Source organism: Malus sylvestris, chromosome 10 (assembly GCF_916048215.2).
Source record: "Malus sylvestris chromosome 10, drMalSylv7.2, whole genome shotgun sequence".
In the NCBI taxonomy this organism is placed as follows: domain Eukaryota; kingdom Viridiplantae; phylum Streptophyta; class Magnoliopsida; order Rosales; family Rosaceae; genus Malus; species Malus sylvestris.
The window spans coordinates 21044405-21105352 of NC_062269.1; the positions used below are offsets into that span (position 1 = coordinate 21044405).

The 60948-nt window shown below is 36.4% G+C and overlaps 1 protein-coding gene, 1 long non-coding RNA gene and 1 other non-coding gene across 3 annotated transcripts; all 3 read right to left on the bottom strand.

The window, feature by feature from the left end:
• Positions 1-13369: 13369 nt before the first annotated feature.
• On the bottom strand, positions 13370-13474 carry LOC126588097 (small nucleolar RNA R71). Its single transcript, XR_007611325.1, has one exon. It is a non-coding gene; the product is annotated as a small nucleolar RNA R71 (small nucleolar RNA).
• A 26403-nt stretch (positions 13475-39877) lies between these two features.
• On the bottom strand, positions 39878-41490 carry LOC126587388 (uncharacterized). Its single transcript, XR_007611046.1, has 3 exons — positions 41306-41490; positions 41073-41219; positions 39878-40183 (listed from the first exon to the last, which is right to left on the bottom strand). It is a non-coding gene; the product is annotated as an uncharacterized LOC126587388 (long non-coding RNA).
• A 1551-nt stretch (positions 41491-43041) lies between these two features.
• LOC126585142 (squalene monooxygenase SE1-like) lies at positions 43042-44334 on the bottom strand (the record flags this gene model as incomplete). The annotated part of the gene is made up of 3 exons (XM_050249530.1): positions 43042-43520; positions 43637-43915; positions 44128-44334. Coding segments are annotated over 3 exons (636 nt in total), but the record flags the coding sequence as incomplete, so codon positions are not given.
• Between the last annotated feature and the right edge of the window lie 16614 nt (positions 44335-60948).

Here is a 60948-nt window from a genome sequence, read left to right on the forward strand (position 1 = left end):
GGGCCAGCAGTCGTTCCATAGTAGATGAAACCGCGGCCCTACGTTTTTCCCGATCGGTGTCAAACATCAGGGTCCGGGATGAAATTAGCTAAACCGAGTCTCGCCGAATCCTGATGGACAGTTTCGGCGCCAACCTCGATAGCTTTTTGAACAGAAATTCGAGTCGGCCGTCCTTCGTTATTGAAACCTTGTAGGGTAATATAACCGACGAGGTCATCATAATACCGTGCCTATATCATGTTGGTTTCAAAAGGCTGACTATCGGTCGGGTGAACAATGACCGACTTGCCGTCCCAGAAAACTAGCACTTGATATAATGATGAAGGAATACAACTGGTTTGATGAATCCAGTCTCAACCGAGCAGTGCATTATACTCGGTCTTGAAGTCGACGATAAAAAAAGCGATCATGTGATTACGGCCGGCAATATTTACCGCTAAAGGAAGCACCCCTTTGGTTTGGGATTTATCCCCAACGAAACTGCTCATTATGATCCCGGAGGGAATGAGTTCGTCGTTGGACCGACGTAACACCTTCATAATGTTTATAGGCATGATATTGATAGTGGCTCCGCAGTCGACAAAAACTTTGGAGACTGGATACCCTTCGATATGGGCCGTGACATACAATGGCTTTAAATGATGAAGGTTAGTCGATGATGAGCGAGGAAACAGTTCGGCCAAAGCTGCTTTGATGTTGTCATCCTTTGTTGTCAAGTCCTCGTTAGCAATAGTTACAAAATCAATGTGGCCGGCTTCCTCGGCAATTACGTCACCATCAAGGAAATTTGGTTGGGATGTGCTCGATTGAAAATCAGCATGCAAAACATGGACCATACTGATTTCCATGTTATCCAGGACCGATGGACCCATTGGGTTACAATCATTGAAGGAATATTTTGTGAAAACAAGTTCATTTAAGCAACATCAATAAGCATGCAATTAACAATTAAAGGCGGAATCATGCTTGCATGCACTTAAAAACAAAACATTAACCATGAAATTCAAAGCCTAGTAGATTGGTGAACCAAAACTCAACTCAAAACATAGTGAGTTGAAATTTATACCTTTGTAGATTCCTCTTTGCATAAGCAAAGGCTAATCACCCAAAGAGAGGGCCTTCATTCCTTGCATCTTAAATCTATGGATTTGGATGGAAGAATAGGTTTCTCCAAGTTCCCAAAATTGAGAACCTCTAAGTCTCTTCACCAATGAGAGATTGGAGAAGAAATGAGTGACCTTGGAGTAGTGGGATTGCAAGATGCACCCCCCAAGAAAAACCCTAATGAATTTTGGCTATAAAGTCATATTTATACCTTTATTCATTTGAATGGCAAACTTGTAAATAAGTCCAAGTTCACTACCCTAAACAATATGGTCGGCCATTAGGATATTTTGAACTAATTGGGCCTTTGTGAATCATTATTCATTAAGTTGTCATACAACTTAAGTTAATGGGCTTGACGTTCGAAGCCCATTGAGCCTTAAGGTCCAAAACTATCCCGAGGTCTTTAACGAACTTATTCGTTTGATTAATTAACATATTAATTAATCCTTGCCATAAATAAATGATTAAACCATTTAATCATTCTTACTCATCTCCTTGGTTTCTTCAATCTCTTCCTTACACGGTGTGCGATCCATTAGGTTCCTTTTAGCGAGGCAGTGGGCGATTAAAACCATTTTACATCGATTGTGAATTGAAACTTACTTTCAATTCTCCCTTTAGTGATTACACACGTTTAGGGCTTCCACAAACCATGAGTGACACCTTGCAGCATATCATGGTTACCCAAGCTAATCAGAAGAGGTAGAGAAAACCTATTCAGTTTGGGATTACAAATGCAATACGGTCTTTCTCTAATCTAATACTCCTGACCACATTGTTTGGTTTGATAGTTTATTTATTCATGTCTACTATCCAATGTGATTCGTGTGCTTATATGATTTCCTTGAATGTGATTTAGAACGACTTTTCTAAATCTCATTCATACTATGGCCAGAGATTCTAAATCATATCATAGAGTATTCTCCCTCAAACGGTTTGAAGGTTAGAGATCCCTTGTTGCGCATTCACTTGCCTCCATGACTAAGTGGCTTAACCCCAACGATGCCGTGGACACCCCGATGGGGTGACTTTGACATAATCAAAGATCAAGGACTTAACCACAAGACAACTGTGATGCCTCAGTCAAATGACTAATTTGCATTATCCCAAACATGAGTTCTCATGTGACATGAGTATGAGAACTCTTCGTTGATCGCGTTCAGTGAACTCATTCTCTACTGAGCACCTACGTACTTGTCTTTATGTCACACACACCAATGACTCGAGACTAGTCACTCTCCCTGAGAGAAGACATAGCACGTACCGATCTTGACGGACTGTCAATGCCCAATTGGCAATCCTATGATCAGGAACATTTAGGATGTGTCTACGAAAGAATGGTCTCATGAATCTAACTTCATTAGATTACATTCTTCCAATCACATATTCCTTGGACTTTATCGTTTAAGCATATAACATTTATATGAGACGGCTCAAACAATAATCTTTGCCCTTTATAGTTAAACTAGATTAGTTTAACATGTAAAATGTCCGTAAAGTATCATCATATGATTGGCTTTAGGACATATTTCCAACAATCTCCCACTTGCACTAGAGCCAATCAGCTTAGTCATCAGTGATGATACCTCTTCTGTAGTCATTTCATAAATGGCTGAATAGTAGGCCTAGGCAATGGATATCTATATGTTATCCATAGAAGCAACCTTGAGAATAACGACGTCACCATTATACATGATTCTCAATCATGTGGTTCAGTCTCTCATATGAGTTCGGATCTTGATGAGACCTTGATTCCCAGGCTTGAGCTATCGCCCCATTAGTGTCATAGTGTCAGTACACTAGATACACTTTCTGGTTGGAACCGAATAGAGAGTACACTAAATGAACTTTCCCATCCAAACAACATTGTTGCAAACTTCTATATGGCAATATATTTTGCATTCATAATGGAACACACTAAAGTCATTACTTTAATGTTTCCATCCAAATATCTCTTTAGTCATAATAAAGAGATATCTGTTTATCTCTTCATTCATAATGAAGAAACATCCAATGATGGATTAGATTCATAATCTAATACATTTACGCTTCCATTACGTTACTCTAATTCTTCCTCGATCTTTGAGGAATTTATCCTTTAGTATTTCTTAAATACTTAAGGACTCACTTGACAGTTGCCATGGTTCTGATCCTGGGCTTGCACTGATATCATCTTGTACCGTTCTAGGTACAACTCATATCAATGTTTTTCATACAATATGAAATACATAAATCACCTTTGTGCGTATGCATAAAGGATTCTATTTACGCATTATTTCTTTGGGAGTTAAAAGGGCACGTTCCCTTTGAGAAGGGCAACTTGCTAGTCACACTAGAGTCATCCTTCTATTTGAAGTTTATCATCATATGAGAAACTTCCTAGCATCTTTTGTCTATTATTAGGAATTGATATAATCCAATTATATCCTAAAAAATCTATCATTATAGATTTCTATCCCATGTATATAGACTATGTCTCCCATATACATTCTATCGTCATAGAATGTTTAAAGTCATAACTTTAACGAAGAAGTATTCTTTTCATTTCCAAAATTGATATATCATATATACATTCATATATATCACATATATATTTATATATATATATATATATATATATATATACAAATTTAGGAATATGATTAACTCCCACTAATCTTTTGTAAACCTAGTAAACAAAAGATTCATTTACATCTTTATGAGAAAGCAAACGATTTGACCTTTTTTCTCATAAGACGCTTATAGCTCCCACTAGCTTGCTAAGATCCATGATGGATGGATCTCTACAACTTACATGTCTTGTGATTCATAGTTTTAGACATATATTATCAAGACTATCTTAATAATGGTTTCGGAAACCTATATTATGTCCAAACATTGAATCACCATTTAGTTGTAGCTAGCAATCTTCGAATTAATTGAAACTAAGACTATGTCAAAAATGGTTCCTTCAAAGTCAACCATTCTCTTTGATTGTAGTCACCTTAAGCTACCAATTAGCTTATGAAGGTTTCATTATTTCGGGTTAAATGGTACTTTACCATTTCCTTGAGTATATATCATATATACACTCAATGTAGTCATAAGGATTTTCATTCTTATTTCTTTCGAATTAAGAGATGCAACTCTATGACATAGTCATAAAGTTCAAACCATTCAACTGAGACGGTTTATAAATCCTTATCGACTACCTTGGAGCTTTTGATATAGGAACTAGGTTGTTTATATTTGTTGATTACTTTCTTGTCTCTCAAAGAACCCATTCTTTGAGTTCTATCTCTCGTTTATTTGCTTTTAGGCAAATCACATTGTAGGATTACAATGAACTACCCAACAAAACAACATTTGTTAGTTGGTTTATAGAAGTGATATCCAAAAGTTAATTTAAGGATATCCCACAAGATTGTTATCAAACAAATATTGCTTATTAGCACACAACCCCAAATCTTAACATGTTTTAAGATTTGTCTTTCTTTCCAACTACATCTTATGGAGTTATGAAAATTTTGGAAGATCTTCTAATTGACAATCATATTTTCTTAGAAGTATATATCCTATATATGGGTAATTGATAATATCCAACGAACTAAATCTTATTTAAGTTCGTTCTTCTCCTTATGGAGAAATCTATTATCTTATGATGCTTATTTCCTTGATATCTTTCAAGGAAACTGTTCTAAAGTGTTACCTTATCTTGGATCAAATCTAAGGAGGTAATTACTTTAGACATCTTACTCATCAACTTACATTACTTGAATTCTTTGAAACATTTTGCAAAGTATTCGGACTTGTGTTTATTCAAAATAAACTATAGTCCAACCGAGAGTGATCTTCGATGAATGTCATCCAACATGAGCAGTATTATGTTGTGAACAAGTGCCACTAACATCTAAGTGAATTAACCTCAACAACTTTGTGATTCTTTCTTCTTTCCAAAAGAATAAAGATTCGAACATTTCGCCTCCATACAATTTTAATAAGAAGGTATTGGATCCGGATCTAACGATCCAAAGCATCCATCTTTGACCAACTCGTAATTTATGTTTTAGAGGTATCACAACTTTAGTTGGGATTAGTCACTACCTTGCAACCTTTTTGGGTTTTAAGCATCATTTTATTCTAAACAGTTAATACCACCATATTATCTCTACTATAGAGACAATCAATTAGATTACTATAATCCAATCATTGATTAATAAAGAACAATGTTTTGTCAAACAAAACATTTATCCATTTCACATAGTGACGGAATTTAGTTCCTTAAAATTGGAATATAAAGACAATTTATGTTTTTTCCAATTTCTTTGGTAGTTCATATGAGGAAGTAAGTACCATCTGTTTTCGCAGAGATCTATATTTGATTCACGTTCCGAATGTGAAGCACCTTTTCTTTCTCTCATATATCTTCTACTTCTTATTAGTCACACTTTTACAACGATTGTAAAACATAGTTACTAATACGGAATCAAGCATTCAAGTAGAAGAACCAACTGTTTTGAACTATTCAAGAACAATTTACAACACCTTCGAAAGGCGTGTTCTTGACACTTGCAAGACATTTCTTGCAAATACCCCTTCCAATGTCCATCCTTTCATAAAGAAAGTTTGTTCCCTTGGAGTTAATTCTTATCTTCTTCATTTGACTTTCACCTTTGACTACATTAGTCATGGTCCCTAAACTCCCACTATCTCTCTTGAAACTTATTTCAATTGTGTTGTACACATCAAACATTTTGGAGAGCATGTGGTTATTGTTCACTACATAGTTTACAATAAACTTAGTGAACCATTAGTGTAGGGAAACAAAGGTGAAGTCCTTGCCTAGTTTCCGTCTCGCTAAGTGGTTTATCACTTCAACACTCAATGATTCAAAATCATCATAAGTCCATGTTAATGGACTATTTTTGTCAACCAACCATTATGTTCTAAACATAATTACAAACTTTCAAGAGTTGTACAAGGCAACTCTCATTTCTTCATACAACAATTTGTAAGTGAAGAATCATGGCACATAAAGTGTCCATGCCTTTGTGCTTTCTTCTCAAGTTCCTTGTTCATGTAACAAAGAAACAAGCACTAATGTTTGTATTGATTAAGGGTTGTTCAAAGCAACTCTTATTTCTTCATACAACAATTTGTAATTGAAGAATTATGACATTTAAAATTGTTGTCCTCTTTATGATAGACTTTTCTAACATATTCTTCTAATGATACATTATCAATAGGAAGATTGTGAGGATGAGACTACTTAGGTACATTTACAAGCCATTAAAGACAATCTATGGTTTTGTAGTACTAAGTCCGGAAACTAAACTTTCGGCTTTTATTTGTCAAGTGTTGGATAGCGTTTGTAAATATATTGGTAAACAAATACATAACGAATATAAATTGATTGATTTTAAGCCATTTGATTCGGGTCTTTAAATCAAATAGCACCACCCACTATTTTTGGCAAATTCCATATCCCTCATTGGAATTCGAGAGTTTTGGATGAAACTCCTAGTAGGTTATGGGAGGCTCACTATTACCAAGCCCACCTCACAATGATATGATGTTGGCTAGCATTAATAATAATGAGAGAGTACGCTTACTCATTTGCAACTAATGCAAGTACCCATCTTATTTGGCCTCTAGAGAATGTAACCTCACAATGATATGATGTTGGCTCCATTGCACTTAGTTAAGTCATTCCCACCATGCTTAGTTCGTGAAGGGGTTCAAGAATAGCCTCATAATGATACGATGTTGGCCATCCTCGTTGCCTACACTCACCTCATCATATGTATATGGATTCCTCCTAAGTATAAGCATGCACTTTGTACTCCCCCATGATAGGGTGAAGCCGGTGTACAAGTCATAAACGATTGGATCCCACCACGGTGGAAGGCCTACGAAAGAGTGTTCTAAGCACTCTCACGCTTATCAACTTAATAATGGTTTGGTTGAGGGTTTTAGGTCTCATCACATATAAACATACATTTTAATCTCTATTAAAACAATTTTGGTCCTATTACAACTATTGGTCCATATGATTGTTTTTAGTTGTATATAATACTCCCACTATGCTTATAAAACGGTTTTTAAAGCAAGAGTATATGATACTACTAACATAACCTTTGCATTCATTTGATGGACTATATAGTTGCCTTAGGGCCTTAGGATGACTATGAACCTTTGTTTAGATTCAACACGAGCCTTGTGTTGAATCTCGGTCTAGGAATGGTGATTGATTTTAGTTACGCGTTTAATCACATTAAGGCGTGTTGTCTTAGGGGCGTTGGACCCAACTACTTCATTTTCATGCATATCATATAAAGCAAGAAAGAAGTACTTCAAAGTAAAGGTGAGTTTATGCTCATTACAACATTTGCATAAAACAAATTACTTTAAAGTAAAGAAGAGCTTAAGCCCTTTTACAACATTTGATCAAATCAAATTACAACCAAAATCTAATCTACTCATTCCCATGGTTCAAACAAATTTGAAACGGCCTTTCACATAGCTCAATTATATTAGGCTTAGGTTCATAATCACCCTTTAATTAATTAACATTTTAACTAATTAAATTGAATGCAACATTTTCATTTGGTTTTTGTATCCATAAAATTGATTTAAATGGAGCTAAACAAAATGAAAATCCAATTCTCATTTAAAGAGACAAAACAATTTTGTTCTCTACTTAATTTGGGCCAATATGCAATAACCACAACTTTTGGGCCATAAAGCAATTAACCTCAACTTTTGGGCTATATTGCAAAACTTTTGGGGTCACTTTGTAAAGACACAAAAGTCCACTACTTCATGTAATTACACTAGAACCCAAAATTTAATCAATGCAAAAACTTCATTAAAGGAGCAAAACAATTTGTCCTTTAGCGTTTTTGGACCTAAATGTAAAAACGTAAACTTTTGGGCCAAAGTGCAAATACACAAAAGTATCAAAACTTTATGTAATTGCATAAAAGGCCCCAAAAGTACCCCCACTAGGGGGTGGCCGGTTTTGGAAGAGGATAGAGTGATGTGTGTGTTGATTTGTGAGTTTTAGACATAAAGCAACAAGTGGTGCAAGTGGTGTGTGTGAAAGGGAATTAATCCTTACACACCCATCACCATTTCCATCACCATTCAAATAAATATCTTATGCAATAAATCATTTGAAAAACATAAAACATAAACTTTATGAAATAAATCAAAACTTTGAATCAAAGCACAAACCTTTTTGTTCTTGGCAAAAATGTCAAGAACAATGAAGAACACTCATGAAAAAACTCAAAATTTTCCATGAACATTTTTCACCCAAAAACATTCCAAAACCATTCAAACTTTAGGGAAATAACATCTAACCAAACTAGGGTACATAGGGGTTCCAAAAGTCACTTGAAAACACTTTTAACAAGTCAAACAAGAACCCAAAAATCCACCCTTTGGATTTGGCCGAAAATCCCCAAAGTCATGGCACCAAATTTTAGCTCCAATATTCATGCTCATATGAACTACATCTACAACATTTGAGATGGAAAATTTTCTAACAAAATTTACATTCAAAGAAACAAGAATAAAGCTTGTAACATATTACAACTTTTAAATCACAAACTATGAACTACAAAACCCAAAAGGATTCACCAACTACTAGACCTAGGCTCTGATACCACTTGAAGGAATATTTTGTGAAAACAAGTTCATTTAAGCAACATCAATAAGCATACAATTAACAATTAAAGGCGGAATCATGCTTGCATGCACTTAAAAACAAAACATTAACCATGAAATTCAAAGCCTAGTAGATTGGTGAACCAAAACTCAACTCAAAACATAGTGAGTTGAAATTTATACCTTTGTAGATTCCTCTTTGCATAAGCAAAGGCTAATCACCCAAAGAGAGGGCCTTCATTCCTTGCATCTTAAATCTATGGATTTGGATGGAAGAATAGGTTTCTCCAAGTTCCCAAAATTGAGAACCTCTAAGTCTCTTCACCAAGGAGAGATTGGAGAAGAAATGAGTGACCTTGGAGTAGTGGGATTGCAAGATGCACCCCCCAAGGTGGCCGGCCTCTTTAGAGAGAAATGAAGAGACAAGTTCTCACCAATTTTCTCCAAAAGAAAAACCCTAATGAATTTTGGCTATAAAGTCATATTTATACCTTTATTCATTTGAGTGGTAAACTTGTAAATAAGTCCAAGTTCACTACCCTAAACAATATGGCCGGCCATTAGGATATTTTGAACTAATTGGGCATTTGTGAATCATTATTCATTAAGTTGTCATACAACTTAAGTTAATGGGCTTGACGTTCGAAGCCCATTGGGCCTTAAGGTCCAAAACTATCCCGAGGTCTTTAACGAACTTATTCGTTTGATTAATTAACATATTAATTAATCCTTGCCATAAATAAATGATTAAACCATTTAATCATTCTTACTCATCTCCTTGGTTTCTTCAATCTCTTCCTTACACGGTGTGCGATCCATTAGGTTCCTTTTAGCGAGGCAGTGGGCGATTAAAACCATTTTACATCGATTGTGAATTGAAACTTACTTTCAATTCTCCCTTTAGTGATTACACACGTTTAGGGCTTCCACAAACCATGAGTGACACCTTGCAGCATATCATGGTTACCCAAGCTAATCAGAAGAGGTAGAGAAAACCTATTCAGTTTGGGATTACAAATGCAATACGGTCTTTCTCTAATCGAATACTCCTGACCACATTGTTTGGTTTGATAGTTTAGTTATTCATGTCTACTATCCAATGTGATTCGTGTGCTTATATGATTTCCTTGAATGTGATTTATAACGACTTTTCTAAATCTCATTCATACTCTGGCCAGAGATTCTAAATCATATCATAGAGTATTCTCCCTCAAACGGTTTGAAGGTTAGAGATCCCTTGTTGCGCATTCACTTGCCTCCATGACTAAGTGGCTTAACCCCAACGATGCCGTGGACACCCCGATGGGGTGACTTTGACATAATCAAAGATCAAGGACTTAACCACAAGACAACTGTGATGCCTCAGGTCAAATGACTAATTTGCATTATCCCAAACATGAGTTCTCATGTGACATGAGTATGAGAACTCTTCGTTGATCGCGTTCAGTGAACTTATTCTCTACTGAGCACCTACGTACTTGTCTTGATGTCACACACACCAATGACTCGAGACTAGTCACTCTCCCTGAGAGAAGACATAGCATGTACTGATCTTGACGGACTGTCAATGCCCAATTGGCAATCCTATGATCAGGAACATTTAGGATGTGTCTACGAAAGAATGGTCTCATGAATCTAACTTCATTAGATTACATTCTTCCAATCACGTATTCCTTGGACTTTATCGTTTAAGCATATAACATTTATATGATACGGCTCAAACAATAATCTTTGCCCTTTATAATTAAACTAGATTAGTTTAACATGTAAAATGTCCGTAAAGTATCATCATATGATTGGCTTTAGGGCACATTTCCAACAATCATCCTCTTCAACCTCTTCTTTTTCCTGGTCACCAACTGCGGCATCTGTTCCCGTCAAAGTTGTACTAAGAAATTCCTCTGTTCCTTCAATGGTTGGTTCCCGCGATGTCTCCTCGGAAGCCTGTTCGTTCTGTGTATGTGCCTTAGGTGCGCCTAAAATCGGTATTGTATCTGGGATTGATGCTAGGATACGAGCTTGTTCCTGATACATTATACGGGCATCCCTGGTATCGAGATAGGCATCTAACCGTGCCACTTGTGCTATCTCATCGGTCGTGAGGCCGAAGAGAGAAACGGCTGAAAAGACCTCGAAGTGGTATCGTAAATATTGAAGATCCTTCATGGAGAAGGGAAGGTCGGCTGCATCAATATCAGTATATGGGTCGACTTCAAAGCCAAGAACTCGACCTTCTCGTATGTGCTGGAACCTAGCTTTCAATCCTGGTTCTGAGGTCTTCTGAATAATTCGCTCGACATCCGGGCAGGTTAAGACGAGATCAATCGTATCTTGACATGCTTTCGGCAAACCATATAGATCGTTGGCCGAATGATGTTTATGAAACTCTTGCATATATCCTAAGGCCTCCACGAGAAATGGTGGATGTAAATTTGTCGAATTTTGATTAAAGGTTTGATGAGTAGATTTTATATTATATATTTTACCCTAATCTTAGTATATTTTGGTTAATATGTTGGAAGAATTTTGATACTTTGAATTGTATTTTCAATATAGGACTTTCGACTTCCTCTGGAGCAAAACAGGACCAAATGGACGAATTTTGGAGTAATTCCAATTGGAGGACGTTCGTGAGTCAATTAGCTTGATCGTATCAAAATTTGGGATTTTTCCACCAAGCAGTTATTTTCTGGCGATGAAATAAAGAAGCAGTGTGCAGTGCTGGAAAGTGACGTTTTTGGGCTTAAATGACGTTTTTGGAGCCCAAGATGACCTCGGATGGGTTCGTGGCCTTCTGGAAAAGTGTTCAGAATAGTCCAAACATTAAATTCAGCTATATTGGGCCAGTTTTGGAGCAGCTTATGGGCCAAAACGTGGCTGTTCAGATTTTAGACGAATTTTACTATTTTTATTTAGGGTTTTTATTAATTTTAGTTGGCTAGGGTTTTTGTGGTGGCTTAGCAAATATATTGCTTAGCCGTCTACAATTTTAGACTACGTTTTATTTTATGCAATATTGGAGACAGGGAGAAGTGCTAGGGTTTTGAAGATTTTCTACTTGAAGGTGTTTTCAATCCTTTTCTTAGGAATATTTTCTATGATTTCAATTATGAATATGTGGAACTAATTTCTTTTGCTAGGGCGAAGCCTTGAGCCTTATCATGAATATGTGATTTTTATTTAATTGCTTATGATTGATTGCATGCATATTTTGAATTGTTAATCACCGGGATAAAAACTATCTAATTGTCTTAATGCCTGATCACCATTAGGATCTTTAGAAAAGTAATTTGATGCAATTTTGGTCGGAAGGTTCCCTGAGATTGACGCTGGCTTCTTGTGATTAATAATTGTAATTTCTCTTAAGATGAATATCACATCTTAAGGATTGCATGGTTTTTCAAAGGATTTTCATAAAGCATAATGAGTCTTTCATGTTTAGATTTGATCCGAACGTCTGGACGGGTTGCATGTTAGATATACGTTCTATGTTGGAGGTTCCAAGTAGAATATGAATTAGGAAAATCTAACCTTCAAAGTGGCATGTGTAGATCATAAGTAATTGGTAAAAATTCATAGGATTGCTAGGTGATGATGGAACCCTAGTGCTTTCTTAATTTGATTTTCTCAAATCTGTTTTCTTCTCTCTAATCCTAATATTGCAGATTGTTTATTTTAATTCATTAAATTCGTTTTTACTTTAAGTAGATTATAAAATCAATCATCTAAATTTCTACATTACAATCATTAATTGAAATCTGGTTTGTTTTGAATTATTTAATAATCCCTGTGGAGAATGACCTTGCGAAATCCGTTTATATTACAATAACCTTGTGATTCTTGCAAGTAAAATAGGAGGATTTTATCGCATTCACATGAGTAGTAAAAATCCTATCAAGAAAATGGCGCCGTTGCCGGGGATTATTTAAAATAATCCCTACGAATCAGATTTTCAATTAGTTATTGCTGTTTATACATATATAAAAAACTAAAAAAATATTTAATTTTCGTTTTCATTTATTTTTACAGATTACAACAGTACAGATTCAGAAATCTGTGCATGGTTAGCACCCGTTCAACAGTGCAGAAATTGATTCCACTTGATCCAGAATTTGAGCAGCATTTAAGGAGGATACGCAGAGAGCAAAATTTGCAGCGGGTTCGTCCTTTGCAGGAGACGTTTCTGGAATCAATCTTTTCTGGGGACCTGCACAACAAAGAAATAATGGCGTTTGTAATTCCAGAGGCAGGTCTGCCCCTGGGTGATTCACTGACTGCCCATTCCACAAATATACCCAGTTGCATTACATATCCGGCAGTAGAGGAAGGGACTGCATTTGAAATAAAACAGCACATGTTGAATATTCTACCTACGTTTCATGGGTTGTCATCTGATGATCCTAACATGCACATTGCAGAATTTTTAATGGGATGCAAAAACATTTTGGTGAGGGGATTTTCAGCTGAATCTATTAAGCTGCGGTTATTTCCATACACCCTAAAGGATCAGGCACGGAGATGGCTCCTCACACTCCCATCTGGAAGCATTACAACTTGGGCCCAACTCAGTGAAAAATTTTTAAACAAGTATTATCCGGCTTCTAAGACCCTTGACATGAGAACTCAGATTTTATCGTTCGCCCAAAAACCAAATGAAGAGTTTCATAAGGCATGGGAGCGGTTCAAAGAGTTGATTAGAAAATGTCCACATTCGGGTATTAACACTACTGATCAAATGCACATATTTTTCAGAGGGTTGAATATGACTACAAAAACTCTTGTCAACGCTTCATGCGGAGGTACGTACAAAGACAAAAATGCACAAGAGGCTTGTTTGTTATTTGAAAAAATGGCAGAAGATACTCAACAGTGGGCAGTTGAGCAGCCACAATCTAGGTCTGCTTTTGAGATGCCAAATGGTTCTCCATATGTTACAGCACAAATTGAAAAAATGGAGAAAAGGCTAGAAGCAAAATTTGACATGTTATTACAGAGAATGCCAGGTTCACAGGTTGCTGTACAGCAGCCTTTACAAGCTGCCTGCAGCATTTGCAGCTTGACAAATCATGATTTTTTGAGCTGTCCACATAAAGATGCTTATCCAGAATTTACAGCAGAGCAGGTTAATTCATTTAACAATTTCCAGCGTCCTCGATATGACCCGTATTCTAATTTCTACAACCCAGGATGGAGAGATCATCCTAATCTAAGGTGGGACAAGGAACAGCACACTAGGCCTCAATTTCAACACCAGGTACAGCAACCTGCTGCAACTAAGGCTGCTTGGGAAGTTGCAATTGAAAAATTGGCAAATACTACCACTCAAGAAATTCAAAATCTACATGCAGCAATGAAAAACATAGAAAAACAAATGGGGCAGATTGCTTTACAGGTTTCAGAAAGAGCTCCGGGTACATTTCCTAGTCAAACAGTACCTAATCCAAGAGGACGAGAAGAATGCAATGCTATACGGACCCTACGGTCTGGCAAAAGTTACAACAACAGACATGAAAATTCTGTTGGGACCCTACGGGCAGCAGAACTACCCCAAACTAAATCTGTAATTTTTGCAGATTCTGAAATTTCTGCAGATTCTGGGCAGTCCCAAGACAGATCCGAAAATACTGCAGAAGCTTCCACAAAAACTGCAGAGCGTGTTTACGAGCCCCCTATGCCATATCCAGAAAGGTTGAGACCTAAAGCTAAAGATCAACAGTTAACAGATTTTATGAAAACGTTGGCTAAAGTTCAAATTAATCTGCCGTTAATTGATGCCATCAAGAACATTCCGTCTTATGCCAAGTTTTTGAAGGATGTTTGCACAAAGAAAAAGAAGCTTGTTGATTTTGAGAAAGTGATTCTTACAGAACAATGCAGTGCGGTCTTATTACATAAATTGCCTCCAAAGAAAAAAGATCCAGGGAGTTTTACTATCTCTTGCACCATTGGAAATTGTGATTTTAGTAGTGCTTTAATTGATTTAGGTGCTAGTGTAAACTTAATGCCATATTCTGTTTTCAAACGTTTAGGTGAAGGGGAGCTGAAGCCAACCTCCAGTATTATTCAATTGGCTGACCGTTCAATTACCCACCCTAGAGGAGTCATTGAAGATGTTATTGTGAAGGTTGACAATTTATATTTACCGGCTGATTTTATGGTGTTGGACATGGATGAGGATTTGACAACGCCCATTATTTTGGGCCGCCCATTTCTGGCAACAGCCCGGACTCTTATTGACGTTGAAGCCGGAACATTAACATTCCGGGTTGAAGATCAAACTGTTGTTTTCAAGTTGTTTGAAGCAAGCATACATTCAGGTGACAAGCAAGAATGCATGCGTGTTGATGCACTGGATGGTTTACCAAGTGCCAAGTTTATGAACAGATCATCAACTGACCATCTGTCCATAAAGCCCCCGAATTTAACTCGTGATTGTTCAAGTCCTAAACCACAGCAGCAAAGGGTGATACATGAAGACCAGCCAATTGACACTATGAAAAAACATGAAAATTTGCCATGCAGCCCAAATTTTAAGAAAATACAGCCTGGTAAAAAAGTGTGGTTATTAAGTTCAGATTTCAAGTCATATCCAGGGAAACAAGAGTCTCGATGGAAAGGCCCTTTTCTGGTTACAAAAGTTTTTCAAAATGGTAATGTGGACATTAAGGCTAAGGGCACAGATTTCTCATTGAAGGTGACCAAACATCAACTAAAACCATGCATAGAGAAATTTGATGTAGGCGAGTCTTTGACTCTGAAGGCACCAGTGATCTAGCCACCGGACTTCCGCAACGTCTAGCTACGGACTTAAAATAAAGCGCTTATTGGGAGGCAACCCAATTTTTCTAAACTCTTTCTTAATTTTAATTTTCGTTTGATTTTCTCTTTAATATAAAAAAAAATAAAAAATAAAACATACATAAAAAAAAAAAAAACAAATAAAAAAAAAACAAAATTTGAAAAAAATGGAAGATTGCATATTGATTTTATTTACCCAGTTTATTTGAATTTATTTTAATTTTTTGACGCATATTGGTTAATTGCAGGTTGCGAACGTTGAAAATAAAGCGCGTCCTATGCTGGAATCCTGCACCCAGCAGCAAGTCTAACGTTCACATCAACCACATCTACACTATGCTGGAAATTTAAAGCAGTCCACATAAAAAGCCATTCACAGATGCAAGTTTGGGGGGATTGTTGCAGATCCAGCACATAAACAGAATTTAGAGCAGTTAATTTCTGCAGCTCAGTTTTGCAATGCATGGAGGAAGCACAATTAAATCACAGATCCATACACCACAGAACTGAGTACAGATATTATTACCAGATCTACAACAACTACACTTGCAGGGATTCGAATTTTACCTCCCAGATGCATCGATCTGGGTCATGCGGCCTGTGCTGTTTTCCTCCGTTGCTCTTGTGTGTTTACTTCTGTGTCCTTGGCTCTATCATGGATCCGTATACCCCTACATAAAGACCAACAATATGAGTACATACAGGTTACATATGGCATTCAAATGAACTGTTGTTGAACTTGTAAATGTTGAGCTTAGCAAAAGCAGACGAACGAGATCTGTACCTATATGACATACAGAGGCCGCGACAGTTGCTGTTGATTTTGCTTTCTGGGACTATTAGACCGGCAGCTTAAGCTTGTTTTCTCACGGGTGTATGCTGGATTTGAGTGTTATTTTTCAGTCACAGTAGGGGTTATTTTTCAAGTATCAGATCATAGTCCATCAATAAAAAGGGTTACGGGTTTTACCTCAACATTTGCAGATCCTTGGTTGAGCTGAGCTGCTGACTCCGGGGGTGTTCTTGTGTTGTTGTCTCGGATTTGAAACCATTAGGGCTCTCCACACTGATAAAACCACATGCAGGTGTTAGTGTTTGTTCCAGATCTCTCCAACAAATAAATTGGACACTGCAACCACAAGATTGGAGGATGATTTTACCTTTGGGTTTCCGTTTTTCCGATTTTCCATCACGGCGGGGTACTCACGGAGGTGCGTTGTTGTTGGGTTATGGAAGGCTACGGATGCATCAATCTGTGAGGAAACTGAGACATACATAGAACAATCAAATGCATCAGTCACAAACATTTTCATTTTACTCTTGGTGATGAAGTCAGCAGAAATGGAGCTACATCTTTACATTTGAACGAACAAAAGGAGAAATGGCATGGCTTCGTTTTTACCTGCAAAGGGAGGATTTTTGGACGAACTGTTTTAGATCTGCTCGTTTGGGTCTCAGTGTTGTGGACCAGAGCACTATTATAGAGGAATCAGACATGCCTGTGTCGCTCCACCATGGATGGGATCCGAGAGAAATGCGAAAAAGAAACTAAATGGAAGGGAGAAGGTTTTTGCATTTTTTTTTTTTTTTTTTTTGGAGTAATGAAGGAGAGAGAGCAGAGATATGGGGAAATGAGAGAAGAAAATAGAGAGATAAAAAACATTTTCAGATTTTCTAGAGAGAAAAAGATGGGCACATGGGGTTGATCCTAACCCTTGATTTGGAATCCTATGAACCTATCTTTCCTGATGCATGACACACGGGACACGGTGTGAATTTAAGAGGGGAGAGAGCCGTTGGGCTCTGTGTTTGATGACTGACAGAAGACTGATGCCAGCTGCATGCCATTCAAAGCAGGGAATCCAATGTGTGTTTTCAAATGACAAATGCAGCTGCTACATCTGTTTCTATAGCAGCTTTTGCGCAAGTTGACACAAGTTTGACGCTGTCCGTGTTGGTCAGCGCGTCTTCACACAGTCCCAGGTCTGGGTCCTGAGTTCGAATCCAGGTGCTTCTTTTCTATTTGTTCTTTTATTTGTTTATTTTAATTTCTTTGTTTCTTTTCTGTTTTCCTTTGTCTTTTAGTTTATTTAGTCGTTTTTGTTTTATCTTTTCCAGTTTTGTTTTTTTTGTTGTTTCTTTTTTTATTATTTTTTGTTTTGTTTTTTTTAGTTTTTATTTTAGTTTCCACACCTTGAGGACAAAGTGTAATATAAGTTTGGGGGTGGGAAAATGAATTTTGATTAAAGGTTCTTGCAGGGTTGGTGGGGACAGTTTGCTATCTGCTTCTTTCTTGAAGTGATTGAATCGTGCCTTCATTTCTCCAGGCCGAAGAAGAAGTTTGATCCGTTTATCAGCCTCCTCAAACATGGTCTCAACATCTTGATTGACTAGCCGTTTTCCTTGAACTAGCTCTGTCATAATAGTTGGAGATGGTCGTTCATCATCGTTGGCAATTGTTTCCTTGAACTAGCTTCTTGGGCTGACCGTCGGCGCGCCATGCAGTCTATTCTTTGGTGCCTACGTTTCTGGGACTTGGACAATGCGGTGTACACACCTTTCGAAGAGTGATATGTATACCAACGTTGGTCCTGAGGTTCGGGAGGTTTGAAAGTCTTTTGGCTCTTCGATGATTCCGAACTGCTAGAATTGCGGACGTAATAATCTTCGTCATAAAACGGGGCATCAAAATCTAGGCACCGTCTGACTGGAGGTGTTTCTTCCACCTGCACCTTAGGGCCGAGCTTATAAAAAACCCCGTGACGTTGGCCTACGTCGAGCACCTTCCGCTGTGTTGCGGCTGTGGGTTGCTTTATCATTACCGGAGGTGATTCGTCCTTCGGCTCGGCGTTAATATTTGCTTTACATTTCTTGCATAGAACCTCCAACCCTCTTTCTTCATTCGTGCTGTATTCTGTCATGGGCTTAACAACAGCAGGGCCTGTGAGAACTGTAGGTGGTTTGTTTGAATGGAAATCAATATTGAAATGTTGCCAAGAATTCAGATTCAGCACGCATGGTATTGGAATGTCCTCGGCTTTCTCTTTTCCTTTGTCCCTTGGTAGGCGAGTGTCTACCATACTTATTGTCGCCGTGGGAAATGGGTCGGTGTCAACGCTCATTTTCTTCTCCGGAAATCTGAGTTTGCCATTATCGATCCAGCTTTGGATGTTGTCTCAAAACATGACGCAGTTATTCGTTGTATGTTTGCTCGAATTATGGTATTTGCAATAGATCTTTCCTTTAAGCTCTTCGGCCTTGGGAATGTTATGCCCAGGCCGAAGTTTGATAATCCTTGCTGATAACAATTGATCAAAAATTGCATCGGCCTTTGTAATATCGAAAGTATAAACTTTTGATGTTTTCATTGTTTCTTCAGTAGCCGAGCAGGTTTTGACTTCCTTAGAATCAATTTGGGTCAGCGCTTTGCACACATATGGTTTGTCTATCACTATCTCAGCTGCATCTACGCTAACACATTCACCTTCGGTTGATGCGTAGCTGACTGTGGGATTTTTGTAGATTGTCCCCCGAGCTGGCGCCTTCGAAATCTTTTCTTCACGGAGCAAGTAATCATATTGCTCGACGTGCTGGGCTAGTTCATACATATCCCGAAAGTTTGCCCCCAAAAATTTCTTTTTATATTCTACGTCGAGTCCGTTCAGAGCAAGTCTGACGAATTCGACTTCAGGGAGAGGTACCTTGCACCAATTCCTGGCCGATTTAAATCTGGTAAGATAATCCATTGGTGACTCGTCGGACGCTTGAGCCATCCTTGCTAACGAGGACACTGACATCTCCATTCCTGGCCGATAGAATTGTTCATGAAATTTCTCGACCAACTCCTCCCAGCTCTGGACAGAATTCGGTGGGAGGTTGATATACCAAGCGAACGTTGAACCAGTCATTGAAAAGTTGAAAAGTCGCAGCTTGTGAAAGTCGCTATTGACGTCTCCGCATTGCGCGGTGAACCTAGCCATATGTTCCAACGAGGATAAGGATGATTCTCCGGCGAAAAGGCTAAAATCTGGGATTTTGAAACCTCTAGGGTATTCGAATTGTTCCACATAAGCGGGGTAGGGATGTATAAACTTAGGGAACTTCGGCCCTTTCTTCATGGCCGAATCGATCATCCGCTGAACCTCGGTCATATCTACAGGTATTGCTTCCACTCTCTGGTTGGACCCGTCTGACTTACTATTTGATCATCCTTTTTTTTCCAAGTCGATTGGTTTGAGCCGAGCAGGGATTGACTCGGCCGATGCACTTAGTAACAGATTATTCCTCGGTGGTAAGTGCTGGGCAAGATCGAAAGACCTACCGTCGCTGACCTTACTAATCAGTATTTCGAGTAATCTAGTTTGTGCTTCACTGGTATGGTGTATCACGTCATGAAGTTTATCGATTCCTCGACTAAACGTCTGTTCAACCGTCCGAGATTGCTCGTCAAGTCGTTTCCGTAGAAACGATCTTGTTGGTGGATCAGATCCTTCGCCACCATCCTCGTCACAATCCTCTATTATCCCTTCAGTGAGAACGTAAGTATTCCTGTTAGGGATCTCAAGGCTATGAAACTGACTGCCGAGATTAACTTCCCTTTCTTGACGGGTCGCGCTCGTGGACTCAGGTGTTAACGCTGATGGGATTCTGCGCCTGTGGCATATTTTGTACTGTGTTCTGAATTGGCAAATCGACTGTTGATTTTCCCATAGCTGTTTTCTTTTTTACCGATCGCGTTTCAATTGGCATGAACTTCGTAGTTTAGCACTGGGTCCCACCGGGCGTGCCAACATGTTGACCCTAAAAACTACCAAGCCTACGTGGCGCACAGGCCGAGTAATCTATAAGCTAACTACGTCCTTCGGTGAATGCGGGGCGTGCCAACTCGTCGGCTGAGCTCGGCCGAGGAGTAAATTTTGTTGATGTTGCGTTGGATGCGCGGCTGACTTCTGCGTCTTGCGATTACGACTGAGAAAAGAACACGTCTCAGCCTCTTGGGCTCTCGAACCTGAAGACAAGGTTACTATTCTTACGAAGTTCAATATCAAATTCGGCTTTCAATGTGCCGAATGTATTACCTGTAACACCTCACTTTGCCGAGAAGGCTGATGAGATGACCTCGACCAATAAGGATTCAGAAATCCTTCTCGACCGAGACTTGGATAGGTAATCAACCGTCCTCACCGCAGTGCTGTTGATGCCAACGGAAGATGCTGCGAGACCGGCTGATTCTACGGTGACAGAGCTATCTATGCCGACTTAAGATATCACCGGTTGCTTTCATAGTGTTGTTGATGCCAACGGAAGATGTGTCAGCGAAAAGAGAAAATAAAAAATCTCAAAGTTGTTGAGAGAGTTTGCGCAGGGCAATTTTGTGTGTTGAATTGGAGGGCGCTTAAATGATGCACAGCCTCTTCTATTTATAGCAACGGATCCCCTAAGGTCGAGTTAAAACCCTATTCGGACTAGGACTTCTTCTCCTGGTCAAACACTGACTCGACCAATCCTACTTTCATTATGACTGTGAACCTAGTCCTTTATTGATCCGGATTCGCTTTCGGGTTATTAATCCTACCGAAACTCCTTATTGCACCAGGATTCGACTTGTCCTACGTCATGACCTAGCCGACCTAGGTTTGGAGGCCCACGTACTGAACGATTCATAGCACCCTTGTCGCAAGGCCTTCCGGGCCGAGAATGATTCTATACTCGGCCCAAACTATTATTTTGGGCCTAAACACAAACACAAATATATATACAAAAATATTCAACAAGAAAATATGCAAAAGATCTGCAGGTCTTGATAATAATTGAATTGATTATTTGGACTTCGGGCCAAAAAGTAAATTGTGGGTGAAAAAAATTATAAAACCCATATGGCCTAAAAAAAGAGGCATTTAAACTCCAGGCCCAAAATAATGGGCTAAAGCCCATGGGTGGGCTGAGTAATTTAAAACTTGTGGCCCAAGCCTAAAAATTGGGCTGGGTTGGCCTCGACTGGGCTGTAGGCCTAAGACAAATAGGCACAGATCTGCTGCTTTGCTGCATATGTGTTCCGGGGGGGGCATGATCGAGTACGTCGCAGGCCAGATGCACCGAATTACCAGGTATGAGTTGGGATCTGGTGCGGTTAGGTGCAGGGAACCCGTACAGCTATATTGGGGCTAGGTTTTGCTGCGGTGGGGACACAAAGACACCAAAACCCAATTGGGCTGATGTCATTCACAAACCGGGCTTTGAGGAAGAAGCTTATATGCACAAATGTGGGCTGCAAATGCAGGCCCATATGACTATGCCCCAAATAAAGGTGCCACTAATATGCAATATCGACACAGATACATCAGCACAACGGCTGAGATCCAGTGTGGTGGGAACACCATGACCAATAGGCTAGTGTTGGGCTGAGAGAAGTGTGGAAGCCCAAAAGGTTGGTGCTTCCTGAGAGACAGACCAAGTAGAAAACCCAACGTGAGTTAGGTGAGCTCGCTGGAGAAGATAATCAATGCCACCGCTTTAGGCGGTCATGTCGTGGTGCAAAAAATCACAATGAAGGCTGTGGGTTGAACGACAACCAAAAAATTTGAACGGAAAGTAAAAACTCTCAATGTTGTTATTAAAACCCTAAAAATTAAATCGGGATTTCAAAAGAAAAACCGATGAGATTCAAACGAATCTCGATCAAGACTCGTTGATGACAACTTCAGGTTGTCTTAGAGGATAGCCGTGGTGGTTGGGCATGGTTGCAGGCCAGGCTACTCGATGGTGTAGGAGATACGACGCCATCTGGGCTTTGTGTTTAGGGTTTAGGCCTAGAGCCGTGACTTTAGGATTACGTTTCTCAGCTCAGGGAAGGGGATGGCCCATGCGACATGGTTGGGTTTCAATGAAACCCTAAAAAAAATATTTTTTTTTAATTCAATTTCAGGTTATAAAATTAATGAAATAAGATGCATATTCAACATATAATTTAATGCATGGATAGATATATGATGCAATTCACGGCAATATCAATTCAAATAATTCAACAATTATGGATATAATGCATACATAATTTATGTAGACTCTAAAATTCGAAAAACCTAAAGTTAGGCCGTGCATTATGGTGAATGTTCATGCTATCAGGGCTGCAAAAATATCGAGATAAAAACCGTTTTTTTTTTTACAGAAGATTGTGTGATAATATTGATGAACTGCTTTGATGCAAAAAACTTTCACGTTAGAATCCTAAGCGCAGTGGTAGGAGCGTGCTAATAACGTGTTGTGGCCTATATTTAACTGATAGGGAAAGGGGGCCAGCTGCATAGAGAAAATATAGAGAGAGATGTGTTTGTAGGGTCGTGTAGAGGATGTTATTATTCCTTCTACGCAGTGCCTTTATTTATAGTAATAAGGGAGGGAAAAAATCATTCTCCTCCAAGGAATACAAGTCCTAGTTGAGAAGAATAACTAGAATCAAATCTAATCTAGGATTTATACAATCACACTTAAATAAAAAAGTTTATAACAACTCCATAATTTTAAGAGGCTTAAAGCAAAACAAAAGAAGTTGGTGGAAGTAGGAAAACCCTTACACATTAATACCGCTTTGGTGGCAATTCTTCTGCCATTAGTTCATGAAAAATCTTCCTAACCTATTATCCAAGAGAAGAGAATCCAACCCATGTTACTTTTTGAGCGTTACCGCCACGGATTTTGGGCCATCCTGCGGGTTAAGATCTATTTAGCTAGAGATTTTTTAGTATCAGGATGTAGTTCAGTACGCTTAAGTGTCATCATACAAGTAGTTAGATACTTGAAAAAAAATTTAAACTACTTGTATTATGATTTTGATGTACTGAATTGTGTGTGACAGGCAAACAGTCCGGTACATTGAAAAAATTCTTCTATTTAGAAGTGCTATGGTTTGGTACAATGGATTATTATTCAATTACTTCATTAATTACCTAAAAATATTATAACTTAAGAAATGCTAAAGAGAGTCTCTTAAAGTGGAACTCTCTATGAACTTTTTGTCACCTCACAGTTTAACTAATAATATTGTGTCGAAAAAACACAGAGTCTCCTTAGCAACTCTTACAACTTTAGCATTGTGAATTCGTGGAATGGATCTAGGGAATCTAATTCTTGGGGAAAAAAATCACAATAATTTGTGTACTTATAATAATTTATAAATATCTAGACTCTATTAATTAAGGTTGTCAATTAAAGAGGATAAAATGTCAATCATATTCACAATCTCACGTATGCTTACCTTTTCTCTTCATGCTTAACTTCCATCACATGCATGTTATCTGTAATATATGCTTAACAAATGCCACGTGAAATTTCCAGACACTCTTGTCTCTTGGTGATTAGTAATATATATATATATATATTTTTTTTTTTGGAATATAACCTTCAAAAGATGTAGGTGTAGGTAGGAACAAAAAGAAAAGGACATCGTTAAATTCTTACGTTAATGTCAACATTGTCCTGCCACACGGAGGTTGGGGCTGGGCTAGGTCATAAGGAGGGAGTTGACACGGTCTTAATTTGGTGCCACTATATAATTATTTTGCTTAGTTCCTTGAAGCTGCCATCTAGCTAACAAGAAGATGCATGCCAGTTTATATGACTCAATTTGTTATATCTTCTTGTAACAGAATCTTGTGGTTTGTAAAAGATATCCTACCCTTTTATATATTAACTATATACACACACACAAACTTTGACCAAAAAAAATACACACACAAACTTCGTCACAGCCAATAAAAAGGGAAATTCTTTTACAAAAATAATTATTATGGGTCCAATAAATTAAATTGAATTTTTCTATCGTTTCTTTCTACAGATTTTAGTTATTTAGAGATCAATTTAATTAAAAGAAAAGTGTTAGATAAAGTATATATTTTTTAAATAATTTGTAAAGACGGATTAGGCGAGATTAGATCTTCGTCAATAGTAGTGTGCGAGTCGCCAACCCTCTCCCGAAGGAGAAAGGACCGTTGTACCCAGAAACCCCCCGCCGGTCCCCTCTCTACTAGATTTTATTAATAATATGAAGAAAAAAAAGGAAAAGTAATACAAGCGGGGGAACTAGGCCAATACTTGCTAAAAACAACTTTTGAAGCCAAACCCTAACAAGAAATAGAAAACTGCTTGAAACAAGAAAACCCAGTTACAAAAAAACAAGGTAAAGCCCATCCTAACAAAATCGAAAATTGGGGCGAAGAGAAAGATTATGATGATACGCAATAATAGCACAAGGAGGATAAGAGTCCCACCACTAAACCCTAGGATGGTCCACTCCAAAATTTACCAAACAGTCAGCCACCTGATTCCCTTTGCGAAAAATATATGTAGCTCTTATGCACATAGAAGAAAGCAACGCTCGACAATTCAACCAACGAACCCTCAAATGCCAGGGAACATGATTATGAGAAGCATAAATGAAAAGAACAGCCAAGGATGAATCACACTCAATCCAACGGGATTGCCAACCGTTCTCCCAAGCTAAGTTTATCGCATGAATTACAACATGCAATACAACTTCAAAAAAGGTAGCCACCCCTAAAGAAGTAGCAAAATACCCTACGCATGAACCAAAATGATCAAGAAAGATACTGCCAGTACCAGCCACCGGTGATCCACAAGCTGCACCATTAGTATTTACCTTGACCCAATGTAGAGAAGGTGGTTTCCATAAAACTTCAATAACACGAGGTGATTTGGCAGGACGACCAGACAAACCAATAGCACGAAGAATACAAAGTTCTTCCACATAATTTTTCATGTTTTCCTTGCTCAGTGAATCAATTTCAAGGAGCTGACAATTAATTAAGCGAACAATAGCAGTAATGGAAGGTCGACTATCGTTAAAACGAAGTTTATTACGTGCTGTCCATAGACAATATAAACAGGCTCCAATTAAACCCCACCATAAAAGTTGAATCTGAAAGCCATAGCCTTTGCGTATAGGATAAGCGAAGAAGGTCATAATATCATCAAAAGGAAAGATCACCCCAAACCAATTTAAACATGAAGACCAAACCTGACGTGAGAAAGAACATTCAAAAAACAAATGTCTCGAAGTTTCCACATGTGAGCAACAAAGGGAACACATGGAGGGAAGAGCAAAACCTCTATCTTGTGTAATAAGGAATCTGTAACAATTTTCCGATGCATGAATTTCCATAGAAAAAGAGAATTTCTAGGACGAAAACAAGAATTCCAAACCCAACGGTCCCAAACCACCAAAGGTTGCTTGCTTCGTTTAATATCGTAGGCATGAGAAGGCGTGAGATGATCATCAGAAGAATCAATCCAAATCAAAGTATCATCAATTTTAGTATGTAGACCAACTTCTCAACTAATATTATATACTAGGGTACTCTTAAGATCATTTCTACCCGTTGGTGGAGGGCAAGAACAATGAAATTGTTTTCATTATTCACTCTAAATAGTAATTGCTTTTGTGCAAGTCTACCCATTTGGGAGGAGGAAGGGAAAAAGTAAAAGCGATTACTATCTACAAACATATTTTTTATTAGTTTAATGTTTTCTTTGTTTTATCCCCACATATCATTATTGCCATAGTTTTTTGAGTAACTTTAAAATTTTAATTTGCAAGGGTTTTTAAACTTTGTGAGATTTTTAAAGTGTCAACTTCGTAAGTTTTTTGAAAATTTTAAATAAATTCTTTTTGGTTTTTTTTTATTTTTTTAGAGTTTGAATTAATTATGGCTGTTGAATTGGGCAATTTTAGAAATTAGAGGTTCACAAAGAGCCACGTGGCGGGCTGCAAAACCAAAAGGTCTACTGGAGTTCATGTGGTAGGGCCCCACCCTTTATTTGTTGGGCTTAACTCAGGCGCAAGCACTTGCAGTTGTTGGAGGGGCAGATAAAGGTGTTGGAGTGAAAATGCACATAAGCCTTGTGGCTATGGAGTTTGGTTGATTTTTATATTCACTAAAACCCAATGTGTATATTGTTCAAAAAAAAAAAATCAATGTGTATAGTTTACCAAAATTAAGAGAAAGCAAAGATGTATGCTAGGAATTCAAGAAAAAAATGAGACATACTAAAAATAGTAGAGAGGGATCGTTGTTACCGACGATGTCAGAGAAGGGTTGCCACCCTTAAGGTTTGGTTTCACCGGATTAAAACAAATTTGGAAGTTTGGTAGATAATTTTTTTTTTTGTTTTTTCATCTTTAAGGATTAAAAAAAAATTGGTATATATTTTTTTTTTGTTTTTGCATCTTTAAGGATTAAAAAAAAAATTGGTTTTTTTTTTATTTATCAATTTTTTTAGTTGGGTCTACAGAAAGTTAGGTTGAAACAAAATATCCTTGGTTTTTATTGTGTTAATCATGCTTTTCATGGGTCTCAATTTTTTTGAGGAAAAATAATAGTAACACAACTTAAAACAAACTCTTCAAAAGTACGATAATTCATACATAGGAGAACGTACGATCATGTGAAAACCTTGCAAGTGGCCAATGGGAGGCTAAAATGCCTCTATTAGTCTTCCTAGCCCCTGGAATGGGTGAATAACCGTGGCTTGCCACCAGTTGTCCCCCTTTAAAAAAAACGATAAGATTTATTATAAAAATCAATTTTTTCGTAAATATCTCTTTGATTATTTATTTTTAATTTATTGTTCTTCATCTTGCTTTAAACCCCATTTATAGATGTTATTTTTAATTTTTATAATCAACCTATATCACAGGTTAACTGTATTTATCTACCTATATGACAAATTCTTTTTTTATAAACAGCCTGTCACATATTATGTGTCTTGCTTATAGGTATATTACGTTTTTTCTACTTTTTAGATAGGTTTCATATCTCACTTATAGGTATAATATACATTCAGATATTTGTTACTTGAGTTAGGGTAGAATGTTTTGCAGATAGATTTATGTTAGTATATTAGTTTTTTTTTTTTTTTGTTATAAGATATTAATAGATTTTTTGGAGTTGGAAAATGCATAATATTAGAAGATTTTAATTGATTTTTAGTATTTTTAGAAAATATAAAATGAGTATAAAAGCAATAAAACATATAATTAGATAATTGGACTTACTCCTAAAAACACTATGTTTTTGGACCTGGATCTAAAAGCCCCAATAAAAAAATTGCCTAGGTAGGCCTTTTTCTGGTCGTCCGACTACCACCTAGCGACTTTTAGAACACTATTTATTTTATAGGATTCTTAAAAGTCACAGATTTTGATGGCCTTTTAGTGTTTTTATAGTTAGTTTTTTGTCATAGCAAATCCAACCTCTCCCCTAAGATTTTGATGGATTTCGTTTTTCTCACTCTAATGATATACTCCACCACCTGCCATCATGTATCATTATCACCACTTCTACCACCGTGTTGCCACCACCGAACCTCACCATGACTATCTCCTATATCCCCACCACCACCTTTGAAACCATCGTTGCCACTACCCTTATTGTCATGAATATCATTGCTACCCCTACTATGACCACCACCTACACCACCATCACCATGACCACCACGTCTACCACCATCATCATCACCACCCTCATCCCTACTTCTCTAACACTCCAACATGACCTTGCCACCACAATCACCACGTGATGTTTCCATCACCATCATTGACACCATCATATAAAGCTACTTTATCATGGTCATGATCACCATTTCAATAATGAAAATTAAAATATTATTGTTAATTAATAAATTGGTAATTGAAAACTCCACGGTACTTTAGAAATCTAAAATTCTAGTATTGAACTCTCTAGGATTAAGCAAAAGTATACTATTTAACTCATTTCTTTTTAAACATAAAAAATAAACATCATTGAAAGTCTGATATTTATAGAGTTTATAATACTTAATATTATTAAATTTGCAGACAGTTTAAACGAAGAGATACTCATGCTACGGGTAATGCTAGGGTGACTAAATTTAGAGACTAAATTTTGGAAACTAAAGGACATGGAAGGTTATGATTGGTTTATTACTTAAGCGTTGATAAACACACTCATTCCTATTGGTGACACATCATTTAGTTTGTAAACTTAGTCTTCAAATTTAGTCTTCCTAGCTTTACCCCTCATGCTACTAATTAAACCAGCTATATATAAGTTGTAACTATAATTGAATAGATGTATAACCACGTGAAATATTGAAATCTATGTATTTGTTTCTAATATTTTAGTAACACTGAACTAATGGGTGGTTAATTAAAGATCACTAACCGAGATAGTAGAGAGTGAAACACGTGCGGATTTATCTATAAAAGTTTCAAAGAGTTGCACTGCCATTGAGAGCTTGCTAGCTAGCTCTCCAATTGAGACCAATTAAGTTTGGTCAAACAGTACTGCTTTGCTGCATCATACTTGCGTGGGCATTAATGTGCACATAATTATTTACAAATCCAATCAACAAGCGTTGTATTTTAAAAGGATTTTGTTTTTAAAAAAATGTAAATATATATAGTCTTTCTCGTTAGAAGTTAACAAACAAATGATCAATTAAACATTTAAGGCTACGTGAGTTTTATATTCGTATGGAGATGGAGACTCTAGGGCAACAGGGAAGTTGGGTCTAGTCAATATCAATGTGGAGCAATACTTTGTCTAGCTAATCATGATGACCATTTCTTTTGTTTTTGGTTAAAAAAAATTAATTTTACCAAGTTTAATAAAATTATTGAAGTTGTCATTAGAAATGAATCAAGAACTTCTTAGGCCGATTTCAAACGATGAAATTAAGGAAGCACTTTTCCAAATGCATCCCACTAATGCTCCAGGACCTGATGGGATGTCACTTGGGTTTTATCAGAAGCACTGGGAGATAGTCGGCCAAGATGTGTGTGATGGGGTAAGGTACATTTTATCTTACAGGCATATGCTTCGGAAAATTAATTATACACATGTTACGTTGATACTGAAGAAAATTGATCCTACATCAATGACTCAGCTCCGCCCAATTAGTCTTTGTAATGTGATTTACAAGATTTGTTCAAAGGTGCTCACTAATAGATTGAAAATCATATTGCTGGAGGTTGTCTCGCCATCACAAAGTGCCTTTATTCTAGGTAGACTTATATTCGATAATTGTTTGGTAGCTTCAGAAATTGCTCATTACATGCATAGGAAGAACAATTGGTGGAATGGGGCGATGGTATTGAAATTGGATATCTGCAAAGTGTATGATCGTATTGAGTGGAGTTTTTTGGAGCAAATAATTCAGAGGCTAGGGTTTGCGGAGGGATGGATTCACTGGATAATGATGTGTGTTACTACAATATCATATTCCTTCAAACTAAATGGGGAGACAATGGGTTTTGTCCAACCTAAATGTGGCATTCGTCAGGGTGATCCATTGTCTCCGTTTTTATTTGTTTTATGTGCAGAGGGATTGTTGGCACTATTTGATTCATGGGAAGCACAAGGTTAAATTCAAGGTATCAAGGTTTGTAAGGAAGCCCCAAGTGTTCATCATCTTCTTTTTGCTGATGATAGTTTTATCTTTGCTAGGAGTTCTCTCCAGGAATGCATACAGGTGAAGGAGTTGTTACGAACTTATGAACGAGCGTCCAATCAAGCTTTGAATCTTGCAAAAAGTAGTGTGGCATTTAGTACAAACCTCACGGTGTTTGATGCATCGTTGCTTGCTAATTGTCTTGGAATGGAAAAGGTGGATTATCATGGAAGGTATCTTGGTCTACCGGTCTTTGTGGGCTAGTCAAAGAAAGAGACTTTTGCTTATATTAAGGACCGTCTTTGGAAGAAGTTGAATGGATGGAAGGCCTCCTTCTTGAGTAGTGCAAGTAAAGAAATTTTGATAAAAAGAGTAGCTCAAGCAATCCCGTCGTATACGATGCAAACGTTCTTGTTACCTAAGACTTTTTGTGAGGAGCTGAATCAAATGGTGGCTCAATTTTACTGGGGTAGAGAAGCGGGTAAGCATCGCATTCATTGGATGAAGTGGCAAAAATTGTGTAAACCAAAAAGTGAGGATGGCCTGGGATCCAAAGATTTATACGCTTTCAATTTGGCATTACTGGCTAAGCAAGGGTGAAGATTAATTCAATCCCCCGACTCTCTGGTTGCTCGTATTTTTAAAGCAAAATACTACCCCACAACAAATTTTCTGCAAGCCCAAACTTCATCTAACTCTTCTCATTGCTGGAGAAGTGTGGCGGCTTCAGGGATTGTCATTAAGAGGGGTGCTCGATGGAGGATTGCAGACGAATTGAGTATACATATATGAGGGGATAGCTGGTTGCCAAGGGAAAATTTGTTTAAAGTTCTTAGTCCAAGACAGACCGGAGTGTTGGAGCAATATTAGAAAATATGAAAAATAACAATATAATTCCAATGATAATAATCATAAAGAAATTCACAACATCAATTATATATGATATTAATATAAACAACTAGAGAGAAAGTTAGAAAAACTGACAAACTTGGAGATTGAGGCTTGCATAAATGCAATGTCCTAAAGATAGAATTTTGCCCCTACTCTTGTGCTTGTAGTTCGGTAGGCGTCCGTCTCCCAGGATTCAAGAATCTATAATCCGAAGTCAAAGCACTTCAATTTTCGGACTCTGGCGAACTTTATTTATTCCGTACTCTCAAGACACGACTCGGAATTTGACACACGAAACATTTGAGAAACAAAGTGGGGAAACCCTATTTCTCAAAAGTAAAAATTAACTCTAATTTTCTATATCTAATACCAATTGTTTCATGGGTTTATATAGAATCCAAGTACTTCTTGTTAAGGAGATGTAACTTTTCATCTCTAAGCATACATCACTTATCAAGAGAATACACCTAAACAACATAACCTTTCTAAGAAAACGGTTAACACTATTTTTCATTCAATTATTAAAATTATATATTACAATATTTCATACTATAATATATAATTTCCAACACGGAGTACACCCATCTCTTACCGTACGCTCCTTGATGGTGGACAATGGTGGTTTACGGTGGAATATATTGGTAGCTGGTTTATAGTGGAGGAAGCAAGCTTGATTTTAAGTGTCCCGTTGGGTTTATTTAGTCCAGTGGATTCCATGATATGGACTAAAGAATCAAATGGTGTATTTACAACGAAAAGTGCTTATTTTGGGCACGAACATGTCATGGTTTGGGTGGGGAGGAATTGGTTGGCTCTACACTAAATGAGGAAATGAAATTTTTATGGAAAGCTTTGTGGCGTGCCAAGGTCCTGGGGAAAGTCAAAATTTGTGTTTGGCATGGGTGTATGAATGCATTGTCTTCACAAGTGAATTTGAAGAATAGACGAGTTCTTCCGGAGGATATTTGTGGGTTCTGCAATAAAGAGGCAAAGACAGTTGAGCATGCTGTGTTACAGTGCCCACGTTCTGTTGCTATTTGGTTTGGTAGCCCTTTGGGAATTCGTACGTTTTCTAGGGTCGAAGAGGGTTTCGGTGGGTGGTTGACTAATATGGCAAAAATAGTAACTAAGGACTGTTTTGAGTTGATTCTCGTGTTAGTGTGAAGTGTACTCAATGAGTATTTATGGAATGGTTTCGAGGCATCCCCTCTGGATGTCCAACTTAAAACTCAAATGTGGTTGTCAGAATTCAAGAAATGGAATGAGATTCAACCGCCTGAAGCAATGGTTCGTGTTCAGCAATGGAAGCACCCAGACTTTGGTTGGATCAAGTGTAATTTCGATGCTGGCTGGGAGGAGAATGCTTCATGTGGGGGTGTTGGGGTTGTTGTTCGAAATGCCACATGAGCTTTTATAGTTGTAATAGTGAGTCGAGAGTATGGAATTGGTTAGGCTTTGCATGCAGAAGCTACTGTTGCACGGGTAGCAAGTGTGTTTGCGCAACGTTGGCATGAGGGACAGGTACAAATGGAAGGTGATGCTCTATTGGTGGTGGCGGCTATTCAAATTACTGGTTCAGCATTGCATGGTCATCTTGGTCATCTATTTGCGGATACACAACAGATCCTTCAGGGGTTTAAGCAATAAAAGATTCCTTTCGGCCCTAGAGAGACGAATAAAGTGGCACATCATGGTTGAGTATTACGCTGGATCATCCTCTTTCTTGGTTTGAAAAACCCCTTGATGTTATTAATGATTTATTAGTATAGGATAGTCTCAATTGTTAATTGGTGCGGGACACTCTTTTTTCTTCGATCGGGTTGAAAGCCCCAGCAAGGTTTTTTTTATTGAGGCCCATTGTTAGCACCCTATTCTCGATTATGTACGTATTTCTCTATTCAATGAATAAATTATTGAAATATTTATCACTGTTCAGAAATTACATTTTTTTTCTTAATCAAAAGCGATAATAAAATTCAACAACAAAGCAAGAAGTATACAAAACACAAATCTCACAAAAACTACAAAAACAAGACACAAATCTTCAACATTTTACACGAATCTCATACGTTTCTTGATTGAGAGCATATGTACGGTTCACTGTTTTGCATTTAAAGGATATAAGAAAATTGTAAGTGGTTAATTGACTGACTAGATAGGAGCTTCTTCTTTGACTCAATCAACCTTGAATTTAAACATTTGGAGCTTCTTCTTTGGCTCAATGAGCCCTAAATTTAAACATTTCCCTTTTCTTGGTGTGGTATTTAGAATTAGTATTGCTCGTAATAAAAGGGTTTATATCACAAATACCCCATGAAATTGATCCACACCATCAGGATGGTCCCTGAAACTGAAAATCGATTAATGTAGTCCTTGAAAATAGGTGTCATACATCAATATAGTATTTCCTCCACAATGTCAAAAGTTTTGTTATGTGCTGATGTGGCACATAAATGGGTCCCACAAGATGTGAGAGTTTTTATCACAATTGGTGTCCTTGAAATTGATTCACACCATCAAGATGGTCTTTGAAATTGAAAATTGATCAACATAGTTCCTGAAAATAGATGTCGCAAATCAATGTGGTCCTTCTGTCACAGTTCTGTCAAAAATTTTCTTTTGTGTTGATGTGCGTTTAATAATTAAATAAAAAAGTTGTCAAAGCACATTTTTCCACAGTGAGAGTATCTCAAGGCAGAGCTCGCCATTCTTTGCATCATCAAGATCACCGGGAGAGCGCTCCACAAGCTCTCCAAGGTTAAGGTTGTTAGGTTGTTGATCAACTAAATGTTGACGGTGGAGTCACAAAAGTCGTCACTAATCCAAACCGTCACCAAAGGTGGTCTTGATCTGGATTCAAAATTCAATGAAGGGTGTCGAAGGATGTAAAGATTGGTGTCTTGAGAATATTTTTTTTAGAGAAGAGACGGCGAAGGCTACAATAGATGGAGGTGGAGGAGTATGGGATAAGATCAAAGGTGAATATGAGACCATGTGTAACAACCCGTCCCTTATTTTATGATTTTATTATTTTAAAGGAGCAAAATCATGAAAATGCCCCTAGAGGCGAGATTGTTAACTTTTGTTGACTGCCTTTTTCGTGACACGTACGAGCCAATATTTTACCGTATTCTTGTAGTAATCATTGCTACGAATGCGTAAGTGCTAGCAGAATTGAATTTGGAGCTACAATAGAGATTTTACAAACTTATGAACATGAAGGGCAATTTGGTAATTTCATGTTTAGAGATATTTTGTGGCTTGTTTTATGAGCCACGTGGGGCCCACACCCCACTCTTTCCCTCTTTCCAGTGTCTCCCAATCCCCCAGAAATCCTACTTTTTTTCATCTATTTCCACTCATTTGGTGCCACCTCATCTCTCATTCTCTCATTTCACTTTTTCTCACCTCTTAGCTCCCTCTCATCTCTTTCTTTCTCTGCAAGTGTAGAGAAGCCACCCAAGGCACACACAACTTGCCACCTTCTTCCGAAGAACTCCACGTGAACTACCGAGGTCTGCCTTGACTCTCTTGTTCCCTTACTCATTCTTTCATTCAATCTTTCTCTCATCTTAGTAAAACACCACCGAGCCATCATCCTAGCCATGTACGACCATCGCCAATTTGGCTAGCCTCGGAACCCAGACCATCTTCCCCTCGACCTTACAAACTTAACCCAAGCTTTAGGTTACTGAAAATCATGCAAAAAGCTCACATAGAGCTCTGTTTGAAATCTGAGTTTTCTGGCAAGAATCTCACCTTTATGGCGAAGGTAAGACTTCAACGATGTTAAACTAATTCCCTGTAATGTTATGAATAAATATTTGAGTTCTTATGTGTGTTTTGATGGAATTCGGTACAGAAAACATCTCGGGGGAGTTTTCTCTAGTTTTTTTTTTTGGAACTTAGAACCGTGGCTATAATCCACATTCAGACTCCCTTTTAGGCCAACTTTGGCCATAACATGGCCTCAAATGGGTATAGACCTATTCCCTACACTTTTAGCTTCACTTAGGGTTTTGTATCATCGATTTTGGTTGAGATTTGAGCTCGTTTGGAGCTCTGAAAGTTGGCCCTACAACCTGTAAATTTGCAAGCTTCGCAAGCAAGGAAAGTACCAGTGTACTCGCAGGTGCGTAGGGGAGCAACCGAGAGTGACGCGTGCAGCCACCTTGTGGCGACATGTGGCGGCGCGTGGATGAGCTCGAGGTCCCCCCTTAGATTTCTCGACGTGCCGAACCCGAATCCGCCTCCAATTTCCAGAAATTCGATCCTTTTAAAATAGTTCCTTTACTAACCGTACTTTGAAAAAGTGTAATTACGTTAATACATTAAATATTTACGTAAATGGTTCCGTTTCTAGGTGAAACGCGTCGCAAGGATCTTCGATGCCCACGAGGCGGGTTTGACCCGACGATATGACTGTGAGTAGGTCTTTGCTTTTAAATATTATATATTTATTTAGTTTCCACATGTATATTTAATAAAAAAAATTCTATGTATACCTAGATTAGATTAACGTTTATAAGAATTAGTGAAATGGCGGAATTTACAAAATTATGCTAAATCCTACGGGATGCACAAGTATGCATACTACTATGGGATTTTATATATAGCCATGATTAATATTTTATTTGAATAATATTTTGTTGACTAGAATTATTGAATCACTATGGCATGACTATATTTACGTTATCTGCTCATCATGTGCTACATTGGTGCTTGTACTCGCTCGGGTCAAGGCCAATCTTCATGCGTATGTTCACATCGCACCATACGCTAACTATGGATCCATTTTATGTGACAGTCCTATCCTAGGCAATTAGGACTCGTATGTGATGCGCATTGTGCCAGTCTTCATGTGATTGTAGTACTAAAGCGTAAATCATTATTACACCCAATCATGTTCATGTTACAATATCTCTACATGAACTTGTGTGTTAGCATATGTCGATGAGCACTCGATATGAAATGTTTATTTATGCAAGATATTATGGTTACTGGAGGTTATGTGTTTGTTTATGAATTATTGTGACGTATTGCATTCTTGAGATATTGTTGGCTACAGTAAGTATATTCATATTATAAATATGTGTGTTATATTTGGAAACTATACTTGCTTTACGACGAGAGGTTATTACATTTTTCAAAAAGGTTTTACAAAGTTTTATTTTTAGGCCCAATCACCCTTGTTTTTCACCCCTCCAGGTTTTTGTAGCAGAGTTTTCGTGTCGATGAGGATTCTTGGCATATGTGAGTATAGGAGAGTACCTTTTGGTGGTATAAATCTCATCCTATTTGTACTGTACTTTACTTATGCTCTGACATCACGTGTGAAATGAGTCCATTCCTAGTCAATGTGCACTCTTCTATTTAGGCACTTTTAGGTTAAAATTTACTCACATTTTTCACATCACTACACTTTGTGGCTTTGTCACATTCCTGGTGTCGGCTAGCATAGCTTGATTCAGAGTCTAGGCAAACATTCCGGGTCGGGATGTGTCACCTAGTTTCTCGGTTGACAACTTTTTTAATTAATTACTAAATTCTTAGACCTATTTCTAATTTATTTTTTATTTAGTTAAGACTTGTGGGTCTATTTTTCTACCAAATTAGCACATAACAAAAATTTTGACGAAATTACGACGAAATGACCACATTGATTTGAAACATCTATTTTAGGACTACATTGATCAATTTTCAATTTCAGGAGCCATTTTGATGGTGTGGGTCAATTTCAGAGACCATTTATGATATGAAACGAGTTGTGGGACTCATTTATGTGCCACAACTGCACATACTAGAATTTTGTTATAGAATTGTGATGGAATGACCACATTGATTTGCGACACCTATTCGCAAGGACTACATTGATCAATTTTTAATTTTAGAGACCATCTTGATGACCAAAGCTCGTTCCTTATTATTGTCATGTCAAAGCACCTTGAAATTAGTCATTTCTCATCAGCCAATGATGGAAGCATCCGCTTCAAATAGAGTAATGTGATAAAAACCCTAAAAAAAATTAAGAAAAGATGACAGTGAAACTTTTTTTAAATCCAGTGTATAGGAAATTCATTATGATTACTCTGGAATCTGGATGTTAATTAGTATAAACTTATCAAGATCATGAATTTACGAGTCATTTATAATATTTGATTAATCAACAGTAGTTGGTTTAGCCTTCACAAATCTTCAGTAATATTGTCATATGCCTGGACTGTACTTAGCATGTCTCCACAAAAGTCATACGAAATGGAAAAACACAAATAACAGAAATTAACAACACCTTCACCTCATTTATCAATATGAAAGGTAAACATAAAAAAATCTGAATCACATTAGAATATTTATCTTTTTCATTAACATGTTTATCATATTACATTTATGAGAGTAATGTTAAAAAATTATACTTTTGTACATTGGCATACAATTGGTTATAGTAAATGATGCATATATCCAACATTTAATGAGATAAACTCATTAATTGATACGATACACATCAATTGACACATCATATGATATACCAATGTCGTACAAAAATATGATCTTCCTAACATTTTCTTATCTTTATATAATGGATGTTTAACTAAGTTTATGTTTCTTTCTACCAATCCTTGTATGGTTAGAGATGGCTGAGCTATGATTATATATGCGGCAATATTCAAGAAATTAATGTCATCAACTGGAAACAACAATACGTCTTTGAGGTAGGATAAGATGGAAAAGGATCCTCGCCGGATCCTTTTCCTAGGGATCCCGCAATCGTGTCCGTTCATCATATATCGCACAGTCAGTTTTTGTTAGGTACTATTTATATTTGAATTTTAAATTTTAAATAATTTATGACCGCATAATATGCGATGAACGAACACGATTGCTGAATTCCCAGGATCCCTAGGAAATAAGATAGCTACAAATTTCTCCGTGGACAATTGGATTTACTTTCAGCAAATGAAAATAACTTCACTTTTCACTTCATTTTTTCAACATGAAAAACACTTGCAAGGAATAAAAATGTTAGTGCCGAATTAACTTGCTAACATTTTAGATGTATATATATATATATATATATATATATGTTGTAGTTCTAAATTCATTAGGAATGTGATTGCGTAAAATTTAGTAGGACTCATAATACCATTCAGATAGTTTCCTGGTTGTAATTCTATTCGCTGGAGAGTAAGATTCTATCTCCTCTATCAATGTGAATAAAGGCACAATGGGGTGATAAATAATCACCACTAAACCACCAAATTATCTCTTCTTTCTGTCCTTTCCACCAATCCCTCTACCTCTCTTTTCCTTCAGTAAAATAGGCTTACAACATGTTATCAAGCACATTCTCGTTGCTGCGCTAATGAACTAAAGGATTTCCGAGAGTTTCTTCAACAACTAGCATTCAAAGGTTTTCTTCGTTTCCATCCAATCCAAGTTCTTCTAAAATACAGAATCGATATTTTATAAAACCTGATAGCATGAAACATTCACCAAGATGCATGAACCCTAAATTTATTGTTGCTTTATATTGCCTATATTGCATAAATTGCTCAATTATATTTTTTCTGCACATGCAATATTAGTATGTTGATTTTGCATACGCAATATTATGTTTTGCTATGCTATTGGATATTGCTATGTTGAATTGTGAGTACGGAGAAAAACAAATAGAAGCACAACTAGGTTATAAAAAAATGAAAACTAATGAAAAGGGCTTGAAAACTTTGAGTTTTAATGATAAGGACAAAATAAAGGGTAAAGTGAATAGTACCAAGATTGACTTTTTAGTGTAAAAATGTGGTTTTTCGTTAAAATGAACAGTACCAGGAGCTTTTCGTTAAAGTTCCCGTAAGTCGCGCTGCACCAAAAAAGGGAAAAATTGTGCCGCCTTGTGCCTACTGCACAGAACCAAAATGACACCATTTAGTGTCAAGGTTAGTTGACGCCGTCAATAGACAATGAGATGGCTCCAGAGAAAAGAGAGATTAGGCGTGCCATTGTCAGAGGCTGCCAATAGACAATGTTTTTGTTTGAGTGTGTGTGAAAGATGAGAGTTAACAAGGACTTTAAATTCAATAATGCAACTTTGTGTATGCTTGCCCAAAAAGTAAATGAAAGCAAAGTAGAAGCTAAAACAAAAAAATAATATAACCATTTAATGATGGAGTCAACATTATAAACGTCAAGTAAATCCAAGCCAATGAGCTGAGCTACATAACTTGAAATGTAAAATGAGAGAAAATGTAAAGAAAGCAATAAAACTCTACAAGATTCAGACCATGAAGGGCAAGATAATGCTAGAGAAGCCCAACGAGATCACTGGTATTGAATTGGAGTTTGTACAAAACATGTGCCTTGAAAAGGAAATTAGGGTAGTTGGAATTGCACATCAACTAAATCATCCCACGGGATGGCAAAGCTGTTATAGTTTTAGATCTCAAGGATAGGCAATGTTTGTTTGCAAGGAAGGCTTTGAGATCGTAGCTGAAGAGCTAAGAAAGTTTTGCTAAAGAGCAATCAGGTTTGTGTTGAAAAGTAGTTGGTTGATTGAAGAATCACTCAAGGGTTTATTTAATCGTACGTAGAGATAGAATTTGATGAAGGTCCTCACTTTGAAGGCCTATGACTCTATTTATAGGCAAGAGAGAATGAGCAACCTTGATCATATCGCAAAGTTGTAATAGGAGCAGGTCTGTCATTTAGCGCTGACAATGATTGTAATTTCTGCACTACTAGAAAAAAGCTCATCTATCACGGTTGATGCCCGTGGTAATTGCAATCCACCACGGACACTGTGCCCGTTAGTAATCTGGATGTGATAGAAAGTCACAGATTCTACCACGGGTTATGCCCGTTGTCAATTGTAATATAACCACATATCGTGCCCGTTGTAGATTAAGATCTAACACCATGTGCACTATAACCGTTGTGGATTACAAATTGGCCACGACTAATGGCCGTTATAAAAAAAAAATTCTAAAAACAAAAAAATAAAATAAAATATTGTTTAATAAATGTATTATATAATATTTATAAACAAAATTACACATTTACTATAATATAACAATTAAATAAAAAATCATAGATTCAAACATTACAGTTGTACACTAAACTAAAGCTAACAACAAAACGATGAAATATACAAAGAAATACCAAACTATCCAAAGACCTCCAACAAACAAGTACATTGTCACTTGAAGACTTCACATTTCTTTGAACACCTCCAAACAAAGGACCTTGAGAGTGAACTACTACCCCTAATGCTTGAGCCTCAGCAATTGTTGCCTCTCTCTAACTGGATGGACATAAGCATACGAAAGAACATAAGAACACAAATTTCCATCAACATATTCTGATTGAATCAGTTTTTCGTCAATGAGTGAGAAATAACGATACAAACTGGGCACAACCTAAGAGCACAACTGTATAAAGAGATTAAGACTTGCACAGACATAACTACCAACACAACTCTAATGCAAAACTTTCATACTCAATCATAAAAAAAAATAAGAGGAACCCATTACAACAATTCACAAACACAAGTCAAAATTGGACAAAAAAAGAATCACATACCGAGAAAGGATTTGCCTTTCAAGATCCATCTTCGGTGGCAACCCACTTCCGTAAGTGTACCCCCAGACTTATCACACCAAAATCTTATCACACCAAGCTTAGAAATCAAAACTCACCACTCAAAGACATCATATACAAAAAACCAACCAAACTTATCACACCAAAATCTTCAGAATCGTGAATGTCCTATAACTGTAACTGATATAGGAACCAGTCCTTCTCTAACAAGGATGCACATGGTGCAAATATTTCAACAAACAAAATTATCAACCTGACCATATAAACCTTCAAACTTTAGGAAGATATTCAAGCATTAGAGCTAGAGGTATCAATAATTCAATCCTTAGCAGAGCATCCACTAGATTTATGTATGCCTAATACATTTTCTCTAAACAATAACAAAAAGTTGAGAACCCGAGCATGAAAAGCAGTTTCATTTTCCTAAATATTTTCATGGTGAGTAATGGCAAGCTTTTTGAGCAGAAGTTCTTACAGTTTACGTGTGATCCTTCGCAACCATTTAGAAGGTACAATTTCTATTATTTTTATGGAGTGATTACAAGTTGCTGCAGTGTCGTGTTGATTGACAAAAGAATCAGATTCTTTTTTACCTCTTGATCAGGCTTTAGAAGGCTCGGCTCAATCTACCTTCCGTTTATGTCTTTAGATGAGTAGGAAATCAGAAACAGAATGGTGATGTACATGTTCCTTTACCTGCTAGGATGCTCTCATACATACTTTAACAACCACTCTAGGCTCTGTCAAATGTAGCACATTGTCAAGCTACATTAATATACAATGATTATAGTCTAATGTAGTTTGAAAGAAAAATTATGGCAATTACCTCTATTACTCGTTGGCAGGACACATCAAGATGGCCTTCTAAAGAAGCCAGGATGACAAGAGTAGCTGCAACAGTTGAAGGCCAGTAACGAAGTTGGTCGTGGTCCTGCATCTGCAGCATTGCCAGGTACCTGGCAGGGAAACGGAAAACACATAAATATAACAAAATTCAATACCAGGACCAAGACTTATTACACCAAAGAAAACATCAACCAAACCCATTATCCCAACTTTAGAAATTCCAATTGTAACATCGAATTTTTGCCCCACCCTCACAAAACCCTCAAAAGGCACCAATCAAAAAATAAAAAATTCATGATGATTTCTAGAATCAGACCTCAAACAATCAGTACAACAATCAAACGATCTTACCTCAAAATGTTTTTCAAGTCCTCCTTACATTTAATGTCCACGGTACATAAAACAATGTGGTTTAATTACTAATAATATTGACCACGGTTAATACCCGTGGTGGTTTAATATTTTCATAACGTGCTAATTAAGACCGTGGTAGTAAATTATTTTATTATAATGGGCCATTACTTGCTTGTTGTAAAAGACTGTTATCTACAACACGCTAAGTCCGTGGTAAATGGTCACTTTTTATAACGGGCACATAATGTCCGCGGTAAAATTAACGTGGTAAATGAGCTATTTTCTTGTAGTGCTGGTTGGTGGCCTTCAGTTGTGTCTTGAGGATCGCAATAGTGACCCTAATTTGTTGGATGATGCGTGCTTATGCATTTAAGGGGGCAAGATATTCTTGGGTCTTGGTCGTCTGCAAGACAAACACACTTCAGAATGATTTTTGTCTGAGGCCTCAGACAGTTTGGGGTGAAGTGAGATGGTCGTCTGAACCGTAGTTTAGGTTTCGAAGTTGATGGACCAGAGAGCGTCTTATTTTAAATTTATGGCCCAAACAACTGGCAGACTCATTTTCGTTGAAGTCCTTTAGTATTAATTAGATGATTTGATCACAGTTTATCACCAGAAATTTACTAAAACTAAGTGTTTCTGAAAGTTTTATGATACGATTCGTTGCCTCGTAGGAGGCAAATACATAAGGTACAAAGTCTTGCACAACAAGAAAAACAATAACTTCTAGTTCTAACTGCAACATAATAAAATCCTAATAGAAAATACTAATTACAATTACAATAAATCCTGAAAGCCAACTCATGGTAATACTTTGTTAGATTAAAACGGTATTTCTCTATTTGAATTTCGTTTCACAATTAATGTGTTTATTTCCTATTGGTGATACATATTTGGTTTGCAAATTTGGTTTAAAATTTTGGTCTCCTACTCTTTTCTATTAGAGTCCATTTATGGGTAGGACTTTATTATATTAAAGCCTATAAATACTTCAGATCCCTACTCATCCTTCTATTATCCCAAACCCTAAATTCCCCATATAGTTCTCGTGATAAAGGTGCGGTTGTGAAGAGAAGATCTTGAGTTCTTTTCTGTTGCAGTGCAGCCGCTGTTGATCATCATCTCTTTCACCATGTCGAGCACTCCAGATTAGTTGATTCATTGTGTCCTAATGGCATGAAACTGATAAGGACTTACATACACTTCCTCAAATTGTTGCAAAGATTCATAACTCTTCAGAAGGAAAAGAATGGAAAACAAGAAAGATAAATTGTAGAGATAGAGAAACGTAGAAAACGAAGCTCTCTATATTGATGAACTGATTTTAATTTAACAAATTAAAACTATATGATTTGTTCCCAAACCTCACAACACTCCTCAACATATGTACTTCTATAAGTGATGATTTTGGATCATCAGTATATTATGCAGGTTGCAATCAAGCCACCCAATCAGTCTAAGACATACTTTCTCGTGATAAAATTATATCTTGTTCAGATCAAGCAACTTCAACACCCAAGAATTACTTCTCCCCAATGCCTTTCGTCTCAAACTCCATCTCCAAGTACTCCTTCAGTCTAGAAATTTCTTCCTTGTCATTTACAGTCACAATCATATCATGTACGTTAATTAAGACTCTTGTCAGTTTACTCCTGTAGTTCTTTTTTTGTTGAAAACTTTACTCCGGCAGTTCAGAAAGAATATGATTGGAATTCATCTGCCTGTTCCTGATTCTTCATTTGAAGAGGAGGAGCTTTGTAATATGCCGGGATTGTTGCTGGAAAGAACATTTGTCTAACTCCTTTGCCCTTAATAATGGGGAATATAATTCCTGATGCACCCTAAAAATAAAAGGAAAAACCAAATTTTAGTTCAAGTGAAAACTTACGTTTGTATTAATTGGTAATTGACAAGCATGTTGATAACGAGGAACTATTGGGAATTTAAGTGAACATACCAAGATCAATCTAGTCCCAAGCCATATACCTTTAGGCGTAGGGAATGTAATCATTAAGCGGCCAACTCCAAAGACAGCCACAGCAAAGAAATGGAGAAACAGATGGACCGGACGGGGATTAAGACCAGAGAGAAGAGACATAGGTCCGTATGAACATATGCCTCCAAGGCTCAAATAGTCGAAACACGCTTCTCGGATTTCCTGTCTTGCCGGGTCAGGTGATGCACAAAATACCTTGTACAAGGCTCCGGTCAATGTGTTTATGGTAGATGAAACAGGCTGCAAAAAGAAAACCAAGTACAATAATTATCAGCAAAGCGGAAATCGTAAACAGCACCATCAAACAAATTATACATTTCACATATGAGATAATGTTTGTTCATCAAGGTATCTAATATATTATGTTGTCAGACTCTCAAAGTATACATTAACACATCATATTGTCTAAACATGGAATTTTTTTTATTCCATATCTGAGTGATGATTTATACCTTGCGCAATGTGTAGAACGATTCTAGATATTCGCACAAAGTTGGTGCGTCATTGAGATCAGTTAGGGGTCTAAGAACATCCCTAAGAAGAACAATGTCTGAAAGAGCCACAGTCATTCCTCCTCCGGTTAAAGGGTGTCTCATGTTGAATGCATCACCCAATAAAATTGCATCAGGAGTGGGAACAGGAGTAGCAGGCATGCTTTTTGTAGGATTTATACACCCAAGGGTGTGTTATAGATATGTGGTATTTGTCCCACATTGACCGTTTCTCTTTCTCTCTTCCCTCCTAGCCACTATATAAAGAGTGCTTTGGAAATGGTGAAAATACACCCAAAAAAACAATTCTCTTAGCGCTAGAGAGGAGAGATAATGCTCTCCACTCTTAGTAATCTTTCTCTCTCTTAGTTTAGCCTCTAGGGTATCACCTTGGCCCTAAGGTTAGGAGGCTACTAAGAATTACAACAGTTTGATCCCTATGCAGTGGCACAAGGTACGTAGGCAATCTACCGATGCTAGATGCAACCGAATCCTCCCTTGGATGACGCTTTCCTTCGTGGTTCATGCAACAATTCGTAGAAACGAGACAGCGAACCAAAATTCGTTAATTGTTAATTCCGCAAGGTACGTCCTATATCGAATTCCTTATATTCGTTAAGTAAAACAACACGTAACAAATAATTACGTATATGGTGAGCATACACAAAATTTATGACCGTGAGCAAAAATACTTCTAGCAAGTGTCAAATACCGTCGAAAAAGGCATTTTACAGTCGTAAATACTTACTTCTGAAGGGAAATAGCCCTCGCTGGGCGTCGAAAATTGTCCTATTGGAAATACTTTTGTTCTGACTAGAAGTCGGAATTAATTCATTTTTGACACACATGACTCGTTAATAGTTATATTTATGTCGGAAATGAATGTTGAAAATGGCAAACTTATTTTATTTTCGACATGGAATTGTGGTCTTAAATACTTATGAAGTTTTCAAAATTACTTTTCAAACGACAACAAATGTTTTTTGCAATGACTTTTTTCCGACCAAACAATTGCATCAGAAAATCTTTTTCCAACAAAATAATCTTTATTTACGAGAGTGCACAATCATCGCAATTACAATTACCGACCATACGAGCTTGTCGAAAAGACATAACGGCTTGACAAAAATAGGCACAAAAACATATTTGTGATGATCAAGCGTCATCGAAAATATTTACTTCCAATGGTGAAGCTTTGTCAGTAATACATATTTGCAATGGCAAGCTTAGTTGGGAATATATATATATTTTCGACAATGAAACCTCGTCGAATATATATATATATATATATATATATATATATATATGCAATGATGAAGTTTCGTTGATAATATATATTTCTAACAGTGAAGCTTCGTTGGAAATATATATTATTGACCATATTTAGTCGTTGCAAATTTTTTCAATTGAAAATGGGTATTTCCTATAGGAACATCTTTGTTAGAAATGTGCATATTAAATTATATATTTAATATATATTGTATATTCCTAGAGGAATTTGCAATCGAAAAAGTTATTATTCTATTTATAATTAAGTTATATATTGAAATTAAAATATGATAAAAATAGGTATGTAATCGTTACTAATAAATTAACCAAACCATTGTATTAAATTTCTCAACATCCAACCATCAAACTTGTTTGTATATACTCCAAGACTACATACGTAAAAAATCGCAAAAACCAGACATTCAAATATTAGGTAACGGGACGAAACATTTCGACAGTTATAAACGAAAACTCATGATTTAATGATTATTTTAACTCTAATTTTAATGATTTTTTTTATAAATACACTCCTCAACCCTATAAGAGTATGATGAACGAATTCGATCTTCAATTTAGAATATTTGCACTAGTGGATACCATAAATTATTATGTTCTACTTAATGGAAGTATAAAATAAAGTTTGTTGAATCTATCATTTTGAAGGAGTACACATTCTACAAAACTAGTTTCAACGATCCAACTGTCAAACTTGTGTGTATATGCTCCAAGATCGCATACGTAAAAAATCATAAAAAACATATATTCAGATATTAGGTAATGGGACGAAACATTTCGACGGTTATAAATGAAAACTCATGATTTAATGGTTATTTTAACTCTGACTTTGCTGAATTTTTACAAATATACTCCTCAACCCTATAAGAGTAATATGAATGAATTCGATCTTCAATTTAAATTATTTGCACTAGTGGATACCACAAATTATTATGTTCTACTTAATGGAAATATAAAATAAACTCCAAGTGTTTGTTGAATCTATTGTTTTGAAATGATACGCATTCTACAAAACTAGTTTCAACGATCCAATTGTCAAGCTTGTTTGTGTATGCTCCAAGATCACATACATAAAAAATCGCAAAAAACAAACATTCAGATAGTAGGCAACAGGACGAAACCTTTCAACGGTTATAAACGAAAACTCATAATTTAATGGTTATTTTAACTCCAATTTTGCTGATTTTTTACAACTACACTCCTCAACCCTAAAAGAGCACGACGAACAAATTCATCTTCAATTTAATATTTGCACTAATGGATAGTACTATTTTAATACGGTTTATATGATCTATTTATTGTAGAATTGAAATTAAGCATCAAACTTATTTCAAGAATAGTCCAACGACACATGTGACTATTGGTAAATAATTGATTCCAACAAAACCATATGCCTTAAAAATTTATTCTGACAAAGAAAAAAATTTGTTGAAAAAAATATGATCGCTTCCAACAACAATTAATCACCCTTGAAAATAAAAAATCATTACCGAGAGGACTTTTTTTCCCTCGAAAATACTAAATCAATTTCGTCAACATGAGTAAACCTTCGGAAATAACCATTCTATTTCCTATAAGAACTCTACTTGTCATTAATACAACTTGCACCAATTCTTCCCGCCAAACAAAAGTGCTTTTCCGACGAAACTTGAGACTTTTTTTTAGGACATTATGTGCATTGGTAGTAAAAATTTGTTTCATGCCATGTTACCGACGACCCATATTTTGCAGTCTCAAAATGTGTTTTTTAAGACAGTTTTTTAGGGGCCTTGGAAAATCTAAAGACCTTAACTTTGGTCTGAAACCGAGTAGACACCATTGCACAAAATTCTTAAAGAAGTAAAGGGACATCACTCTTATTCTTCATCAAAAACACCCAAGTTAATCGAGTATAGTCATAAAAAAAAGTAACAAACCAATGAAATCCATTAGAAGTAGCCTCATCGAACCCCACATATCAAAATGTATCAAATCAAATGGAATTGTAGCTTTAGAATCACTTATGGGAAAGGAAGCACGATGACTCTTAGCCATGACACATGTTTCACACTTGAACTTTGAATCACTACAAGTGCGAAACAAAGAAGGAAATAGATGCTTCATATAACTGAATGATGGATGTCCCAAACGTCGATGTCACAACCAAATTTGATGTTTGTCATCCACTTTAGCACTTAAAAAATGATGATCATTTGAACCTAAAACAATAGCATTCTCCATAGTCAAGATGTACAAACCCCTAATTCTTTTACTGCGGCCAATTATCTTCTAAGTTTGAATGTCTTGAAAATAACAATATATGTGGGATAGAAGTGAGCAGAACAATATAAGGTATCATGTAGTTTTCCTACCGAGAAAAGATTGCACTTAACATCAGGAACAAGTATCATCGACCAATGATAAGGTTGAAGTAAGAGAGATAGTGCATTCACCTTTCATAGGGGAAGGTGCTCCATTTGCACTAGTAATATATCAATCACGAACATAATCACATAACTCATCAAACATTCTAGGATTACTAGTCATCAATTATCCATATATTTGTTTCACCAAGATGCATAAGAACACCGATTATATTGAGCTAAAACACGAACAATAAAGGCACAAAAAATACACAACGAACGAAGGAAGGAGATCACGACAAAGTCTTAACATCAAAATTAATGCAACATAAGAGATTGCTCACCAAATCACACATAATTTTTGTTTTGATTTGGGATACTTCAGATCACTTAGTGAAAAAGAGCAAGTTCAACACGAAAAAACTACCAATTCCCATCAGCTCCGCAATTTTACTCCTTGATCATTCCTATTTGTATATGAATTGTGAAAACATATACTATTATTGATACAATCTTTAAAATAGGTGAATTCCAACCAGTTCTTTTATAATTTGTCCTCTGAATTCAGACAACTGCAGAAAGCAATGACATTTAAAAGCTTTTGTGGGTTACAACGAAATGTCGACAAACAAAATAATGTTTTCCCAGCTCCTCTTTGTGTCACATACTCATTGGTAACCTCACTCATCTCAATCCCTCTCAATAGTCTCTAAAGGAGTTCATAATGGGTAAGAAACTAGCACACTCTCACAGTTTATCTTTCACTCAGTATACTCCAATATAAATCTTAATCAATTAGCCACACTCAAAAGATGAAGGCAGCTAAGGCCCACACTAAATATGATGCTTAAATAAGGGGTAGAACATATTATTCATGCTCATTCGAATGAAAATAAAGTAAAAGACATGAAATTTTCAAATGTGAAGTACATAAGGGGTAGAACATTTATATTGGAGTACTTTAACTTATTAGTTGAAATTTTAAATGCCTACAAGTTGGCTTAATGAAATTTGAGAAACAAAAAAGGAATGAAATTATAGAAGATATTCTACTATCATAAATTTTCTCAAGTAGAGCTAGAAGTTAAGGTCACTCCAGCTAAAAAAAGTTTCTAGCTCTTTCCCTATACTCACACTACATAGTAAACACATTACAGAATAAACAACCCCAAACCATGAAGAAATTGAATAGAAATGTTCTGATATTATTATGAAGGAAGTTAGGATTACACTATAAACTCAATTAGCAATGAAGTGAGTGAACCAGTTCTTTGCAAGCCCTTACAAGGTATGGTAAGTTTCAATTTGAGATATTTCCTCACATCTTCACAATTCATAAACAAATAGGAATGACCAAGTAGTGTGCTCGTTTTCAAAGTAACGTCTTCAGAATTCAGAAACCATATTGTTAGAATGTTTCATGGAAAAACAATGATAAAGGAATGAAAACTAAGTGCTAGCTATATGCACCTAAGAACTTATGATTCCATATGCAAGATCCAATGAATCAAAGGCTCACAAACAAACATGTCAATCTTCGGTTTGTTTGATTGACTTCGCTCCGAACTCCAAGTGTTTGTTAACCTTCTTAGGAAAAGGAAATAATTAAGCCACTTAATTAGTTTGTCAAAGAAACAAGAACTAGCTAGTCCACCTTTAGTATAGACAAAACTATGTGAGTAGTTTTTTTTTTTTTTTTTTTTTAATTATGCATACGACAATATAACATACTTTGTGAAAATATAGACAAAACTATGAATTCTATCAACACAGTAAAACAGGCAAGTTATGATTGAGTTCAATGCAAAATTCAAAAGCACCAATCCAGTTTCAATAAAGCATGAGAACAGAGAGTAATGACAGCTACAATCAACCTAGATTTAGTTCATTATTTGATGTCCGTGTACAATAATATGCCAAGAAAATATTTTTCTTTTAAATGAAAATCGTGAATTACTTGAACCTTCACTTCCTTCTTCCCTTGAGTGGTAGAAAAGTTCATGGATGGATACAAATACAAATGCGAAACAATTAATCCACATTCTGCAAATTCCATTAAACTTCAAATAACTGCAAATTCTTAAAGGTTTTTCTGAAACCTTTAAGAAAAAAACACGCACAGATACATAGTGTATATATTGCTAAAGCTGTGTTTAGTTGAAAACAATGTGAAAGCAACAAATTAATTAAATGTTAATCAGAAATTTTCATCCTTTCAAATTTCTAACTATCCTAATAAAAAAATTTGTCCCAGTAAAACATTTTTCGTTATCTAGAAACAAAATATGAATACATATTTATAATCAAAACTAATTAATAAATTAATCAATAACCCAAGATTCCCAATTCGAACCCTAAATCCCTAAACAAGGATTCCCAATTCCAACCTTAAATCCCTAACCCAGGATTCCCAATTCGAACCCTAAATCCCTAACCCAAGATTCCCAATTCCAACCCTAAATCCCCAAATGTTGTAAATAAAACAATTCAACATAAAAATTGAGAAAATTACACTTATAAATAATTGAATTACGGGAGATGAATTAAGGGAGACTAGGTGCTTACCTAGTAATATTGTGGCGGCGAGCAGAGGGTGTGGCGTCGAAGTGCGGCGGATGCAAGAAGGAGAGTGATAGAGAGATAGAGAGTGTGCGAGAGAGGGAGAGAGGGAGACACTAAGATATTGAGTTTGAGATATAGAGAGATAGAGTGAGGAGCTTGATAGAATCGAGAGAGAGAATAGCTTGAGTTCAGATAGAATCGAGAGAGAGAGGAGCTTGAGTTCGGATAGAATCAACAGAGAGATTGAGCGAGTCTGAGATAGAGAGAGATAGAGTGAAGGCGCCGAAATAAAAATGCGTCCAATTTTGGCAAACAAATCAAATATTTACATGTTTACGTGACGAGGGTGTTTAAATTTTCATCACACCACCAGTTAAAAAAAATGAATTTTAAATATTTGTGCGACAAACATTTCTAAAATGTCGTCGACCATATATGTAAATTTAATATATTTTTTGGTTTAAATAAATAAATAAATAATTTTATATTAATTTTGTTACAAATTTTAAAGGAAAATTTTGTTTGTATACAAAGTAAATACCATTCAATAGATATCATTACATTACATCACAATTTTTCATTAATCCTCATTTGAACTAGAATAAATATCATCATTATCGTCAGATTCAGACTCCCATTCCTCCTCGTCTGTCGGCATGTCAACATCGTCGTTCGCGCGCTCAGGTGTATTGTATCGTGATAGATCCCTGAGGTTAATCATAATGGAGTCAGTCAGTATTTTGATTTCAAGACCTTCGGCTACCTAATACGATTCTTGTACAATAGTCATATCCCACAATGTATATGCACCAAGTTCCATTGAATTCTCCAATTGTTGGTCAGCAACGTCACTAGAATCGTCATCAGCAACAAGATCTCGATCTGGAATATCATACAACCCTATGTGCTCAACTTCTGAACTACTTTCCATCCCCTCCCGCCCTTAGGGTCATCTATATAGAAAATTTATTTGGCCATCATTGCCAAAATGTAGGGGTTGTTGTTATACCAACATCTGTTAGTGTTGACCGATAGCAAACCATTGTCTCACTTAACACCTCCAACCCTAAGTGGGTTTGTATCAAACCAGCGACACCTAAACAGGATAACTTGATATCGGTCTTTGTAAAGCAATTGCACAACACTTGTCAGTTTTCCATAGAAATTAATGTATGCAATGTCGCCCGCACATGGGACATGTACCCCACTATTTTGCATAGAAAACTTGTCATTACGATCAGTTGCAAAAAACTTGATGCCATTTACATGACAATCAGAGTACAATTCTGCGCTTAAGGCCCCAATAGCTAAGTTGTACAATTCTTCAGTGTAAGTGAGCGAATTTATTTCCTTCAATTTCTTCACCTAAATAAATGAGAAAAGGTTGCCATGTTAGTTTAACATTTACAACTATGCAAATAACCCAAAACACGAACAACTTACATTTTCACGAAACCATCGAGAAAACAATTCACAATGCTTTTTGGCATATAAAAGTGAAGAATGTTCCTGCTTCATCAACTTTTCATGCTTATCTAGGCAGGTAATTGTCTCATCACAATTGTTAAGTACAAACCAATGTGCTACCTCCATGTCCATTTTGTCAAACGACTCCCCACTAATTGGTTCACTAAAGGGTCGTGCAATTTGGGCAAAAACAGAAAGTTTTTCACTTCTCACACCACCATCATTATTGCATTGCTATTGGTTGAACATAGTCTCAACATCTTGTAGGTACATTGCACAAAATGTAAGTGACTCAAATGATACCTATGCCTCCACGTTTGATCTTTCAGGCTTTGCCCTATTTCGTACACTCTTTTTTAATTCACCAAGTAGTCTGCATCAATAAACAAAATATTGTATAAAATTAGTCAAATCGTACATACATCATGAACTAAAGTACTTATGGCGATTATATACCTTTTTATCAGATACATCCATCGATAATTGACGGGTTTGGCTATAACTGCTTTCTCCGGCAAGTGAATCATCATGTGGATCATACTTGTGAAGAAAGTTGGAGGAAATATTTGTTCAAACTTGCATAGCACTTCAATAATATCGTCGCAAAGATCTTGTAGTTAATTGAGAAAAATATCTCGCCAACAACATAATCGGCTTTACCACGTCTTCGGGCAAAAGGTGTCGAATTCCCACAAGGAGAAGTTGTTGAAGTATAGCATGAAAATCATGACTCTAAAGGCCAAAAAATTTGCCTCCATCTACGTTTGCACAACGGCCGATGTTTGTAGTATACCAATATGGAAACTTTACAGAAGATAGAAACTGCAAAAACTCTTTCATCTTATCCGGTTTCACTGAAAATAATGCGAGCTTCTTTCTGGCTATGTCTCCATCCCTCGTCATCCATAAACCTAGCCTAATCCCCATTTTTTCTAGATTGATTTGAGCTTTTGTTGTGTCCTTTGTTTTTTCCTCGATGTGTAGTATAGTTCCGACCAGTGTATCAAACACATTTTTCTCAACATGCATTACATCAAGGTTATGTCTCAATTTTAATTTGGACAAGTATGGGTGCTCGAACAACCTCGTTTTATGTGTTCAGTTTAGATGTGTATCTGGTCTTGTCCTATTTACAGATTTTCCTAACAGAGCAAATCGAATTGATTCACCTGAGCCAAAATTTCTTTGCCAGACCATTCTCTGGGTCTTGGCCAAAGTTCTATGCCATTGAAGAAGGATGTCTCATTTTAACGCCACTCGTGGTCCCACGGCAACCATTTACGATGCCCTAGGTAACAAACTTTACCCGCGTGCCAACTAGACATTGTGTTCTCTTCGCAAACTGGGCATGCGTAATAGCCCTTAGCGCTCCACCCAGACATCATAGCGTACGTAGGAAAATCATTTATAGTCCACATCACGGCTGCTCTCAGAGTGAACATCTCCCCGGTAGATGTATCGTACGTGGGAACATCGTTTTCCCATAATTCTTTTAGTTCATCGACCAACAGTTGTAAATACACATCAATAGACGTACCCGAATCTTCTATTATCAACAACGTCATCATCATATATTCTTTTTTTATGCACTTCCAAGGCGGCAAATTATACGAAATTGCGAAGATTTGCCAAATGTTGTGGTTTTGGTTTAGAACCCCGAACGGATTAAACCTGTCTGCCACAAGTCCCAATCTAACGTTATGGGGTTCACGTGCAAAATCGGGGTATAACCGATCAAACTCTTTCTAGGCCTCTCCATCTGCAGGATATCTTATAACATCATCATCCACTCGTCTATCCTTATGCCACCTCATGTCGCTTGCAATGTGCGTCAACATATATAATCACTGCAACCTAGGCTTTAATGGGAGATAACGCATAACTTTGTGTGGAATCTTCGTTCTTTGATTCTGAGAGATCATTTTAAACGCGACTCATTACATATAGGGCATTTATCCACCACTTTATTCTCTTAGTAGAACAAAATGCAATTATTTTTACACGCGTGAATTTTTTTCATATCCCAATCCAAGACCACTCAGCATCTTATTTGCACTTTTATGATCTTTACGAAGGCAATTTTCCTTGGGAAGCATCCTCCTGAAAACCCCTAAAAAGTAATCAAAACACTAGTTCGACATACGAAACTTTATTTTGCCACGCTTCAACTTAACAATGGCCGTGAGCACCGAAAATCCTTCACAAACGGGGTATAATTCTTGCTTGGCACATTTTGATAGTTTTTCATATTTTTCGAATGTTTCACTGTCCATGGTGGGAGAGACGTCATCTTCTACTTCCTCATTCGTATTCGAACTAGTTCAAAAAGCATCATTGATAATGTCCATAATTTGGTCATTTGGCTCAACAACAAATTCAACTGTATCCATTGCTTGGGTAATGTGGGAGGATGAAGCATATTGTATTTGTTCTCCATGATGATTCCACGTAGTATAGGTTTCCATCATCCCATTTACGACTAAATGGTATCGACCAGTTTCAAAATATTCATTCATTAAGTTGTTACACTTTCTACAAATTTGAGTTGAACCGCAGTTCTTTGTAATTGCAGAATCAATGAACTCATTTATTCCATCCAAATAATCATCAGCATATTTGTCAGGATTCTGTATCCACTGTTTGTCCATTTCACCTGCAAACAAAAATTTTTTTACAAGGGTTACAACAACTTCAATTATGACATGCCACCTTATGCCTCCGGTATGGGTCTTATCTCATTCGAGAATGTACAATTACTTGTTGTAATTTACGGTTCCAACAAAAATGTTTGCATACAAATACATAAACTCACAACACTTATAAACTAAATAAAACACAATTTAAACGAATGGAAATTAAATAAGGTAGTTAAGAAAAATTATACCTTCAACTGTTGGAAACTCCAGCAAGGGAAAGCAGCTGCTGCAATTGTTTTGCAGCTTCTACCTTCCTACAATCTGGTTACGTTCAGTAAAGTGAAAGACTTTGCGCGATGAAAATATCGTGGTGCAAAACCTTGCGCTTCAACTTTTTGCCGCCATCCAACTATGTTTTGCCGCGTTTTTATAACACATTGAGCAACGAACTATTTCGTCGCACATTACTTTTCTTTTTTGTCAACATTCGATTTTTCGAAATTAAAATATACATATTTATAAAAATGCATTAATTTTATTCATAATAAACATTAAGTACATATTTAATTAAACTCTTCATACTAAAAAAAAACTTAAAATTCAGATCTAATTATTAAATAAGCAATAAAATAAAAAAAAAAAAAAACCCTATTCTACTCATCCACCTGTAGTTTTGGTTCTTGCTGCAGTTTTGCCGCGCGGTGATTATCAAACTTCCACTCCCAGAAACACGACTTGAACATGTTATCGATAACCTTCATCAGATTTGGGTCACTTTTGTCAATGTTCCAATTGGGCTGTGATGCAAAAATTAGTAAATTAAAAGCTCACTATTATATTATATTTAACAAACATTATTATTTAACTAATAAAATTAACACATATAGCTAACTCATCAATCATGTGCATCTTTAGCTCTTCGGGGATGGCACTCCAAGACTCTCAACCTGCAACACATTTGGTACGCACCAATGCTTCAACGCCGGACCATAAGCTGGCGTGTTGTTCTGACTTCACAACACTTATTACTTTGTTAGCAATGATTCGGTAATAGCTGCAACCATAAGTATGTCAGACCCGTACCGCAACAAATTTCTTCTTGTCTATCCACAAAATATTTTTTCATAATACTGAAGCTAAATAAAAAATTTGTACAAATGCAAAATTTACAACCCAACCTTGTCTGGAACCTTCGCCATTCGTTGTCTTTGACAAACGCACATCACTGTCGGCCATTGTACTAACAATCAAAGAACGAGCTGATTATAATCTGCAGACTTGGTAAGCATTTCCAAAATGAATTGTGAAGAATAAGGAGAGCAGGAGCACACATTTATAGGAAGGTAAGGAACTTTGTGCGACGAAGACTTTGTCGCGCAAACATCTGTACTAATGCGATATTGATTTCTCTGATTCAGATGCACCAAATATGTTGACCTAAAAGTGAACGCCATTTGCGCGATGAAGGCTTTGTCACGCAAGGTTTTGCATAGTGACAACCTTTGTCACCCAACGTTTTGCACAATGACAAGCTTTGTCGTGCAAATGTTCTACTGACAAACATGATCGATTGTAATTATGAAGTTTACGTAAACATAGATATCTATGTTTACGTAAACTTCATAATTACAAACAAAATTTTCAATTATAATATTTATTCTAAAAATAATTAAAACTTTAAATATTAATATTATATTCCATTCAATTATTTAAAAAACCAAACAGAAATTAAAGTTTAATTAAGTCCAAATACACACCTTAAAAAAAAAAAAAACCTTAAATTTAATTATTGTCCTAAAAACATAAATTTAAAACTACTAGTTCGATGGTCCTCCATTTTCTCGATGTCATAATGCCACCACTTGTAACCTCCCTTCAACGCCATCTCCATCAACTTCATCAACTTTTCATTCGTATCATCATCAAGAGTATACTTACACTGTTACACAAATATACAAATAATTAATTCCAACATATAACAAAAAATTTCACAAAATTAATTAATGATCCATCAACAGTATACTTACAAATAATTCATCCATCACCACCTTCTTCACATTATCGGGCACATATTTCCAAGAACGTCACTCAGCATTAGGACAATTATTCCACATGGCTACACCAATCGCTTGCGCGAACTCCAGATGTTGCCTCAAATCATACGGGTTAGGGGGCACGCTTTGATCCTTGTTTTTATCCTCCATTGCAGCACGAACAGAATTGTGAAGAATAAGGAGAACATAATTGTGAAGAACAAGGAGAGCAGAAGCCTATATTTATAGGAACATTGGGGCCTTTGCGTGACGAAAGCTTTGTTGCGCAAAGACCCGCACTAAATACAGTCTAGATTCCTCTAATTTACATGCAGTGAATGGCATGACTCAAAACTGACTGCAACTTGCACGATGAAGCCTTTGTTGCACAAGTGTTCCTCTGATTCCCATGCATTGAATGCTTTGCCCCAAAAACTGAACGAGCTTTGTGTGACGAAGGCTTTGTCACACAAAGGTTCTGCAAGAAAATCATCGTCGTGCATTTATTTTCGTGCCAAAAAAAAAGACCTGCGGTTTTCTTACTGGCATTACGTGACGAACTTCTGCGTCGCGCAAAGTTAACCAACGTTGCGTGAAGAAGATTTTTTTTTCGTTGAACAAAACGACTTTGTGCGACGTATTTTGCTTTGTTGCGCAAATCCTACTAGTGAATTTGAGGAAGAGTATGTAAGTCCTTACTAGAAGGTATTGTTTTTCTTGTTGTGCAAGACTTTGTACCTTATGTATTTTCCTCCTACGATGCGACCAATCGTTTCATAAAATTTTCACAAATGCTTAGTTTTTGTAAATTTCTTGTGATATAGTGTGATCAAATCATCTAATTAATACTAAAGGAGTTGAACGAAAATGAGTCTGCCATTTGTTTGGGCCATAAATTAAAATTCGACACTCTATGTCCATCAACTTCAAAACCTAAACTACGGCTCGGACAACCATCTTACTTTAGTCTAAACTGTCTAACGCCTCGGACATAAATCCTTCCGAAGTGTGTTTGTCAACGCAGATGACCAGGACCCGAGAATATCTCGCTCCCTAAAATACATAAGCATGCATCATCCAACACATTAAGTTCATTGCTGCGATCGTGCTAACTACCTCAAGACACAACTGAAGGCCACCAACCAACAGTTACAGTCACTAGCAGCACTAAATGAATGATTTACCCCTATTACAGCTCAGTGAAATGATCAATGTTGCATTTTATCTCCTGCTTATAAATAGAGCCATAAGACTTCAAGCTGAGGACCTTTATCAAATTCCATCTCTATGATTAAATAAAACCCTGAGTGATTCTTCAATAAACCAACACTTTTCAACACAAACCTAATCTTCAACACAACTTTCTTAACTCCTCAACTACAATCTCAAAGCCTTCTTTGTAACAAAACACTACCTATCCCTGAGATCTAAAATATTACAGCTTTGCCACCCCGTGGTATGATTTGGTTAATGTGCAATTCCAACCACCCTAATTTCTGCTCTAAGGCACATGTTTTGAACTAAGTCCAATCTGATACCACTAATCTTGGCAAGCTTCTCTAGCTTTATCTTGCCCTTCATGGCCTGAATCTTGTTAGAGTTTTATTGTTTTAATTACATTTTCAGGAAATTTACATTTCAAGTTATGTAGCTAGGGCCATCAGCTTAGATTTTACTTTTATGAACCTTTATAATCTTGACTCCATCATGAAATGGTTATATTCTGTTTTTCGTTTTACCTTCTATTTCGTTTTCATTTACTTTTTGGGCATGCATACATGAAGTTGCATTGAATTTAAAGTCTTCGTTCACTCAAGGCATATAAAAGAACTTAACTAAGTCAATGTCCCACTCGATGCACAATCATTTAGTTAAAAATTTAGATTAACGCTCATCTTTCTCTCGAGCCATCTCGTCGCATTGAGATTGAAAGCAACACTCGGAGCAAATACGTCTTGAACCCAGTCCTGACTCCTCTGAGTTTTGATACCAACACCATTTTAGTAAAATTACTTTGTTTAGTGTTTTTAAGACCCATAATTTTTAAACAATAGAAAAGCAATTAATTTATGTTTAAGCCTCATTATTATCAAATAATATGGTGTTAATTAAAATGCATCGTTGAAATTTCTGTATATAAAGATTCTTCAAAATGTTTTGTATGCATGTTCTTGCATCTTGGAAGCACACATGCATCAATCCAATTCAACCCCCAAACACATATAGCAGCTATAAAATATCGGACTTTTAATGATGCACATATTTTTTTTTAAAGTGCGTAGTCAAATAATAAACTATTGCATAATCTTAGAGAGTTCAATGCTAGAATTTTAGAATTATGTGGATTCCGTGGATTTTTCAATTACCAATTTATTAATTAGCAATATTATTTTAAGTTCTCATTATTGAAATGGTGATCATGACCATGACAAAGTGGTCTTATGGGCGGTGGTGATGATGGTGGTAGACGTGGTGGTCATGGTGACGGTGGTGTACGTGGTGGTCATAGTAGAGGTAATGATGATATTTATGACAATGAAGGGTCGGGGTGGCAATGGTTTTAGTGGTAGTGGTGGGATAAAGGAGATGGTCATGATAAGGTGGTGATGGCAACATGGTGGTAGAAGTGGTAGTAATGATAGTCATTTCATTATGGTAAGTGTTGGAGTATATCATCAAATTGAGTGAAGCGAAATCAATCAAAATCTTAGGGGGAGAGGCTGGATTTGCTATGACAAAAAACTTACTATAAATGCACTCAAATTCCATCAAAATCTATTACTTTTAAAAATCCTATAAAATTAGTGTTCTAAAAGTCACTAGGCAGTAACCAAGACCTTGGCAGTTTTTTCTTTATTTTCATCAAATTTATTATATAACTTATAGTTAAGTGTCTACTTATACTTTTTTATGGTATTTGTATAATATCGTTTCAGTGGTTTGAGGGATTCATAGTCATATTCTTGTCGTTTGTTATTGCAAGGTCTTCATATGATTGTAATTTGTATATGTTCTCCGGTGTCTTAATTATCATACATTTGAAGAGTTTGTTTTAAGTTGTGTTACTATTCTTTTTCCTTAAAAAAAATTGACACCCATGAAAAGCATGATTAACAATAACAACTATGGATATTTTGTTTCAACCCAACTTTCTTATCTCTAGACCACCCAACTAAAAAAATTTATTTTGTTGTTGAATAAATAAAAAAGAAAAATTAATATTATAACCCAAAACACAAACAACAACAATAATCGTTCTACATCTTTTTTATTTAATCCGGTGAACCCAACCCTAAGGGTGGCAATCCTTCTCCGATGTCGTCGGCAACAACGATCCCTCTCTATTATTTTTCGAATGTCACATCTTCTTTTTCTTCTCACTTACATCTTTGATTTCTCTTAATTTTGGCAAATTACACACAATAGGTTTCAATGAATACAAAAAGCAACCAAACTCTGCAGCCACAAGGCTTCTGTGCATTTTCACTCCAACACCCTTCCATCTGAACATTAAACCAAATTGAAAAAGAAAAAAATTTACCGTTAGAGAAAATGCAGAGGTTTAACAAGAAAAAAAAAGAGGAATTGTACTTGTTTAGTTTCTATTTAAAACACAATAAAACAAAACCACTCAACATATGCCTGTAAAATAACCCAATAAAATGAAGAAAAAAAGGTATCTTTATCATATAATAGAAACAATAGGAAAAAAAAATATTAAGGGGATGGTCGGTGTCGACAACTTCCGAAAAGGGTTGCCGACGTTAGGTTCCTGTCATTGGATTAAATAAAAGAGAACTTTAACGAAAAACTCCTGGTACTGTTCACTTTAACGAAAAACCATATTTTTACACTAAAAAGTCAATCCTGGTACTATTCACTTTACCCTTTATTTTGTCCTTATCATTAAAACTCAAAGTTTTTAAGCCATTTTCATTAGTTTTCCTTAAATAAAAAGGATGTAAAGAGATTATTGTCGCTATTTATGAGTGGGTATATAAAATTATTCTTTTTTGTTTATTTAGGATGAACTTGAAAATTTGGTAGATAAATGTTTTAGTTGGGTATGAGATAAGAAAGTCAAGTTCAAATAAATTTTTTCTACAACTATGATATGTTAAGTACATTAAAACTATTTTTGTTAAAAAACATGTACATTAAAAACATGACCTCCGTGTTGCGAGTTACATATATATATATATATATATATATATATATATATATCAGTTAAAGTGTAAATAGTAATATGTTATCCCACATTAACGTAGTATATATGTAATACCAATTGTAATTTCTATATATGAGTCTTTGGAGGTTAATGAATATACAAAAAATTCCCAAATATTGTGATATATATTTTTTGGTATCTTACCATGTTTAATTCAACTTGGCATCAGAGCCGTTCACTCTTGTTGACCTATGTACTTTACTTTTATGCCCTCTTTTCTTAGTGTATCG